Here is a 72,089-nt window from a genome sequence, read left to right on the forward strand (position 1 = left end):
CTTATAATATGTTGAGATAAAACTGGTAGCAGACTTGGTTGTTTTCCGGGTCAGAATGCTGGGTAAATAAGAAGGTTAATCTGGCCAACCGGAATCAACCGAGTGAGGTTATTGCCGCTGCTATCCAGGGAAGGTAGTTATTGTTCATGTGGAGACCCCTTACCATGCTATCTAAGAAGAGGTTCTACTACAAACATCAAGTGTGTTTTTTTTTTTACTTAAAACACCTGTGCTAATTTCCATATACTCTAACTTTAGGTGACTGGGAATTTTGTCATGCCTGGCAGTGTAACCACTTCTAACCTCAAAGCAGAGGGGATGTTTGCTGAGATATGGGGAGTCTCCTGATAGGAAAAAAAACAATTTTAAAGTTTACCTAGGCAATTAAGTTGTGTTAATCATTGTCAATGAGCAGTACATAAACACACCACATAAGACTAGAAGAAGCTTAGCTTAAAAGCCAAAAGAAGAGAAGGGAAAAAAAGGAGTCAGAACTTAAAGCTTGTGCCATTACTTCATAATCATCCAAGCAAAACCTGACTGGAGCTCAGTATCTGAACCTTGTTAGAGCTTGCCATTTTTAGGTAACTAGTGCTTCCTGGGTAAAAGATGCCTTGGTTAGAGTTGTCCTTCCTGCTCAGGGTGCATTTTTTGAATGGGTAGATGGGCTCCCATTTATATAGTGACATCCAGGGTGCAGAGGGAGATTTAACTGCAACTTTTATTGCATTTATTTAGAAGGCGACTTATCTTATTTGGCCTACGTAGGTATTATTTAAGAGTATCATACTTAGTAGAAGTACTGTATGGGGCTTTTTCGGGTTGATAAGAATGTTTGGCCTCTGAAACACCTTGGCTGTAAATACTATATACATAGTTACTTGTATGTTTTTGTTGTGTAGTGTTAGTATTGTCCTTGTTAATAAATATTTGTTTCACAAAGTGTGCCTGGATTATTATGTTTTTCACCAAAGCTGTGCCAGAGAACAAAGAAGTCACGTGCCTCTAATTATACCACCTGCTCTATATTCTGGAGAAATCACTTACAAGTTGGAGGTTATAAATATTTTACTTATTGACTAAACTGCTTAGTCAATTCCTGATTTTCACTATTTTCATACCCCCCCCCCCCCCCATTTGTAACAATTTGTAACAGTTAATAGTATGGAGGCCAATGTAACAGGAGACACATTACACAAAGGATTGTGGGAGCATGGAACAAGTTGATACTTAGGCTCTTCTGGCTGGATGAGAACCTTGGATTTATCTGCTGAAACATGGACAAACAAGCAAATAAGATGAACTGAATGCCTTTCTCTCATTCTTTTTGTTATAGCTCTTAAGTTACTATGCATTTAGTTATGATGAATGTGATACAGTAGCTGAATAACATTGAAATGAGAATTTGGGAGCTTCAACTACTTCCTTGAAGTTTTCTTCAGCAGAAACATCCTAATCCCTGCTCTGCAATCCTTTAGTAATGTGAGACACCTGCCATCTTCCAACTGGTTGTGCTATTAGTGAGCTGCTGATAGCTGCTTTGAGGTTATTTTTAGCAACGGTAAAGCACAGTTTACAGCAAATGACAGAAAAAAATCATGTATGCCTAGTTTTTGACCCTTCTTTTGAAAATTACTAAGAAAACTACAGTATGCTGTAGGATTAGTTAATGTAACAGAAGTTATGTTGGGTAGGTTCTAGCACATGCCTTTAACTAAACAAATCAGCATCTACAGTAGATTGATCTACAGAAGAAGAAGAAAATACAAGCATTGATTTTTTAAGCCTTTTTCAAATAGAAAAAAACTGCAATTTGTTCCATGTCATTGACACTTTCAAAAAGTTTTATAGTACAACAAAGGTCTTTCAACAAAATGCTATGATGCCTTTACACTTCATCTAACTAATGCAGTCATTTCATTGTGGGGAAAAAAAACATCTTGAAGGTTTTAGATATGAAATGATAAAGGTAGAGAGCTTAATGTGTCAAACTCTCCAGGCAATCATATGGGAAATGAGGAGGGAGTTATTCTCATGTCATATGGGATGGGAGATGCCTGTGCATTGACATCCTTTATTATAAAATGGTTGGAAAACAGTGTCAACATATACTGTACCATATCTCAATAATATGAAAACATAATCTTGTTATCACAAGGGAAAAGAAACTATGGGAGGTCTTATTTTGATGCAGCCCTCTTACACAAAACAGTCATTGCAATTCAGGTGGTTCACGGTCTTCAACCTTTCTTGCTGGAAAGGACTTGATTACCAGATCCCTGTTTGCCATGTATTTAGGATACAGGAAGCCTAGCAAGCCTTCACAGTAACAGTAAGCAAAGCAGTTCCAGGACTGAAGGTGTTCATCCACATTTTACCTTGCCAATGCTGACCCTACATTACTCATTGCTCAAGATCCACAATGAAGATAACGGTGTGGACTTTAAACCCCTGTTCTCATTTATACAGAAAGTGACAAATTAAAAAGTGCTTATCAGAATGCAGTGGCACTGAAAAATATTTACCAAGACTCATCTTCTTGTAGTATATTGCATACTGTACATTTGTAGACATTTGACAACTTGAAAGTCAATCCATACAATAGAATAAGAAGAATAAGTAACAATAACAGAAACTGCAATAGTCCTTTAAAATAAATTAACCACCACATTCTTATTATGGTGGTTTATTAGTAATGTCAGGTAATTGATGGTCATTGATGTCTCTTCTTAGCTTTAGTTTAAGCTTTGTTCCACTTGGTAGTGCATCAGATTCAAATCCCATGTCAAACCAGACATATGGAAAGTGCTATACTTGGACAATACTTATCTATTTGTATCCTTTTAAAGATTTCTATAAATGTTCAGACCTTAGTTATACCATACATTATTATATTAGAAGTTTATTATACAGTTTGATGATAAACATAATATTCTTATGTGCACGAAGGGATGACTTGTTTCAGAATTGAGCTTTCTCTCTTTCTCTGACTCTGTAGAGAGGGTTGTGCCCCCTAGTGAGGTTCCTAGGGGTATTTCCAAGGAGCCTGCATAACAGCATACAGATTCTTCCTTCTGGCTTCAATACACTGAAGTGTGTGATTCATTGGGCTAGAGAAATGATCAAAACAGAGATACATTTTGATTTAATATACAAGTATAATATACAGTATATAAACACAATTTCTCTCTCTTTTTCTTTTTCTCTTTATATTTTGTGGGTTATGCCCCCGCTCTCTCAGTAGATTAACTAGCTGGGGATCACTGAAGACCGATGTTGTCAAAGGTACTTCCCACTAAACATTGTATTAATATTAATTATTAAATCCAATTTAAATCTAAAATTGTGAAATTAAATTTTAACGAGGTAATAAATATTTAATGAAAGCCTTTAAGCATCATCTCATGTTCCAATATCCTTTTTGTAGGTTTTTAACAACATTTTTTCCATATATGTTGAAGTATAATTGCTGCCTCAGAAGACTGTAGAAAAATGTCAGGAGTGTCTACATTATGGTGCTTACCTGTTTCAGATCGAAGTAAGCTTCTGTAGCCTACAACTGGTAGTGAGAACAGACTTTCTGCTGTAACTCCCAAAAGCAATTGGGAAAAATTATTTTCAGCTGAAAAGTGTAGGTTGCATGAAGAGAGAGATGTGTGATGGCTGGGTGTAAAGTTTGTAGAAACCAGAAGAGGTTTCAAAAAGAAGTATAGCTCATTCATTTCTTCAGACTCAATGAGAATGACATTTAGAGGAGAGAGCTTTGGGACAGGAGATAAGAACCACATAGAACATTGATATTCATGTCTGCTCATGGTGTTTAATAAATATCTAGAACTTCTTGACCTAAAGACCTGGAAACTTAGTCTGCTTAAGTGAATGAATGAATCAGTTTTCTCATCAACAACTCAGTCATAGTAACAAATTATCTTATAATATCAGCACACTTACATTTAGTTGAATTTTTCTATGGTTTTAATATGCCTCAACTGGGAATATTGATGTCAATCTAAAGGTTCGAACAAGCACTCCAAACAATGACCTTTATTGACAGATCAATTCAGAATTTTTTTTCCCCAGTAAAATTAATTTGAAAAAGAAAACCATTCCTACATAAAACCTTGGCAATTGGAACCACACAATCACTGAGTAAACTAAAAATATTTAATGTGCTTCGCTACCTGTAGGCCTGTATTTGACCTGTACTTCTTTCTGTCCTGTTAATAATTTTGAAACATGGCAAAAATGGCCAACGCAATCCAAGAAGTCATATAGAGTAGATCATGTTTCCCTGACAGGGAAACTGTTTAAGTTGACGGGCTTAAAAGAAACTGTGCCTTTGGTCTTCAGCGAAAAGACTGTAAGGGAACCTGATACTGTATTCAAAATTCACAAAGGCATTGACAAAGTGTTCTTCTTTAGAATGAACAGTGAAACACAAACCAGAGGAGATATGTTCAAACTATGAAGAAGTGCATTTATCACCAGCACAAGAAGGTTATGGGAGGATGTTACAAATTACCCAGCCATAATGACTGGCTGAGTGACAGTCATCCAGATTCATTTCATGTCTACATGATATCCTTTGATTAAATACCAACAACCAAATAAGCTACAGTAGATAAGCTGAATGACCTCCTTTCATTTGTAACCACCATTTTTTTACTAGTTATGAGCATGTGATTAAAGAAATGGTTGATATTATTTTCTTGTATCTGACTGCTCTAATATATATAATTTTGCAATTTGATTATTAGTCATGTGAAACTGGTGTAACAGGTTGTTACTAATGTAACAGATTTTTCCTTTGAGCAGGGATATGTGATTCAGAAGAACAGAACAGAATTGGAATTGGATCTGTATGGCTCTTTCATAGGATCCTGAGGCATAGAGACAAAAGTATATGTGATGTGATGTGATGAAATATTTTTCTAATATGTCCAGAAAACCAGGTGAAATTTCCCCTAGTGCCTAGCAGACACAGAGTATAGTATGAGGAAAGAAACTACCCACTGAACATCGAGTCCCAATAATATCTCTTTTTATTTCCTTTATCTTCAGGGAGACAATCAGTCTTTATCCAGGCAGGGGCCTTTGCTAGGTGTAGAGGTGTAGTAAACGGATTGTTCTTCCTGATTCAGCCCACTAGAGATACATCTTCAGGTGGCACAGAGTTTTCCACATGCTTACTTGACACTGGGGAGTAAAAAGGCATCAGGCCTGCAGAGAGGTGGGGATTACATAGAGCTGGCCTTACCCTAGAAAGACTGTATAAGAGATCAATATACCATCTCTAGTTTAATTGGGCAATCTAATTTGCTTAAAGTAATAACACCATATATCAAAGGAGGACAGGCAAGTGGAAGATGGCTGAGGAAAATAAAAGAGAAAAGAAATCCATTTTCTTTGCTGAGCAGTGCTATACAGCCACAGGTGCTGGATTAACTCAATCACAAAACTGCTGTCATAAAATAATGAATTTACTTGTCCTGAGGGACCCACTGGCTATACAGAACTCAGGATATTTGGATATGCTCTGTTCTGCTCTAGGATAAGTTACAAAAACAGGGCTGTATACCCTATGAGAGACAGCAGTTGTGCTTTTTATTTGCTTTTGCTTGCTGAAGACTTAATATTTTCAATATCCTGCCTCTCCTGCAGGCTAGACGCATTTCAGAGGCGGATGTTCAGAGTTGCAGGAGGAAAAGAAAAACAAATGTAACTTCAGTAATAACATTTCAGTGCCTTATCATTGTGCACTCTGGTAGCCACTGAAAATGCAATATAAACAAAAACATTGAACATGAAAATGGCTGCATTATAAAAAGAACACAGCCATTTAAAGTGGAGATATCAGAAACCGACGCCAGGCTACAAGAAAAAAATGCAGAGCACATAGTTAGAGCAGCTTTAATGCAAGGTAAATGCTATTGCCACTGATTGCTAGAAAACAAGAAGGTATGCGAAATGGACTACTTTGTGGTGTTTGAAAATGTAATTAATAAAACATTCCACCAACAGGTTAGCAAACACAATGTGATAACATGCCTTTTTAAAGTATCAATGTTTTATTAGCAGTAATTAACATTTTTAATTAAAACATCAGAAGAAGGGAAGAATTGATCCTAGGAGGATATATAAATGCACTTTTTCCCATGCATCACAAGTTCATTATAGTCACAATGTAGTTCACAATTGAGCTAGCAGATGTATGAGACCTGTGTGAAGATGAAAAAATAGACATTTTTTAACAGTATTTTAACTTTTGTTTCTTTCATTTCTTTGCAAAGATTTAAGAAGAATGCACTTTGTTTAATAGCCTTTCCCAAAAGTACCAATTTCATAACACAAAATAAATGATTTAGAAGCAATTCATCTTTAGTGCTTTGGGTACAATCTTATGTTTCATAAGGTTTAGATATTTCCTTACAGGTGTGTCCTTGAGTCATCGTTATTTCACTTTATTTCATAGAACATTTTACATTAATTTTGTGAATTAATCTCACTGCCAGTTTCCTCAATCCAGTATTATGTAAAGACTTAAGAATGTTACATTAAATTTGGGGTGCCTTTTTATCCTCTTTGTTTTGGTACAGTATGTATCTGTGGGAGGATCAACAATTTGCTTGAGACAATTAATCCCAGCAAAAACTCAACCACACAATAGCACATCCCAATGACATTTTTTCAGGTAATTCAACATCTCAGCTGGTTGTATAAAACACTGAGTTAGAAAACAATCTTGCCATATGATTAATAATCTAGCATATCTAATTGTAAAATTTCAAGAAATCTTTGTTTTTCACAATACTGTGCTTACAACTGAGAGCTGGCTAATCACCTCACAAGTGTTTCACATTCATAACAACACCTTTACCTCTGTTCCGGGAAGAAAGAATTTTTGACACATTAAATTGACAATTTCTTATCTAACCTAGAAGTTTGTATAATAAAAAATGTTCGCTATTGTTTCCTTTTGCTCCATTAATAAATAAGAAGTTACAATGTTTTGCATGTAAAGATAATTGTAACTGAGCGTCATTTACTGTAAGTTTTGGATATCTTTAGTCATGACTACACTAGACAGCACTCTGTAGCTGCTGTTTTAACTGCTAGTGTACATATGAGGTTATCAGAAACTTGCATCTTTGCAAACTACATACTGAATATATTTTCAACCATGAGTTCTCTAAAGTCTTCCAAATGCAGCCATAAGAAAAAGGGATTGACATCCAGCCCAGATAACAAGTACCACACAAATTCTAAAATATGTGACAGTTTTTACACAAATATTTCATTTCACAAGGGTGTTGTTAACAGTACAGGGGCTTCATCTTTGTGTGTGTTTCAAAGTTCAAATTGGACAGCGCAGTGAGACTGCTGTTGTCTCAGATCTGCTGCTGGACTGCTGTAAGCAGGGATGATGTGCTTGGCAGAGCATGCCAGAGGAAAGCAGCTTGGCATAGCTTAAATTGATCTCTTCCTTGCCTCGAAACATTCTCCTGCCATTCTGTTCATCTGCACAGATAAAAGGAAGCAAATGCAGATAGCCAGACTACATAATGAGGTATTTCTGAGAAAGCCGTGTGATTCTTAGCACTGACATTGTGACTTCCTTTACCCAGTAAGAGATAGTTGGTTTACCTTCTACTATTTTATATTTCTTAATTCAAATAAAGAAAACAGGAATATATAAATATTTTAAATCAAATCACGAATTATTCTTCCTTATACCTGCCTCATTCGCCACTTTGTGAGCATCTCACATCTCCCATCTCAGCTCTTGGCTACAAACCCTGCAACCGCACACAGGGGAGAAGAAGGATGTGTAGGCAGAAGTCCCCAGTGATGGGCTACTTGAACTACTTGGTTTGATTGTTTTTCACACATCACAGGCAACACAGGCATATGAGTGTGTCACTTACTGACAGCACTATAAACCTGAAAGTGCTGGGGAAGGCCAGAGTGGTCGCTGTGGTGCCGACCGCTGGTAAAATAGCCTTTGTCAACTAATCCCTTGGCAGCAGTCAGCTAACTGTGCACCAGTGCGCTGGGAGTATCTGTCACAGAGAGGAACAATTGTATTCCACATACAAATCTTCTCAGTATTGAGGTGGACCTTTGTGAAAACAAGAAAAAGCTTTGCAACACTTGCAATATATTTGCATTATTAAAAAAAATCTTAAATATTATAATTGTATAATTGGCTAAATCAGCATTAGTTGCTATCACTTCATGTGTATTATATTATAAAGATATACATATAATTGCTTTTACCAAAAGCTTCTAGTAAATACCTAGATAAATATCTATTAACTGATTTATTGAATCTAATAAGTCAGTATTATTTGGTTAAATGAGTAGAACATGCTCACTGGCCACAACAGCTATTTCTTCAACATTACTTACTGAATGTTTAGTGCAAAAGGCACATTCTCTGTTCCAGTATAGACTGTTTCTTCAATAATTTTCCTTTGTTTCATTGCTTAATTAACATGCTTTTCAGTAGAATGTCTTATTTTGCTGCTTGTTACTGTCAGCTGAGTTAGGGTAACAATGAGAAGATCCACATGAAAATATGTCTGGGGAAACTACAGATGTAGTGTCACTGTCAGCAGGCAGTGAGCACACCTAAGGATCTTTAGAGTTAAGCCATCATCACATTGCTAATGCAAGCTCAGCTGGAGTGTAAAAGGAACAAAAGCTGTCATGCGAATTGCTACTCTGATTCTTAGCTGTGATTACGGCAGCTCTCTTTTTCTCAAAATATATATTTATATTCCTCAAAATGTAGTTTAGTCAATATAGTGTTTGTTATAATAATGATGTTCAAAGCACTGTACAACATTGTAAATATGCAAAACAGACATTTCAGTAGTTCACTCAAATTCTGAAACAGGCTGATGAATATAAAGGAACAGTTTACTTAATACTTTTGTGTGAACTTGGCCTGACTGAGGAAATGACAGGTAACACAACTCCATTCACTTATAAGGAATGAACCAGGGAGGCAGTCACAAGGGTGGAAATTGGGTTGGAGGGAGGGGTTCTAGAAAAGTTGCATGCAGTGTTGTGTCGGTGGTGAGAATACATAAAAGAGCAGAAGTGCGACATTAAAATTTGACCTTCTCCCATATGTTTGTTGAATGACAAAATAAAAATTGAAGAATGACCCAATAAAGCCAACAAGAAAACAAAATTATAAAATTAAACCTATAGTGGAAAAACAGGTTAAAAGATACTTTTAGAATAGCTAGAAAGTCTCTTATGGATTCTGGTAATTAATTCCCCAGATATGGCGCTGTGCAGAAGGAGGCTTTATTGCCCATTGAGTTGGCCCTGGTCTTTAGCAGAATAAGAAGACTTGAAGCAGATGTCACACTTAAGTTTTGACTCATACCAGTCTTTAAAGTAATCTGGAGCTAATCCATTTTTAATTTCACAGGTAACTGGTTCAATTTACATAGGATGGGATACTGTATGCTGATGAAGAGTAGTTTTAGTTAGCACATAATGTGCAGCATTCTAGAAATACTGAAGCGTACTATATTTAGTACGTTAGTACAGTACATTAGTATGCAAGTTGTTAAAGTAGTCTAATCCTGATAAATGTAATGTATGTATCAATATTTTAGAATTAGAGCAAGGACTTTAACTGAGAAGATGGAAATAGATGGAAATAAGATACACTTGTGATGATCACATGAGATGCAGATGACCACACAGGGTCAAAAGTAATACCAAAATTTACTTTTCTCAAGGGTTTAATTTCAAAACTGTCAAAAACAAAACAATTTTGGGAGCCTATTAGCATAACCTCAGTGTTGTGACTATTTATTTTAAGAAAGGTCTATATTATATATCTTAATATCAGACAGGCAGTTGTAAACTGCAGAAACTGCAACACAAATATCTGATTTGATCTGTGAACAATTCTGAGTGTCATCTTCATAAAGTGAAATCCAAGTCCATGATGGCAAACAAGCTAATAAATAGTAAAGATCCCAACCAGAACCTTGTGGAACACCCTAAGTATGACAACATCAGATTTAAAACAGACAATATTTTCAAATAGTGATCCATAGTGATGCAAAAAAATATTAATTAAATCAGAGCTCAGAAACCATCAGCTAATCCTTAGCTACAGGTACCTTAACAAGAGCTGTTTCATGACTGTCATACGGTCTTTAAACAACAACAGGAAAGGCTCAAAGAGCTCATCAGAGGCAAGATGAGATTATAATTGAGCTGCTATTATCCCTTTCCTTAACTTCTTGAAATATGAGGAGACTAGGAGAAAGCATATCCAGGATCCAGAGAATCTAGCCCACATATTTTCAAATGTGTGTACTAGAAATCAAACTTTAAACATCTAGTTTCCAGACTAGATTGCAGGAACTTGTTGATGAGGTAAGTAATAAGTGGACGAAGAGCAGAGAAGCTCTTTTGATCAGCGACATAGAAATAGGATTCAGAAGATAATGAATAGGTTTCATTTTAACTACATATACAAAGCAATAAGAAAGAAGAGAGAAGGACAAACTACCGAAAGCAGCAGTGGGTATACGGTAGTTGTTGTGACTCATAAGGTGAAGCCAGAAACCGGCTATTAAAATGATAAAGAATTGTGTGAATGTGTTATTTTGTTCTATAGATGGAGAAGAACCTGATTTATTAATATGTTCAGTCATTTTATTGATTGTAGAAAAAAGCACTGGTGAATTACTGCAATTCCATTCAATATAACTGGAATAGAATCTCGCAGTGCTGGGGCACTGGGTTCAATTCCTGGGGTGCTAACTGCATGGAGTTTGTATGTTCGCCCCGTATTCCATGTCCTTTGTGCCTGTTGCTTGCTGGGACTGACTGTGGTTCCCCTGTGACCCAGTATTGGATAAATAGGTTAGAAATGGATGCATAACTGGTAGAACTTGACCTTTTCTGCACAAATGATTAAAATGTCATCATACTGCCTATCCAGAAAGCACTTTGTGTGTTGCAGGGGAAAGAATGCACGATAGAAATGAGACAAGATTTTGAAACAATATTATATAATTCAATAACTCATATTAGGGCCTTATTGTACAAAGCAACTTAATCCTTATTAAACGTAGACTGAGCTATATGTTGTGGAGTTGTGATCACCAAATTTTGTCTTGTGGAATGTTTGTTTATTATTAATAGGAGGGAGAGGAAATAACAAGTTAGAAAGTCAGGTTGTAGGAAATGGCATTTACAAATGGTTAAAAATGGCAGTACCAAGCAGTTAAGAGAATCCAAACAGAAATTGAACTAAAATACTTGCATGTGCAGAAGAAAGTACTCTATTCAGGAAGAAACCTAGTGATAACTTTGGGGTGACTGTAAAACTAGAATTACCAACACTGAGGTCCTTTTACATGTATATGAAAAAAAAGTAGTAAAATATGTTATTTTCTGCACAGAAACCATATTTAGACCGGCATTCTGAAATGAATGACTTCTAAACCACTACAAGTAGCACAGAATAGCAATCGGAAAACATTCTGTACAGCTTACAGGCCCTATTCCAAATGGTGTGGTTTTTAAATGTCATTGTGGCATAGCTTTGGTTTCTGTTTTTCTAAGAAAAATGCTTTTGTTTCTCATCTCATCTGTATTTCAAATTCAACTGTATGTCAAACTCCACTTTACAAACAAGACAAGAAATATATAAGAGTTTAGGATTTCAGAATGCCTTATAATATCAGAGTCTATTTCTGTTATAAAAATGTTGTTGTTTGCTTTATACTGGTCTTCTCATTTTGGTTTTTAATTCTACCCATGAAGTTGTGTAATTTCACTGTTCTCATTTCCAAGATCCCAGGGTAGCTGCCTGTCATGGATTGCTCACCTATGTGATCATGCCATACAAATCTCTAAGGATACAATTTTACAATTCTTTAGTTCGTTATTTAAAGTGAAATGATTACTTACAGAAAACAATTCACTGTAGTAATAATTGGCTCAGTTGGTTTGTTTCGTAGCATTAATTTCAGACATCCTCTAAGAGGTCAAAGTCACAGTTTGTACTTCCACAAGAAGTGTTTTGTGCTTGGCTATAGTAGATCTGATTTTGTAAATCCATGTGGTATTGTCATTTTGGACAATAGCTTCAATAACCACAGAGGTAAATATTTAATGAGAGCAGTTGTTTTGAAATGTGTTTTATTTAATTTTGTTTTAAATGGCATTTCAATAATCTTTTAAAAATGTTGCACAGAGATTGCACACAATATCAATATCCTGGTACAGAGGTTTCAACACAACTGGGACTGATTTACCAAACAATATGAAACTTTCTACTATTTTTTTTTTAAATGGCATTCAGCATAGATGTCTATGTATGCTGATGGAGTACTGCTAACGAATATTTTGTTTATTTACTATTACCATTGTATTAGCATAATTTACTAATGGCTTCCTGGTCACTACCCCGAATAAAAAAAAAAAAAAAGATTTTTGGAGTCACTTAAATTTCCAAAATTTCTAATAATTTGAAAATTACATATGTACAGAGCTGACTTCAATGATTTGTATTTCTGCCAAGTTTCTACAAATTAGTACTTCAGTATCAAATCAAAGTATTTTTAATTGTTCTAGTCCTTTCATTTTATAAAATGTGAAAGACTGTGCACTTTACAGAAGTCTAAAAAACAGGAAAAGACAATACATAGTTCACCCACATACAAATTACTCTTTTATCACAGACTAGGAGATGAAGGACAGGAAACATTTAAGCATAATGGCAGTAGTGAAAAGTGCCCTGATGCTGCAGAGTGACAGGAACATTATTATCAAGGTGTTTATTTTTTTCACATTTTATATATTTGACCATGAGGGAGATTTTATGAGCAAATTCTATGTTACAAAATGTTTCCTACTGAGTCAACAACTTTATATTAGGTAGCAGTTTTCAAATTATTTAAAGAAAGATCATTTTAAGGTGATGAATCCTTATGTCAAAGGATACAGTGTCTTGGGAACCAAGGTGTATGGGCCATCTCACATCTAGACGTTAGGAAATCTGGTTGCTGCATTGGGTTTTCTATTATAACCTTAACGGGCTTCTAAAGATTCCATTTTAGAAAATTATATTTCATTGTTACTGAGATACAGACCTACTGTACACTGTCCTTTGCATATACATACTGTAGACATGTATGCAGTAAAAATACAGTAAATCAATGTGGTCTTTAAAAGGACACTTAACACAGTCTCTTGACTGGTCAAGGCTGATTACTAACAAAATGCATCAAAGCGTTTTTCTGGAAAATAGAATAAATCTTGTAAAATCTCTTTTGAACACAAAAAATGCAATTCCTTTCAGATAGATGTACAGTATTTGTATTAATAACTCAAAAACTTGAAATTTGTCTGTATTGATTTTTATGAGTTATAAGTGACCACAATATATTCTGTTACTAAATCATAACAAAAAACAATAATCTCTCTATATTCTTCATGAAGCTAGTTTGTGCAACCATTTGTAGTAAATGCAAATACATACAAATGTTTGTCCAAGACACAAAATATTATGAAAAGTTTTAGCTTACAAATAAAGAAAGGCTAATTAAAACAAATAAATAAAGATAGTAAATAAAAATGGCTACACTTTGGTTTTGTACCTATTTTTGTACCTAATTAATACTTAAATTAGAGAGCTTAAATAACCCAATTAGAGAATACCCATTGTCACAAGAGAGTCCACCTCCAACAAATTGCAACATCAGTTCCATTAGAATTAGAATCTAATGTCCAATTATATTACTACAGTATGTCAATTGCATGTGATGAATGTATTTAATGTGTAATGGTTCAAAACCTTCTTAACTACTGTTTGTGTTTTTGTGTTTTTAGCTGCCTATGTATTGCCGGTAAACTGGTGAGCTTTTCTGAATTTCTGAATACAACAACAGTCACCATGAGCCTTTGGTGAAGCACCACAGATGCATGCAACAACAATCATGTCTTTTGTGAGGTCACATACTGTACTACCATCTTGTTCAAGCACAATGAGCAAAAGGCCTAGTCTGCTATTTTGCAGATCTTACATAATGGGACACACAAGACCATTTCCATAACTTTCATGAGGAAGGGTCGTCCCTATGGAGTATACCATTTCCTCATATTGTGGTTGAAAGATACTATTTGTACAGGTGCTTTTACATTTACAAATTGCTTTCAATGTGTGAACTCTAAAATATTATGAGATGTACTCAGAACAATTAGTTTTATGGTCATTTTTACAGTTTTTATCTCATTTCAGCTGCAGAATAACGTGACTATAAATAACCAAAGAATCCAATCAAATATGTTAAAAACGCAGATATTGAAACAAACGCACAGGAAACGTGAGCTAAGCACAACTAAAGAAAGAAGGTGGCCCCACAGCCGAAATGTGTTTTTCCTTTCTTCTCTTTTCAGCATGGAATAAACCTTTAACTTGTTCCTTTGCAGCCTACGCTTGCTGACACAGCTACCTACTTGAACTACAACTAACGAATGCACACCGAGTTTTCAGTATAAATATGTTGCTGTCAAAATGAAAATATTACATAGTATTGAGTAAGACCTCTATGGAATGTTAACAGGGTGCTGCTAGCACTGATGCTTAGACCTGATCAGCCTCCAGACAAAGTTTTGTGGGATGTTTCACCGCTCTTCCTGTGTACCTGCAGTCACCTGGTGAAGGTTGCCTGATCACAGTTGTCTTGAATACCACAACAGTCACTATGAAGCTCATTATGACATCTCCATGCATTTTGCCACCTTCCATCAGTCCTGTCAAGGACAAATAATTAAAGAATGGGGGTCTTTTCTGCCACCTGTGATGTTCTCTGAATAAGCACTCAGCTGTTATGTTACTTCTGAATGGTCCTAAAGCGTGTAGTTTATTTTCAGGCAGACAGCAAGCTAGTCTTTCCTCTGATGTACAGGTTATTTCTTCCTGGCATTTCTTGTGCTGAATGCACTACAGAACAAGATTATGCAGCTGAATCAGATGGATGTGTTCTTCACAGATGTCCCTGTGCCTGTACCAGGATATAGCCTGTTTCTCACACAGTTAGTTTCTTGTTTTTTTTTTGGACTAAATTTACTGATTGTTGAAACAGAATATTTCATTGTTTGACAAATGTTTTTACAGAAAAAAACATTCAATAATTTAAATAGTAATCAGGCATCCCTCATTACTCAATACAGTATATATGAATACATACAATACATGTGTGTTTTGTTGTTCTAACATTAATTCAAATTTAGTCTGATTTATTTTTTAATATGGCCAAAATTATTAGCTGGATTTGCATTGGCATTAGTGGTTGGTGGCTTTGTTTTTAAGCATAATAGTAATACAACTGTAGCAACATGGCATTAAGTTCAAGAGTAGCTGTCTTCTGTGTACAAAATGTCAAAGACAAATTATTGGTACTTATAATGTGCTTAATAATTGCATTAAACATTAATTAAATTATCTAGGAAACTTTCTCCTTCTATATATTTAAACGTACAACCTCGACTGCTACATGATTACAAATATAAGACTGCAGTCGCAACATTTTCCACTACACTGAATTAATCCATGAACTAACACTCTAAAATATTTGGGTTACGTAGTCTCATTTCACATTAGCTTATCTGTTAGGAAAAAAAGAGCAGAATGGTATAGCTTCTTTCTGACTCGCCCAAAGTACTGCAGTCACAGACTCTGGAAGGTAGAAACAACCAATATGAGACAGGCCTGCAGGGGTCAGAGTCGCACTGTGTGCAGAGTTTGTTATGAAATTACTCTTTGTAATATGTGTCCTTGAGGAGCTACATGCTCAATCCTCATTGGCCATGCACCACAGCACCGGAAATTATGTCTTCATTTGGAAAGAAATTCCGCATCCCTTTGCTTATGAGCCTTATTTTTTCCCCAAATTCCTTATGAAATGCTTATTACACATAAGCCATGATGCTGCTGAAAGTCCTGTTTACTGCTGTGTCCATGACAACAGCCTGCTGTCTGCTCACTCTGTGACTACCTCATTTCTGAGAATAAAATCAATTCAATGTTCCTGTAAATCAGATCTGTTCATTTTCAACACTTGGCTCTTTCATCCTATTAAGGACAGCTTTGTCAAGTAAGTATATATAATATATATAAGTATTTAAGTATGCCCCTTGGTGTTTTCCAGTAGTAAAGTTTTGTTCACTTGCACCACTGTGAACTTATAAATGTAGAGATTCTCTCTAATGGTATAAAAGAAAAAAACACCTGATTGAAAGAGGTTGTTCTTTACTTTGACTTTCCTAGGTTAATTTGAAATTGAACATAATGCTGTGCTTCAACATTAAATGCATTAAATACAGTCAAAAGAGCACATGCTTAATTCTGTATGAGAGGAAAATATTTTATCCTGTTAAAATCTTTCAGGTCTATATCGGTGTAGTATATATTACTCTGTACAATATCTGTGACTTTAGACTGTTGAAGCATTGTTTATCCATTTCTACATAAATAAGAAAATATTCATATTGCTTTAATTATCACTCTGCAGTCTCCTTAATCCCAACTCAGTAGTTTGATTATATCCTAATGATTGCAATAAAGAACCCCCTCATTATTGTGAGGATTGAGCCACGGAGTTTGCTGCAAGAGATGGGGAGGCAAAATAGATATGCAAAGGGAAGTCCTGGGTGCGAGTCTTAGAGTGTATACTGTACATAGGTGAGCGGAAGTGTGTGAGATTAGGCCTAACCTTCCTCTAGAACCTCTATTATAAACTCCTGTTACAACATGGGTGGAAAAGAAGAGTGAATGTGGAGAGCATTAGGGCTTATATAGCAGGTCTATGCTGGTCATCACTCATGGAAAGGGATCTGCATTTATGGAATATTCTGTACAATAAGGCTACTAAACCAGTAGGACTTTCAATCTTCTTCTTTGCAGAATTTTACTTTAACCAGCTTCTTAATTATTTAATTGATAATTAGAAGAATCAATTAAGATATAAAGAATGATTTTAAACCCAAAGCTAACCTCTAGAATTTCTAGAAACATGACAAATGCTGTGAATTGGTTTCAATACTCAATTGTTGCGTTTTTAATGCTTCTCTGTCTACAGATAAAACACCACATTAACAAAAGCAGATTAATGGCAAAATCAGTTGGTAAAAAATATCCATTATCATTAGCTGAACATATTTCAAAAGGTATTATTCAAGTATTAAGGAAAACCATTTAAAACCCCAACACACAGATTTGTGGAGATGTGTAAATGGATTTTATGCGATGCAACCAAGGGTGTGGGAGAGCATGTCATTCTGAATTTTCACCAATTCTGATCCAGACTATATGACATAACAGAATGCAATATCCTTGACTTTGTTGGCAAGGATATATGCCAGTCATTTATGCAGACACACTGAGGCGCTAGCAGACTGAAGAATAGGGGATTTCTTAAGCCACAATGACTAAAGTATTAGAAGAATTCAGCCATGGTGCTTTATGGTCATTTTCTCTGGTAAAACCATGGAGTAGTAAAGCCTGAAGAAAATGTGATGCGATTGCTTGATAAAATACAGGGACATAAAATATATTTTTTTATGGAAGTACAGTGAGTGTTTGGTTTCACACTATGAACCTCCACAGAAAAGAGCTGCACGGTAACTGTTCATGTAACTCAGCTAAGGCAGCAAAGAGCAAGTTGTTTTTCAGCAATTCACTATAATCAGAAGATGAACAAATATTAGAGACTTAGTAGAGAAATAAATATTTAAAATAGGAAGTTAGAAAACCTAATGTTGGCTGTCCTGTACTGTATATATTTGTGATGGTACTTATGCTATTGCACTTTCTGTACTCCTTGGTTTGAACATATTGTATTTACATACAGTATATCAAAGAAGGGGTATAGTTGTGAATCAAGTATGAATACAATTTAATGTCTGAAAAGTCTTCAGCTCATCTCCACTTTCTCTTGTTTTCTGTCATTATACTGTATTTGTTTTATCATAATTTCACCATAATGGAGACAGTTCAGTAGAAGTATAATTGACTGTTCCCCATTCTTCCCAGCATGGAGATTTTGTTTTGGCTGAAATTTGTATGATTTATTGAGAAATATTTTTAGTAATTGATCCTATGCTATGCGGCCTTTTAAAGATTAAAGCAAAAAACTGAAAGGTATTCCCATCATTTTCTAACTGCTTCATCCACTACAGGGTCATGGGGGGAGCTGGAGCCTACTCCAGCATGCAACAGGCACAGCCCATGGCAGGGCACAGACGGGCACAAACATGCAAACACTCATTGTTAGCAATTATGAATACTGAAAATAAGGACCCAGTGCAGGGCTCAAGTAAGGTTATTTCCCGAGTAGTAATAGGAAATCCAATTAGAAAAGGCTACCAAAAAAGAAACACAAGTCCTAATATCCAAAATCCGAAGGGCAGGCAATAGTCAAAACCGGGAGGAGACAATACAGTGAGGCAACCAATCCAAAATTGCAAAGGCAGAAACGTGGTCAGAAGCGTGCGAGAGTCAGGAAGTAAGGTATAGAACAAGCAATAGAAGGAGGGTACGCACACTAGGAAGCTCCAGAGAGAATCTGAAATAGTGAGCGATGGTATGGGAAAAGAGAAGGATTAAAGTAGTGATGGGAGTGAAAGCCGATAGGAAGATTAGTTGCGGCGTGAGCGTCTATTTGAGTGGGTGCCCATGGGAATGTGACTGAGTTTGTGAGGGTGTGTGGAATGCGTGACAGTGCGAGTGTGTGCAGAATGCGTAACACTTACTCTATACCAGGGCTAATTTTTCCAGAAGCCAAATGTATTCCATTCAGATGGAAAATTATGCCCGATACATACAGGATATGTAGCTGTATACATTAAATAACCCAGGCTAGACTTCACCAAATGAATAGGAGTAATTCTAGGGATGGAACATTGTGTAAGCTCGTGAAACCTTATCATCAGGCAGCAAAAAAGGTTATAAGAAAGTAAAAATTGGATGGAAAGGAGGAAGTAGTATCTGTAAGTGTATGATGTGTTTTGCAGTGAATTCTGGGATAGATGGGCTAAAGGTCTGTATTTACACCATAGTGTAGTAGCCAGAATCTGATGCGACCTGTAGTCCGTCACTGAACTTCAACTATGAACTAATACAACTTATGTAAAACAGATGTGCAGATGTTTCTGGAATTAAACTTGTGTGAGACACACAAATCAGATATGTAGATCTACTTATATTCTTTGTAGCATGTGATTGATCTCCCTGGGGTGAACAGTCTCAGAAAAGCATCTTTACAGTTAAAGATAAACAAAACTGGGTTGAAAAAGGAAAACATTAATCTCTTACTAAATAATGTATTGTTGGTACTAATGTATCAATTGTCTTTGCACATCAATCTCTGACCTCCAGCAACCATGCACTCTATCTGCTGCTTAAAATGACATTAGCCCCATTAGTTGCTTTCCCCAGCAATACACATTTTTACAAGTCTTCCTTACTGTCATAAATCTAAATTACTGAGCATATGTAGTTGCAGCTCCAAGCACTAAATATATCTACAATTTTATTGTAGATATTGCAGAGTATTTGTAACTAGAGTAACCATGTACTGTATCTCTCATGACAGCTGTGGCATTCTTCGGCTAGCGGTTGACCTGGGAAACCATCACATTCTCATGAGGGCTCATGGATTTCCAGGGCTTGCTGCTCTGACTGGATCCCCCTTTCATGGTTCATATTAATTATCGAGTATTTATTCAATCTCCAGTTTTTCTGTTTAATACTCTGTGTCACTCAGTGCAGCAGCCTCGGATTCAAGCCTGCACTCCATCCTGTGTCGACCCTCGAGCTTGCTGACCTGCACCCCTAGCACTCCTGAGGGCTGCCCTTCAATACCCATTCTGTTCCCTTTCAGTCGGGTTTGCCATTGGGTTTCGTTCTTTACCTGAGACTCCCCTTTTTCCAAATGATGGGCGGTGTTTAGTAGTATCTTTTCACCAGGAATGCAGTTAGCTTCTTCTGGGACCTACGCGCTTCCCTATTTCTTTTCCATTACTGGGCTGATTAAGCCCTGCCGGCCAGTAATCAATTATTTTATTATCCCCTCCTTTCACTTTTCACTCTCCGGTCTCATGTGCTTGGGTTCTGACATCCACAACATTACAGTATCATCACACCTCATTACATACTACACCAAAGTCCCTTTGCCTCTGAGTTACTCCTGGAATTGTTCCACCTTCTCAAAAAGAGTTAAATTAATATCTACCCTTTTTTCTTTCAGACTCAGATATCCAATTCAATATGTATTGAAGGCCATGAAGAAGTGCAGCCAGTATGCATTTGTTTCTTAATTTGATCTTCTTGACTTCCACAACTTATTTTATAGAACCAGAAGTGACTTTGCCCTGCAAAGACCCATAAAAATCCAGGTTTCAGAATCCCTACCGCAGTTGCCTGTCTATTTGATAGACTTCTAACTTTAACATCTAGAGTTAAAGAGCACTAAAGAAGTGACTTAGGGCTTTATAATTTTGTGATATACTGTGAAAAACTTTGCTTAGCACCAGATCCATACAAATTTCTGCGAATTAAATACTGGACATTAAAAAAAAATTAAAGATGCTAAAAAAAGTATTCTAGCCACAAAACAGCACATGGAAGGCCAAATACTGCTTTAATTAAAGTTTAAATTGAAATTTCTTTCACAATGGCAAAGCCATTATACAGTATTCATTTACAAATAAATCTCTGCTCCATCTATCAAAGATCCACATCTGAAAAAAAGTTTTTGAGAACCAGACAACAATTTATTAATTTATGCACACAACTACTGCAGTGGTCACCATTGATAAGTAAACTAATTTGTCCTGTCCTGCTATGGGACCTTGTGTAATAGCACGGATTGCATGTACTGTAATTTCTGCTGCTGTATTTCAAACAGGATGTAACACCGTGACTCCCTCACAATGGTCAATCAGTCTTGTGTGGCACTTTTGTCAACACCAGGAAGCTGAACTGTGAACAATCAGGATCTTGTTCTAAATTCGAAAGCTAAACTTGCAAGAGATTTCCAACTTTGTTGTTTATAAGGAACATTTTTATCATACACACTAGCTTAATAAAATACAAGCTTATTTACAGCTCTTTGTCTATATCTTTTTTTGTAATATAGACAAATCCCCACATTTGTATTTAAGATGTATTCAGGCATATCTAAAAAAATCTAACATTCCTTCCAAATATTTTTCACGCTTGTGTTTTAGAATGTCTTATGGGTCATTAAATCTCAATTAATGTGATCTTCCATACTGTGTTCAAGCTTAGTGTGATTACTGTGTTCCCATCTATTTTTCAAGTTATTAAAAACATCTTTTGCTATTCAGTTGCTGAGTTCTCATGAAACCATCCCAAGCTGTATATTTCTTTTGCTAGTCAGTCTCTTCACAAATCACTGCAACACAGCTTTTCCAAGTGGTCATATCAATAATAATTCCTTACATTTATGTACAGTAGCACCTTTCTTCCCTCAGGATCCCAAAGCACTTTACACATAGAAGGGGACCCACTTCATCCACTTCTGAAGTGCAGTACCCAACCCAACATAATGTGCCAGCTGCCCCACCACACAACTGATCAGGACAGGGAGTGAGAAACTGCTTATTTGTCTGAATCCTTGCTTAATCTGTTGAATTAAGGAGGGATGGTAGGAATGTCAAACTGTACACTGGAGTTTCTCTTGAGAAAAGTGACATGGGATTCCTTTTTAACCATGCATTCTGGACATTAGTTTCATCAGAAGGAAAAATCACAATCAGTCACAATATTGGGGCAGTGGTTCAGAAGTCCTGGTTTAGAGGGAAGGGCACCAACTACTGTTCCAGCCAGGCCACTTGCAGCAGCATCCTGCATTTCTTGAGACGTCTCCCATCCCAGTACAAACCAGACCGGTTTCGCTCAGCTTCTGAAATGTGGTGAGATCAGGCTACGAGGTGATTATGCTGCTGGCACTTTTCAAGATCTGTTATCTTATGGATTTGAACTGAAGCTCCAAAAGGAACCCTCAGCAATGAGAGTCACTGTGCAGCACTTGCAATTAATAAACTGATTTCCTCAGAGAGGCTGATTATCGCTAAAGTTCCTCACTATTTAGTTAAAATGACAGCCTTAGATAAAGCTCCATCACAACGCTCCAGCCTTTGCTAACTGAAATTTCATAAACCTGTGGCTGCATTGTGAGACATTCCTGATGTAAAACAGCACTGAGATATACATGCCTGGCTGCAGCCTTCCTTCACCACAGCCAGTGGAATTGGAGCCTGGATTACATGATCTTAAGTAAGCAGCTTGTCAGTAAGCATATTTGACTCTTTCCTTATTGCTACACTGCATGATCTTTGTGCATATTAGGTCTCTTTCCCAGCAAACTCTAATAACGCAATTATAACTGCCACTCCATCAATATCCTCCCTGTCAATTTGTGCTCTGTTCAGCTAATACTCCAGCCTCCTTGCATCAGCGCACGAGGATGAAATAGTTTGTTAATCTGTAGATGTGGTGTAAATTGTCTCTTGCTCAAATTTGCCTGCAGATAAAAAAAAGACCATTCCCATTTCTATTCCAAAAATTCCATTTTTGTTTCAGGCAACAGAAAAGAGATAACTTAAAAGAATATTTCAACCTGGCTGCCTATAATTCTGGGAAGAGAGATTAATTAATTTCAAGGTGTGGGGGTATAAATGGATTGGTTGAAACGGGAAAAAATGAGGAATGATGATACGATATTATAGTATTAAATTATGATAGAATGTTTTATTTTTGTTTTCAATTGATAAATGTGTTTGTATGTACAGTATCATGTTCTAACAGCAATGTGCCAAAATTAGTTATTACATCTTGTGAATTTATTTGAAAATAAATTCCCTTGTTTTGTGTCCTATCTTTGCCACAATCACACAACATTATTCTTTGGCATTACATAAGTATCCTACAATCCTCAAGTTCACATTTTCTGCATTGTCAGAATAAATTTTTAAACGTAACAGACATCTATAGAAGACCTGCTTTTTCATTTTGGTCTCTCTCCTGTCAGTTTCACTAAAGAAAAATTCTTACTCTTATGTAGTGCTTTTTTGGACACTCCATTCAAAGTGCTTTACAGGTAATGAGGACTCCCCTCCACCACTACCAATGTGCAGCCCCACCTGGATGATGTGGCAGCAGCCATAGTGCACCAGTACACTCACCACACACCAGCTATCAGTGGGGAGGAGAGCAGAGTGATGAAGACAATTCATAGATGGGGATTATTAGGAGTCCATGATGGGTAAAGGCCAATGGGAAATTTGGCCAGGACACTGGGGTTACACCCCTACACTTTTAGAGAAACACCCTGGGACTTTTCATGACCACAGAGTCAGGACCTCGGTTTTACATCTCATCTGAAGAACGGCGCCTTTTTACAGGACTCCCTGATGGCCCCACTCACACCTCTTCCAGCTGCAACTGTAGCTTTCCTAGGAGGTCTCCCATCCAGGTACTGACCAGGCTCACACTTGCTGAGCTTCAGTGAGCCACAGCACAATAAGTGTATCAACTGCAATAATAGAAAATTGTATTTAAATTCTTATATGCCAATCCATAACACAAATGGCTAACAAGATGGAAACAAACTGTAATTTGTTAGTTAAAAATATCAGATTTCTTTTTTCTGAATAAAATGAATTTTTGCCTTCTCATTTTCTAATAAAGACCAATTAAACAGTACTCCATATCACCTCATCACATCTGTTAGAAAGGACATGGGCCTTACAAAATGGAGAAAAACACATTAAAGTAAAATGGCTCAAAAAGACCCTTTTGTTTTGTCATCTTTTTCTTCACTCATGCCAATAAAAAAGTGAAAGGGAATTAAATGCAGTGTGGGAGAACCTTTCTCAGATGAATTACCAAATGACTGTTAACTATATTGAGTGGTGGTGGTGGTGATGGGATTTTGTATGGCTCCATACCATCTTCACCCTGGCAGGTCACAAGAAAGATAACAGCACAAGCAGCCAGACTACAATCTAGGCCTGCAATCTCACCTTACAGGCATCAGCCTGTAACAGCTCAGAAACCAAGCATCATACTGTCCATTGGAACAGAGCATTTCTCTCTCATCCTCTGACAACTTCAGAGGACTCTGGATAAGAATTTGATGTGCGGCACTGTCATTTCATGAACCTGACGACTTGTGTTGCTGTTATCTACAGTAAACCGTGAATTCATGTAAAGGGTGAAACTTGTTCTGAAACTAGAATCACTTCTGCACATAGAACTTTGTAGTTTTAGTACAACTACTTGGATATCTCTCAAGGGTATCCTAAAGATAAATTACAATTTGGTGAATAGGTCAGTAATTACTGCCTGTATCACATTGGTGCAACTGACTTAGAGAAAATACAATATATTATCTGTATACATACTGTATACTGTACACTGACATAACCAAGGTTTAAGAATCCAAAACACTGACCAATGTGAATGTTGTTCACATTACTCCTGAACCAAATCAGAATTGTTTAGGTGTGTTTAGGTCTATATTTAGTCAAAGCATCACAATCCTGCAAAATGTAGACTAGCCATACTGAATACCTTATATTCATCAATAACCCATTTGTCTGTTTTTTTTGTTGTCATTAAAATGTGCATAGTATTATTTAAAAAAATGTGTGTATTTGTCTTATTTGTTCAAATATATCTAGCTCTACTCAAATAATTCCCTATCTGATTACTGATTGTTAAGAAGCAATTAATCGCCAAATCAATTCAGCAGATTACCCCTACAGTATGTCCTCACTGTAGCTGTACATCAACAAAAAGAATGCATTGAAGATTACTCTGTTTTTATGTTGAAGGCAACCCCATCAGGCGTGATGGAATTACTCAATGTAGAGGATATAAGATATAAGGATAAAAAGCGACACGCTAAACAGCAAAAAAGGATTGAAGAACAGAGCTGTGCAGCCAAACGTTTTCTTTGTCAAGTGCATATTGGGAATCAAGCAAATTAATATGAAGATCAACACTCATTTTGTTTTTTAAAAACCCAAGGACATGGTGTGTAGCTCCTGATCCATTCCTGTCTTCTGCTTTTCTGCATGACTTAGTTATCCGGTTTGTTTAGTATGCAACGAAGAAAAGGTTGCACTGCATGTTAAAATAGAAACAGCTGGAAGGCACAGAGTTTACGACCCATGTTCCCATACTAGAGAGGGTCCAGCTGAGGAGGTTCATTTACAGATGTAAGAAGTTGCAGATGGAGTCATCCATGCTGTCAGTCCCCAGCAGGCAAACCTCATTTCTCCAATCCACTTGTACAGCTGTGTGTGATGCACTCCAGCTTTGTGTCAAGCCCATACTGCAGTGCTCTTCAGTGTGCTATCACAACACTCTCAACACTAGTATTAAACATTAATCAAAGCAAGCAATTCACTTATAGCTTTTCAGCAATTGTTTTGAAAGTTCAAGTTTATGTTAGAAATCTTACCTAGGCCATGCACTGTTTAACTGAAAATGCAACAGATAAACGTTTTAAGAGCTTCGAATGACTATCAATGTACTTTAAATTGCTCTCCAAAACTGACTTATTTGCAGACAGTAGTTGGAGGATATTGATTTTGCTGAATTTTTGTACTGCCTTGAGGAAGAGGTCTCCACAAGGCAGAAACCTATACCTTAATGTGATGCCCTGTAGGAACAGACAGAGAACAAGCCTGGCATCATTATCTCTCAAAGCGAGACAGTTAGTATAACTGGTTATATATTTTTATCCAAAGGGCAACTAACAAAATCCTGTAGCACAGATCCCAGGACACATTGTATTCCAAGAAGCACTGCAAATTGATCTAGCAACTCTATAGATGTACTGTAAATGATACTTAAAAAGGAGCATAAACAATATATTGTTGAAATGTAGCATGCCAAGCGTATGCATAGACCAATTTACCAACAATACTTCAATATTAATTGAGTGAAATTATACTGTACCTTAGAATGTGATTTAATTTCAAAGTTATTTTTCCTTTTAAATGATGGTAACAGAGGGGCACAAGACCACAGTTGGGTCTTAAAGTCAGTGTGTTGTACACTGAACTAAAATAATGAAATAGTTATTCATTTCCCATCTTATTTGGTCTCTAAGCATCTTATTAAAACATCCCACTTCATTATAAATAAATTATACTTTTAAATGATCCCAGTGGTGAGAACAGCCCCAGTGTTTGGTAAAAAGCGACAGGAATTAGCATTTCATTTGCAAGATTTAACAGCAAATTATATTTCATTTCCAGCGTTTTGCATATCTTGCTATTGCTTTGATCAGCTTGTAAAGCGCATGCATAGATAATCTCCACAGTGATGAGCTATTCTCACTTTTATGTTGTTGCTTTGATTCTAGTCACAATTCATCTCTGCTTCAAGGTCAAATACAAAAATGCATGAAATCATTTTTGATAAATTTCATGTCTCTGAAGAAAACTTTGTGTGCATTACAAAATTGTGAGTAACAATTTCTTACTCTTAAATAGACCTTGTAATCAAAACCTGAAATATTAATTTCCAGAAAAAGCAATCAGCATTTATTTTTTATTCTTTTCTGCATTGTTATGGTTTGAAATGAAAACATTGTTAACCCATAGTATCACCTTCTGTTAAGTTCCTTACACATGTGCTGTATGTTGACAGGGATTACATCAAATTTTAAATTTCCAACAAAATGGATACCCTGTGGAGAAATACATACAGTGGATGAATGCAAACACTCCATTTTGCTTCAAGTTTTTTTTTCTTGTTAAAATAAAATAAAAAATATATATAATTGTCAATTTAAATGTATCAATGGACAAAATTTATTCAACAAGAATGTAAAATGCCATGTTTTATGATGAGCAGTATACAAATTTCTAAATGTCTGCTGTACTATTTATGAAACTAGTTATACAACAGATGGGCAGAGAACAATAAACTGAGAAAAACCAACCTTTACTCAAAGCTCTTGGTACCTTTTAGAAGAATGTTTGTTTCTCTTCCATTCAGACTTAACCAGTTCTGCTGTGATGATGAATATTTTTCCTGACAGAAATGCAATACCTGTCTGTTGCCCCTACTCATATGCTGACAATAAGCACTGCTATGTTTTTAGAGCTTATTAAGCAGTCAGTGATGTAGGAAAATAAGCCCCTAAAGCTCAGAAGCTTTATCTGTTCTTTGAAGGTTTTGTGTTCATGTGCAAAGCCACCTGAACGAAGAGAGATGATACACGTATAGTACAAACACTGCAAAAAGGCTTTAATATAACATTTTCCCACTAGCCCCACAATAGTACACTACATCTTGATAACAGCATGTGATACAGGCACAATGCAGGTATATTTTGGCAAGCAGGCTTTTCATGACTCTGGTTTGAGTGGTTGTTTTTAGAAGCGCTACCCTTTTCTCTTTGTGTAGATATTATCAAAAATAAATGCATTCTTGTTTATGCTCTAAAAGTACAGCATTAAGAATGCTAAAAGCATTTTTAGTCGCAACAGCTGACACATTTCCTCCATTTAAGAACTGAATCTCGGCATGTTAAGTGAGGGGTTTGCTATAATTTTATTTACTCACCAATGAAAGCACATTCAAAAACTAATATATTAATATATATTGACATAGCAATATTTACAAAATGGTTTTATGTACATGGTTGTATTTAATTTAATATTAACTTTGATCACTATCAATACAATTTCAGTGTTAAAGCTTGAATGCTGTTCAATTACGTGCTTTTTTTTTCTTTAAATAGTGGGAGTGGCAGAATGGTGGCGATGCTTATATAAAGCATGTTTATTTTGATTGTAGTAAACAGAATATTTTTAAGGCTGCTTGCATAAAAACGTTATGAAAGTAAAACAGTAAATTACCAATCTTGGAAGAAAAATAACTGTCCCCCCCATTTCACTTATGATAATATTATATCACAATCTCACATTATTGATTTTATCAATATACAGTAATCATTTTGTAACTGGTTATGTCACCATGTATTCTGCTTAATGGTTTTGTGTAAACTAGTATAGCATAAACATAATACATTTCAATCTTTTTACAATGATCACTTGTACTTTTGTTGTAAATCACTTTTTTCAGGGTGATTTACAGCATCATGTTTTTGTAACACTGGATTCTTTTGTGTAATTTTCAGAACACAAACACTAGCAAGTTATTGCCTCTATACTGTATTTTCTCCCAATAAACTGATCAGCATTGACTAGTTATTCATAGACCATTAAAAAACAGTTTCCAGCTGTTGCACAAGGAAGGTAATTCTCAATGAAAGAAAAACTGCTACTATAGTGCCTAAAGTAACAAACCTGTCCCATAGTATAGACTTCACAGACAAATACGTCTTTAAATCTATTGCATGTAAGGTTATGGAAATGATCATTTGAATGAACAAGAGGATTTCCTGTATGGAAATAGGATCCTTTTGTATAGTTATCATGGATTTAGAAATAGACACAGAGCATATGTTTCAGCTTTAGATTTTCAAAAGGTTTTCAACAGACCTTACTTTTAAAATATTCATTCTCATTTTACATTTATAAGGCATCCATGACAATGTGTTTGTTTGCATTGGGAACTGGTTAATGGATAGAAAACAAAAATGTTTATAGGGTGAATATGCCAATTTGGATGAAGTATTTAGTGGAGTACCACAAGGATCAATACCAAGACCATAGATATTGCTTATTCAATTAATAACCTATTTTCATGTATAGTTAGTAAACTAGTGAGTTTTGCAGAAGCTACCAAAATAGAATGGTTAATTTTAATGCTATAGAAGCAGCAAAGGAAATTGAAGTAAGAAATAAAGACTGAACAAACACTTGGTCTATGACATTTAACATAGACATGCAATTTTACATGCAATAGCATAAACTATAAATATACTGAGAAAACAAGGAAACTTGAAGAAGCTACTCCTACAAAATAAAACTATATTCATGTTGGCACATTGGTTATATTATCAAGATGTGGGGAAGCAATATAAAAGGCTTTTATAAATGTTATCATATACAGTATATTTAAAAGCACAGATCTTTTAACTCAAATTGATTTTTATTAAACTTGTACTACATACAGTACAAGCATGACCTCATTTAAAAACATATATACAGTTTTGGACACTATGTTACTAAAAGGTTTTGCTGCTGTTACCTTATCCTGAGTAGAGAGAATATAATAAGTACAAGGAGTATTGAATACAAGGAGATCTGATCCAGAAATTTAATATATTAAAGGGCATTGATAAAATCTACCTAAAGGATTTTTTTGGAATTAACAGTGAAACGTACCAGAGTACACAAGTGGAAACCACAGTTTAAAACCGTGTATTTTAAAAACCAAAAACAGAGTGCACATTTTTCACAAAGAGTAGTGGGGTTCTGTAACAGGCTACCCAAGCCATATTCATTCAACTAATACCCTGGTTTATGTCAATAAATGGCTGGATGAGATCCTGTGATAAATAAGCTACTAGCCTCTAATTTGTATCTTTTCTTATGTTCATACAGTATGTTATTAGAACGTTCACTTTTCAATATATCAAGATTTACTCTTTTCCACAATTTTTTAACTCAACTATGCTGCCGCTAAAGTCCATTTCAGTTTCCTATGACCATTTATCATTGTTCTGTTCAGAATATTTGCTGACAAGACTTTTGCTATGATGCTTACTGAAGGAAGATTCACGTTTCACTGCCTATTTGTTAAAGAATTAATTTAGGTTTAGGTTTCATGAAGATTTTGTGGGGATATTTACAATAACTGCCTGTATTAAACTGATAATTACTCAATTCTGCACATCTTTGTTTTTTCTTCCTCTGTATTTATCTGCTTCAGAATATTACACAAGCTTCATCCTTTTTTATTTTTGTCACAGATGTTTTTTTCATCGCAGTGGCTTGGTTGACAGCTGACACTTGCAGACTAAAAACAGTAGACATGTTATTTGGATTCACATGTAAATGTTGTAGAGGCTATTAACCAAAAACAGAGAAAGAGACTTTCATAGCACCCTTATGCACGTTTATAAATGCATTCTCAGAATAACCTATGATTGTATTAGAATAACCATTAAGCCTTCATATTGTACTCAAGAAGCTTTGATCGAGAGCAGGCTGAAGTTAATGCTTGAAGGGCAGCCGATAGATTATTGTTTTCAATCAAACACATTTTTCATTTCATAATGTGAAATGATCCATCTATCTGGAGTTATAATGAGATGTCATTAAATTTAATCTATTCACATGGATCAGACTCATTGGATCAAAGATGTTTGACAGTCATATTCATCCTATTTTCATTTACAAGAAGGTGAGGTCATTGTAAGTCTGAGAATACTCATGTATACTGTAACAGTTACACCTACTATTTTCTGTTTTTTAGCAGTACAGACGGGATTATTCAATGACATTGCCGGTCCTTGAATCCAAGAACGTGTTTAAACTTCAGATAAAGTCACAGTGGTGGTGTGAATGCCATTCTTCATTATGGACTGAGCTTAAATTATTAGAATAAATTACCCTTACAATTTTTACTTGAAATATCAATGCCAGAAGCTTGCCTACAAAATATGCAAGGGATCCATCCATCTACCCATCCATTTTCAGTCAAAGGAGTTGTACGATACATAAAACATACATTTTAATACCCATTAATTTACATTCACCCATCCGCTGATATGTGCCATAAACTGCTTTATCTAAGTTAGGGTCTTAGGGGAGTCTTGGCCTATCCTGTGTAGTGTTTCATAGCCGTTCAGGGAAGCCAAATATGTAACGTTGTGGCTCTCTGAAGGCACCAGTTCTGTAGGGTTTGGGCATTTACTGTGACAATTATCAATTGTAGCAGTAAATCACAAAATTGATTCTTTTGATGGCTTTAGAATCCAACCATGCGACATAACTCAAACAACGCACACACGCAGGTACTAATACACGAGGATACATTTATTAATACATAGAATATGCATATAAACCTAACAGATCTTATCGAGAGGGTTATCAGAATACAAAAGATATATATTCAATCAGTTACGAAGTGTTACACATATCAAGAGGACATACGTTCAGTATATCATTCATTAAGACCGTTTCGTAAATGAACGTGGTTACAACTTCTACATTAGATACTCAAAACAAGTACATAACTCTTAGGAATTAAATTGATATCAACTGGTTGGGATAACAATTGAATTCTCGAGCTGTAATGCATTGAAGTTGAATACTCATCCAATCTCTGGGGATTCAGATCTCCTGCGGGCACAAAGAAACAGTTGCAGGCTGTTGCTGTCCAATCCGCGCTCTCTGGCTGTGTGCCAGGCTGTGCTGTGCGGCTTGCGACGGTGCGCTGCTGATGCTCACTGACCGGCTAGTTAGTGTTGGCTTTAACTAGCAAAGTTTGTGCACAGGAGAAAAGATGACTGTGGGTCCCAGCAAGTCAGGAAGAGGACCGGTTCGTTCCTGATGAAGAGCTAGTTCTGAATAGTGATTCAGCTGTCCACAGTTCTGACCTGTTCACGAGGCCTGCTGCTGGTTACTCTCTGGCAACCTCCACTCTAGACTCTTAGAACAAAGGAAAGTTCTGGCACTCGGACACACTGGCCGTTCCGTGGTTGTCCGGGCTGAGTCTCAGGATGGTCAGGAGGCGTGCTGCGAGAATGTCCTGCCCTTGGGAGCCTTCTGCTCCTGGGCCGTCCTGCCCTGGAATTCTCCTTTGAATTCCCTTTAGAACAGTCCACAGAATCCTCTCCAGAATCTTACTGAATCTCCCGAATCTGAATCTCCAGGCCTGTGTTGCCTGTTTTTACCTGGAGGAACTTCAGCTCGTTGATTGGCTGAAAGTTCCATGGGCATCAGAGTCCCACGTGGGTTACTCAGCCCTACCAGTCCCTGATTGGTTGATCAAGGTGAGATATGAGTCACTTAGTCCTGACACTTAGTAATGCAGTCCAGATGTCCATCCGGCACTCCCTAGACTGATAGGCGCCAGTGGATGACCATTGATCATGATAGCCAGACTTAGCTAAGTGCATCCCCCTTTGGGAGCTGTCCTAGGAAACCTTAAATCACCCTGCACTAATGGTCTCTCTGTGGCTGCTCCACAGAGATGAACAGAGAAATGGGGCCTCATTTGGGAAGCTCAGAAACACTTAATTCTGCCTTATTATTAAGCCTCGCCGCTACACCTGGCAAGTAACAGCCACAAGGCAGGATAACCTTGGATGGGATGCCAGTCCATTGCAGCACACACACTGACACAAACATGCACACACTCATACCAGGGCCAGTTTTTTTACCAGAAACCAGTTAACCTACCACTACGTCTTTAGACTGTGGGAGGAAACCTGAGCACCTGGAGGAGACCAATGCAAAGACAGGGAGAACAGACAAAAATCCACACAGGTACAGTAGCACCCTAGTAATTGAACCCAGGGCCTCAGCCTGGCAATGCAACAATGATAACCACTGCTCCACCAGGCCACCCCACCAAATTTGGAATGATCAATTTCTTTACATCATAACTCACAAGCTCATGGAAGCCTAAACCTTACATAAAGGTGCCTCAACCAAAAGGTCTGAACTATAAATTTAAAGGATAGGCAGCATTTGATATGGATTCTATTGGACAAGCTCTTTAATGCATAAAGCTAAATCTCAAATATCATTCTTACTAAACTAATCGGCACACATAATGCCCCAAGCGACATTATTATTTTGCACCTTCATGGATATTTATTTCTGGAAAAATATCTCTGCAATATATTGCTTCTCATACTGATATATGGTCAGGATTGTTAGTTATTACTTTGCGGTTATAAAATTGTAAGTTTCCCCAGAATTTCTTTTGTGAGGTACTTCTCACAGATCTTGCAATAATACTTTCTTGCTGGTATTCAATACTGTAGATAATCTGGTCACAAGAACACAAAAATGCCATCATATTAAAATGCTTTGGCCTTTTCCAAAATGACTGTTCTTTTACAAATCCAGGGCAAATCAAGTGGATTCAGAATATAAAATGTGGGTAGCCACCACAGTCAATGGACCTATTAAAAAGAGCACTAACGTTAAAAGTTTCATGCGGTAAGTTTTTAGTGCATTATGCACTCCAAACTCTATATGAAGGCTTATGTACAGTCACAATTCCTGATTCTTAATAATAAAATTTCTGAAGAAGAATGAAGAATTTTGTTCCAGCCATAACAGATGTCAAGCTGCAATATTAGTTTTAAACATAAATGTTCACTTTTTTCAATAAGGTATACCTATTAAATAAAGTGTGTAAGGCCTACTGTATGCTGTATGTAGAAAATATTGTCTTGTATTAAACCATTGTGTCTGTCACTAAACCTTTTCAGGGTTCCTGGAAAAAAATGTAAAACAATAAATTTAGAATATTTAATATTTTAAATATTATGAACGATAGTGTTTTATTTGGATGCCTTTAACTATATCCGGTTTACAGTATGTTGGATTTCCTATCTGGCAAGCAACAGAATTAAGCAGAAGTATTGCTAGGTTATAACTCTCCTATTGTCTCTTGTTACTGTCCTCTTTTGTCATAAAAGTTGACATCATAAATGTTCTCCAAAAGTGTTTTCTTTTATTAGTGACTGGTACAGTATGTGGTTGAACTGCAAAAAATTGTATATAAATTCATACTGGATGTAAGCACAGAAGCAACAATCTTGTTGCACTTGTTAAAATTGATTTGGATATTTTTAAAGCTATCTCATGATTCTGTTTTTGCCATAACTACACTGTAACGTAAGCGTTCTTTCCGGACCCTATGCAGACAACACAATCCGGGGATGAGTGAGGAAAACACGGGGAAAAAAACATGCAGGAGTCGGGTATGAAAACAGGGGGCGTGTCCATAGTGCGCAGGTGTTCAGGGGGGTGAGTCCGGGGCAAACAATTCAAAACAGAGTCCAAGATGAAGGCAAAAAGTCCAAAGTCGGGCGTCATGATTGCGGTGGAATGGTATTGAACCTGAAGTATTCTAGAGTAGTATTATAAAAGATAGATGTTGCTCAAGGACATCTATGTAAATCAAAAGACTAAATTGCTTTCATTTAAAGTACAAGTGGATTTACCATGCAATAATAAGAGTCAAAGTACTTGAAATATTTTTCTCTCAAACTGCATATTAAGGCTGGTTACAGACCATATGTTTACAGTATATTCAATGGGAATACTGGAAAGAATAAATATCTTACACCACTCACTGTGGACTAAGTGATGGGACAGCACTCTTTAAGCATTCTTTAACAACATCTGGCCCTAAAGGCAAAATGCTGTTACTAATAGTCTATTATTACAGCATTTTCTTGTTTATCAATTCATATTCATTATATTGTTTTGCTGGAATGTCCAGGGTTATTAACTTCCAAACTCTTTATGGTTTTTTACCATATCTGCTTTTATTGTTAATTGATTTGATTATCAAATGCTGTTCCATAGGGTGACTTTCAATATAGACAATAACAAATTAAATCAATAAAAAAACATTCAAATTCAGTAGGACAAAGTACAAAAAAAGATTAAATCAGAGAGGGAGGCACATGTTAGGAGTGCAGAGTGAAACCATGTTCATAGAGCAGTAAATAAAGCATACTGTAGATGAAAAATCATTGGTTATAGTAAAGGAAGACTGAGCAGACAACAGTTAGTTTGTGGTTTGTGGAGAATGAAGCACCTCCAAAGGTTGGGGAGAATGGAGGGGGAGTAGACAATCTGGCAGAATAGGAGGAGCAGAAAGGTTGGGAGGGACAATATTGTTACACATGGAGAGTAATGAAAATAGAGAAATAAAGGAATTAACCAAGTGGTTTAGAACTGAAATAAATGGTCACAATCTCAAAGAATACAGTATACCGAACGGTTGGTATAGGTAGAGGCACATGAATCCTTTGTTCTCTGGCGTAGCTTTGGTGAGAAGAGTAATAATTCAAGTACACTTGGTTAAACAAATATTTATTAATGACATTGACATATTACACACAACATAATGTAAACATACAACTCTAGTGGTCTGACCTTTTTCTTCCTTTGTCCTATTTTTTCCCTTCTTTTCCTGATCTGATCTTATGTGTGAGTTTCTGGTCTATTGATTGACAATCAATCATTTACCTAGAACTTGAACCAATGGTAAACTTGATAATTGCATATGGACCCACTACATCTCAGCAAACATCCCCTCTGCTTTAAACAATGGCAGAGCCAATGGCAATGCTGGTGTAAACACGACTCTTTATCTACAGTCTTAGACACTTTCATTTTCACCTACTTCAGTCTGTAACAATATATATAGAGTTCATGGATTCAAAGTATCGACACACACTTTTATTGATACCACAACAAAACATGATAAAAAATCAATTGACCAATAAAAAATACCAAAAATATTTTATTAGATCAACCAGACTCTTTCCATGCATTTCAAACAAAGACAGCCACGTTTTCAAATCACATCCATCCTGTTTTGAGCTCCAGCTTGTTTAATTAATGCATTTGGAATGGAATTATGCAGCACAATACCAAGTACCCATCTTGTTGTATGTGGCTCAGAAGGACAATTTCTGGGTATAGCACAGTCTGTCCGATTTCATCTCTTAGATCTTTAAAACATATTTTTCTGCTTGGATGATATTTTCCCTTGTTAAAATAAGCTTGTCTGTATCCAGGGAGTTTGAGCTTGCCTGCACACAGGGAATTCTTTACTTGTATTCTGTTTTCAAGGGCTGTATGTGGGCAGTGTATGTCAAATGTACTGCATTTGGAGATGATTCTGTCATGCATTTAAATTTTGCTTCAATCACTTCATGTGTTTCAACATTTCACAATACCTTATGTCACCAAGTAGGCATTTAAGGACTGAAGATAAACTGTATCTGCTAGAATAATTGTCAATACACCAGAACTTGAACGTCCTTGGAATTACCTCTGGCTGTTTGTGAAAAAGCTGGGCCTTCACCATAACCACCATCTAGTAGCTACAGTAAGCCTCTTGGTAAGAATGGAGATGGGCAAATAATGTGCAATCTTTTGATCTTGGTTGCTGTCATTGAGTTGACATGCTCCCGACCAATGCTCTGGCCACATTTTTTGTATCTGTATATTTAACCACTAGCCCAGATTCTCCACCACATATAGTCAGAGGTACATTTTAGTGATTTAATTGGTTTTGTTCACCACCCTTTATCCATGTTTGAAATCAAGGGCAAGCTATCAGATGAGCTAACTCTTCTCTAGTCCAGGAAGAGTTGAAGGTGTTACATTCTCTCCTTTGCAGTTCCTGCTTTTGCCTGTTGTAGGGTCTGTACCTCAAAATATTGTATAGTTTTGCAGAGTGGGTCACTCACACACAGCTAGCCTTTCTTTGTATATTCTCTGTCTAGTCTATCTGGCACACTTGGGAGCTTTGATGGAATTTGTTGTGAAGCATCTCTCTTTGGATTCTCAAGTGGAATTCCTGAAAACATCAAATCTATTATTGTCTTTGTTCTATTACGGCTGAAGTTGGAACTGCAACAAGATCTATACTGTACTGTAAGTGCACCATTGCTCAGCTACAGTACCACTCTCAGTGAACTGAGGCACATTATGTTCAATGGGCATCATTCTTAATGACAGACAATACCTTGCACACTGGCAAAGTTAAAGAAAGTCTCAAAACAAATATACCCTGTAGAGATTCTATACCATGACACAATATCTTTATACTGTATATTTTGAGGGTAAAATAATCCTAACAAATGTGCTTTATACAGACACAGGCCAAGAATGTCTGTATGAGCAGGGAGTGTGGGATAAGTAGTCTTCTTGCTTCTCAAAAAACATTATTCTGCTTCACCACAGATTTCCAAATGTGAAACAATCACTATTTGGATATTTCTTTTTGAAGGTTTAGCATTGTGAAATCAATTTGCTTTGATTTTGTACATTATGTATAAATTCCCATGTTTGCCACATAACAATACCTCCGAATAGGAATAGCTCCGAAACAGGGATAGTGTGCATGCAAGACAAGTGCAAGAATAAACAATGATGATGATGTCTGGTAATGGAATATTGCGCATCATTCAAGACCTGGAACGACATTCAAAGAAAAAGCTGACATTTACACCACAAGTGCGATAGTATAAAGAATATAAACACTGTTTACAGAAAAAGAAATGCATTTTCTAATATGTGAAGTAAAAGCTACATCTAAGAGATGTCTGAACTAAGCACAAATTTAGTTATGTTTTTTTAAACATTGAAAATATTATTTTATTATGTAAAATAAAAGCTACATATACTGTACAGTATATGTCAATAAACTGTGAATGACAGGGTTAAAGTAAACCCAGGAACAGTACTGATTGAGATGTTAAAATATGAAAATTGTTTTACTCCTGAAGTTGTAGTCCTACTGTACCTACTGCTAGTGCATATACTAAATGACTAGTACATTATAGTATACTATACTATTAGTAACTAAAACGTGGAGTCCGGAGCTAGCTTTTGGTAAGCTTTGGAGAAGCTTTTGGTAAGTACTCAATGATGACTTGTAACAATTTGATTACAGGTTGCTGGCTACAGGTTTTCTGGCAGAAAAGAGGACAGAGAGGTGGATAATAGCTGCATACCTGGGTTACCATAAGTAAGCTCTGGCTTCACATCATCAAGATATAAGAAGGGCAGTCAACATGGAGCCGAGATCTCACTATTCCTCAATGACTGAACAGTAAACACTCACTGTGAGGCATTCCGGTCACGTGCTCCCGAACTGTATGCAACTAAACAAAAGGATAAAGAGCAAGAAAACCTTAACAAAGGCAACAGCATGGTTCATATGAAATAATTGTGATTAAAGATCTCAGTTTAAAAAAAAAAACTTGTTTTTTCTAAGGGAACTCATTAATTTTGTTAGGTCTTGAATTAGTCATTTAACCAGGGTTATTGAAGTTATCCATCCAGCCTCACTCCTTTATTTCCACATAAGTAGCAGGTCTAATCAGGATGCCTCAGAACATTGTCAGTTACACAAATTTGATTCAATTAAGAAAAATATCTGTTGTTGTGTGTATCTTAAACACATGTATCTATAAGTCAAAGTATATTTTAAAAATTTCAGAAAACCTCCCACTTCTTAAAAGGTAATTTTATAAACCTAAAATTAAAATTTCACAATAAATTTAGGATTCTGTACTAAGAGCATCAGTTCTTGTTATGAAAAGTTTTTTCATTCATATCTCATCTGTGTAACATACTGAAAAATGCCAGGGTGTTGGCTTCAACTGTATGGTTAAGTAATTTGTTTGTTCTAGAAAACCCTTTTGTGTAAAAGTGTGTTTTCAGGTTCTCAGTTTTAAATGTACTACCACGTTTAGTTTTTTTAGTCATTTTATAGTTACCACTTGCCTCTATTCATATTTTACTGTTGTTTCTGATATTTCTGGTTGACTTTGTTAATGTCTTTGAGGATATTGTTTGTTTGAATCAGGACCCTTTATGGTCTTCTCTGTTCAGAACTAAAAAGGTTCAGTTCTTTTAACCTGTCAGTGTAGCACATTTGTTTGAGCCCAGTAATGTATTCAATAACCTTTATTTTATAAAGAGCCTTTCATGGTACATCATGGCTATACAATAAAACACTCAGAAAAGACAAGTAAACACAAATCCAAACTAAATAAAACAGAATTAAATACTAGAATAGAAAAGTGAGTTTTATTCTCTTTTTGAATTAGAGAAAAAAAAAGTTATTTAATTCTGGGAAACTGAGACAATAATGGACAATTTGCTTATTAAGGTTTCTCACGTGACTGATTCCCTTATAAAACCTTATGCCATTAGTAAGGTTAAATCAGATCTGCATTAAAATGATCAGATACAGCAGACAAATAAAATAATATCTGTCTATTTTCAATTCTTGCTAATTAATTTCTAATTTGGCTATTATGTCACAGGAGGGCAAATACAGAGCCAGTCTAACTACTTTTTCTGAGTAGTACATTTATTTGAAGGAAACTACGTTTTCATAGGTTCAAATAAGGTCAGATCTGTCTTCTTTGATTTCAGACTTTGTGGTTTTAAAATGGATAAGACTTGATTTTTACCTGTGGGCAGTTTCATTTGTAGTTTATGTTTAACTTGTATGCAAGTGTTATGCAACGAATTGTGGACTCTAATATACAGTAGATCTGAAAGATTACCATTTACTGAATTCAACACACAGAGAAGAGCTGGGACAAAGGTTTACAATTAAATCATTGAGTTTTACGTTCTGTTTTCAAATTATTGATTTAAGAGCAAAGAAAAGGCTGATTTATTATGATCATAACCAAAAATTACTTTTCTGTTTCTCCAATCTCAAGTCTGTGCTCAGACAGTTACAGTACACATAAAATGGTTTGGTTACTTTATTAACTTTTTTTTTGTGTGTTAGATTTTCTGAACAACACCTTTTTTAACCATATGGATTGCATATCAAGTTTCTCTTCAAAAAGCAGTGTAATTTTTAGGATATGATATTCACTTTTTATAACCTACATTTTCCATTAGTTCACATATTGACATTTTTATGAGTGTACTTAATATCCAATCCCCTACATCACTATACTTTTAGTGTGTGAAATTCTGTATTCCTGGGACATGTACTTTAGGTAAACTCACTTCCTGCATTTGAGCTCTGTTTTATTACTTACAGTATGTAGAGTTAAAAAAATAACATATATATTATACACTGTATTGTCCTAAACAATTAATTGAGTGAGCATTAACCATTTAAAAACTGGTATATATGATGAATACTTTGATAAAAAGTATTTTTCAGGCCACACAGGGATGCTTAAATCTTCACATCGGTAACCTGAGATGATTAATTCTATGTCTAGTTTTTATATTTAATTTAAAAAAATAATGAGAACTAAAAGACTACGACATCTCCTCCTTCCTTAGTGATGGATTACATGCTCCTTTGGGAAATAATCATATGCTTAAAAAATAATAAAGAAAATAAAAGTAATTATGAAAGAGCAAATGTGCTCTACAGAGCGAGTCACTTCTAATCTTTTGCTCTGTTCAGAATTGCTGTACAGGAAATTTATTTCACAATGAGATTAGAATCTTTGATAAAATGTAACATTACTCCAGAAACTCAAAAGAGTGTTTTGCACCAGTACAAAAACAGTCAGCTCACTTAATTCAATTGTACTGTGAAAGCTTAACGTAATTGTAAAAAACACAAGAACATCTCAGACAGTTTATTCTGTTCCTTAGTTCATTCTTAATCTTCTTTTCTCTTCTTTTTTTCTGCCCTGGCCTCTGTTATTTCTACTAACAACAAATATTCCTTTTCCTGCCATGTCAAAAGCCTTAGGAGAACCCAGAGAAATATACCAAGTTTCAATAATTAACAAGACTTATGGTAAGAATAGATATCTCTAATTATATGACCATTTAGCTACTATTATTGCAAAACATTGTATCTCAGACAACAGAAGACAAAACAGACTTGTTTATCCTGTAAAGAGACCTCACATATAACCTCCTTTTGATTTATTTGTAAATTTATATATTTCTTGTGGAAAGTATAGAGTTCCATACTTTTGATTTGTGAGTGACAGCTCATTTACCAGAGAGAGCAAGTCAGACAAATTCACTATTAGTTTGCTTGTTTATCAGGAAGATGGAGGGGAGGAGGTAAGAAAATAAATCTGGGGTTGTTGTTGACATTCATGAACAATAACTGTTTGATGGCCACCTTAACATTATGCTACATGACCTTCAGAAACACACTGCTGACCTGCAGAAAATGATTTGAGAGAACTGGAAGAATGTGTTAATAAGTCATGGTTAAGTGATGTGTACAATAAAAGTACTGTAGACAGCAGGGAGCAGCATGGAAATTCTCAGACCATAATATACACTTCTTACGTTCATATTGAAGTTTTCATACGTTGCTTTCCAATCCAAAGTACTACAAGCAACAGACAAAAAGAGTGAGAATAGGAAAACTATTCATTTTAATTTTTTGTTGCAATACCACAACTGTCTGAAACTGAGAGGAGGCAAATCCCAAAGCACCTACAAGCAGGATTCTGATGTTGCAGGACTTTTCACTGTGTACAGAGTGGCTGCTGATAATCTGAAAAGCTGGTGTCATGCATGAAACGGATGACTGAAAGCTACATCTGCTCAGCATATAGCCATATTAGTATCGCAACTTTTCTGAGGTGTTGATACAGTATAAATGAATACTTCATTTGCTTTGAATTCTTGATCAATTCTTTCTCCTGGACATATTCAAGCATGACTTCAGCATTGAAGCCAAAGCTGCTGCTGAAATGAAATTCAAGGGGCTACTGTGAGTTTTTCTGAAGAATCAAGATTATTTAAGAATCAACTTTTCTTATTGATCTCATTGGGTCAATAAGGCATTGATGCGATACAATCATATAGCTGTAAGGGGTGGTGTTCAATCACAGTAGTAAGGATTATTGTTAAAAGCAGAAACAATACCATTGTAGAAAACCTGTCTTGCTTTAAGTAGTCCATGTGTTATCTTTGAACTGCTTTAGGCTGTAACCCTACATTGATTAGAAAGATTATAGCTTTTTATTTTCCTTTTGGAATTTCAAAACTGTGTATTGGTTGAATAATTTTCACTCACTCTAATCTAAAAAGAGCAGGTAAATCCCTCAGATGGAAAAAAGTGAACAAAAGATGTTTCTACATAAATCAAAACAAGCAGAAAAAAAGCACATCAACTGAAAATCTTTGTCCCAAGATTAGCAAACACATTGAGATTGTACAGAACTAAGGGAGAAAGTGGAAATGGTTATCCATTCTTAACCTTTTTTTGCTTAATGTTTTTAGCCTGTTTTGTTCATTGACTGCTTAATAAATGTATTGTAAGTAAAATTACCTCCTCAAGTAGACATGAAAATTAGATGCTGATTTGGGTAATTCTATTCATGTGGCTATAGAAAAGAAAAAATAACTAGGCAAGGTGCTTTAAACACAAATATTCTAACTTTGCTTCACAGGATCCGCAAAGCTACATTAATCATTGGCCTCTTCTGTTTATTTTGCCTAACAAATGCCAGGTTGAGTTAAATGTTGTCTAGAGAAACAACAAATGCAACACACTGCGTAGTTGGTGGCATCAAGCATTCCTGTCAGGCCATAGTATCCAAATTAGCAAACAATTTAGCCAACCTTTTTATTGATTTGGCTCTCCTAGCCTACAGCTCCTGTGTCAGCAGGCAGCCTGGAGTAACTGAAGGGCCCTGGGCTTTTCCAACTGTGTGTCTCTTGATTAGAATGGGATGAGAATTAATGTTGTGTGTGGAAAGAGGCTAGCTGCATTGCCTGCAGTGAGGCAGGAAATGATAAGACCTTGTCTCTGTAGCACAGACACAATGTGGGTGAGGGGGGCTCATCACACACTGAGGATCAGGAGCTGGGCAGTTGGAGTTGGACAATTCCAAGTCTGAATTTTCTCCCTATCATGACATACAGGAAAAGTACATATTAAACTCAGTTTTCGTTAGGTAAAAAAGATGACAACTTAATATTTAAAAAAAAGTCACACAGATTATAATGTTCTAATTAAGATATTGCATGTACAGTACATGTGTTCACAGCTTTTATTACTCATTTATTATCTTGGAAGTAAAACATGTTTTGTATTTGTCTTTGTTTGATTTGAAATTTTATCTTCAGTGACCCACCAATGAAGGGACAATAGGACTGAGGGATGATTTATGATTCTGTTTAACACTTTAATGGGACTCACTTAGAGCAGCGAACACATCGTTCCTTTCTCTGGAAGCTCATTCATTTCATGGCAATCAAGAGAAATGAAGTCCAAACCTAAAAACCTAACCTACCAGGCCTTCTAAACAGGAATCCCTGAAAAAGCAATAATAATCCATCCAGTTATACTCTCTGGGATAAGATAAAAGACTGGAATTTGACCACCCAAAATAAAGCAATGCAGCTGAGCCCCCCAAATGCTGCATTTCAGGGAATAAAAATATCCAACATTTGCACTTGAACACCCAAATAAAAAAATAATGTAATTTTCTCTCTATTCTAATTTCTTATTCCCAATGAAATTGATTCTGGAATGCTAGGGCTAGGGAATTTAGAATCGGATGGTACTGTACCACTGAAGTGGTACAAACTGTATATGGGCTAATAAGGAATAGCAATGCATAACTTGTACCAGAGAAATTCCAGATTCATACAAAGCATTTAGATCACGAAGTGACCCAGCCCATTTCTTCTTTCTCCAGGCCTGAGCTGTAAGCGTAACCCAAAGTTTTTGCTGCACTACTTTAAAAAGCAACCTGACTCCTTGTGAGAATCATAGTCTTAGTCAACATGAATATCATGCTATGCACCTGAGAAGATTTCAGTATGTTCATTTATATCCTGTTTAAAATTTACATTGTGCATGCAACATCCTAAACGTATTTACATTAAATGACATGTAGACATCCACCCATTTTCTAACCACTTTATCCAATACAGAGTCACATGGGAGCTGGGGCCTCTCCCAGAAAGCTATGGGTGCAGGTCAGGATACTGTCCAGATGGGATGCCAGTCCAATGCAGGGCACACATGGACACAAACATGCACACACTCAGACCAGAGCAAATTTTACAGAAGCCAATGAACTTTCTAGTACGTCCTTGGAAATGCATACGAATATGGGGAGAACATACAAACTGCAAGCAGATAGTGTCCCAGGAATTGGAAATCCAGGTCCCCAGTGCTGTGAAACAGGAATGCTAATCACTATGCCATTGTGCCACCCACATGTAGACATACAGCACAGTGATTTATATCTCCTTACATTTACTGTAGTGGCAGTTTGTTTGAAATGGTGTGGGAATGAATGTATCTGAACACAGCATTGAGCATAAATGATTGTAAATAACTTAGTGGTACAACACAACATGACACTGATGTACTTTGAACAATAAGGAAATAAAAGAAGTGATGAGTAAAACAAACACAAAGTGAAACATGGTGTTCCCAGATCGCTGTGGAGAAGTACTTGTTACCACCTTAGCATAGGATAACAGCAGTGGATTGTTTTGTGTATTTTAAAATATTTTGTTTTATATTGATCTTTTACTCTTGAATCAGTTAATCCCACAGAATAACATATACTGTATATACAGCATGGCATTTTCCAGTGCATGAAATGAGTTAGTGTGAAGTAAAATTATTTTTGATTTCATATTTACAGTAGTCTCTTAGTATAAATCATAAATTAATTTACTTTTATTTACTTTTTCATACAAAGGTAATAGTATGAGAATGGACCTGTAAACGTGATTAACAGGTTTGCCACAATTGCTTCAAATCAAAGAGTAGCAGTTGTCTAAGATTTTTTTTAATACTGTATACTCAGTTGATGAAAAAGGCAGTTTCTTATTTGGGACATAAGGCTTATTACACAATAATACAAAATAATAAACAATTTTTTACAGTTTTAATTTTTTACGTTTCTTATTTTCTTAATATATAATGATACAAATGTGTTACATTTTTAATGCTTCTCATAATACATTCTCTGATTATAAATTGTGTACAAATAATAAAAATACAAACATATTAATAATATACAAATAGAAAGGGCTTTATAGGGACCATTAAACCAGGACTTCGTATGTTTGATAACTAAAGAGGTGCTAATATAAGATAGGGTGTGTACATTTTGTGTAGATTCTGTGATGTTGGTCCTACTTTAAATAATTGCTAAATAATTTTAAATAATTGCTTTATCTGGAAGAAACTTTAACTTAATATATGATATATATACAGTATATACTGTAGGGTTGACAGATATCCTGATTTACAGAGATCATTCACAGTACTTAGCATTATGTTTTAAATGGAAGAGTGTGAAATTATTCTAGTTTTCTTTTTTGACATACAAATTATACTTCAAAAATGTATACAGGAAAACATTAGCAAAATTATACACCTGGCCATGGCAACAAGCAGAAAACCTCCTTCTCTCATAACATAGTTGCAAGCCAACATTACAACCACTATTTAATTTTCCTGGACATCACTTTCACACTTACAGCACCCATATTCTCTTTTTCCTGTCCCAGCCAAAATTACAATGAATAAGTAATGTCCATGTGCAATGTGTTTTTCGAGTTCTGTGCTTTCTTCTGCCTGTGTTTACTGGGAATACAGAGTTGAGACTGAATTAGCGGTCTTTGTGCACTTAATGATAATACACCCACAATATACAATAAAATTACACACTTTCCCTGTCCAGTTCTGGGAATCTGTTAACTATAGTATAATTGCATATGAAATCAAAATGACAAGGACTGAGGGGAGATATTTAAACATTCAGGTTACTTCTTTGGACTCATGATTAAAAAAAAACATCTAGCTAAAAAATTCTGCTATATCACAATAGTTTTTGTTTAATTTTTTACATTTTCAATAGCAGCATTTTTCATTTGAAAATGTGAAAAGCAATGAAGCAGCACAAATACAAATCGAATGACTCCAGAGTTGAAAAATGACTTTTTATTCAACTTTTGTAACAGCCTCATTTCAATGCTTTGGAAAAAGAAATGTTCCTGAAAACATTTTAGATTTGTTCATCAAATAAATGAAAAGGATTTTAAAATGTTTTTGAATTACTGCTTGAGGGCTTGTGAAGTGGTGCTCAGCAAAGACAAAGAGGACTCTATTTATCAATGCCATGGTAGTAATTTTACTATAGCACTTTATTAACACTGTTCCTTATTACTATGTGCACAAGGCTACAGCAGTGAAAACTTCATTAATGGTTCTAGACATCTTGAACCCCCCGATTGATACCGATCATCTGATTTCATTTTGAAAAGAAAGAAAGAATATTATTCCACACTTAGAGCGTAAAACAATGCTTCATCATCTGCGGACACTCTAATGGCAATATGTTCATTGAACATATTGTTCGTATGGCATGCTGGTATGCAGCTTTTTAAAAAAAATCTTATTTTATTGCATCACGTTATGAATATCATTTTAGTTTGGTGTTAGTTCAGTACCAACTTTAGTAGCTAGTGGCCTATTCAATTATGCATATACTTAGTTGACCATGTATAACTCAGAAAAGAGCCACTGAAATAAGATGTCAATGTGATCATTACTTTATCAGGAACAGAAACTGCTAGATTAAATGTAGTTCTCCATTTTATTTCATGTTCATTATTTAAAATAACAATGACGTGGATATCCAGCTGTGGGAAGAATCGCCTCTTAAATGGGGTTAAGAGATTAAAGAGCTATCTATCTGCTCTATCATGTAGTGTGCTTATCATTACTTGGGTTTTTTCTGTGTACAGAATTTACAGATTTGACCCATATGAGCCTAATAAGGAATGCATTATGAAAACATTGTTTTGCAATGTAATTGATGTTGAAATAGATGCGGCTTTACCAGGTAAGTTGGCTTTTAAGTGAAGCCGCAGGGAGTGAGTGCTGCAGTGTAGGTGATCAGGATGTGATTCCCTGCGTATGACTTACAGTTTCCCAAATAAAGGCACCTGGTTTACTGAGCTCTCCTCACTGTGATATGGAGGTGTTTGGTGTGGCATAAGCTACAGTATATTGCCTCACCCTTGCTATGTTCTTTTACTTTCTGTGTGAACGGGGTTTGATTCCCTATGAACAACATCATGCCTATAAATACTCTTTATCCTCTAGTAAAAATGTTTATTTCTGGAAAAAGCCCAACACAGAATGCTGGAGTCTTAAGTGGAATTTTCATTCTAGGCAGATCACCCTTTAAACAACTTTAAAGATTTATGCCAGCCTTCCTGTGTGAAGCTCTCATGTCAATTGGATTTTATAATTCATTCAAAGTTGATAGAAAAGCATGAGGCTTTTGCCCAAGTCTGTCTTAATTTATTTATTAAAATTATTTCACTCACTTACTACAGATTAGAGTGTCACATTTCATTTATAGTGAGTGTTTATTTCCATTGAACACAGACACAGGCCAAGAAAACACAGCATAGCAAAGATTTAATTGTTTTGTGGAAATAGAAATCACTATAATGAAGACTTAAAAAATCTTGTACCATGGCCCTTTGCCTCTGTCTGGTTTAAATGAAATCTCAATAAAAAGTGGTCTGAATTTATGTCTAGTTTTTATATAATACTACATCATTGTTATAAAAAAACCAACAACAACATTGTTGTTGGAAGATTTGATATGTCTGTAGCAAATGAATTAAATATTAAAAACATTTTTTTCATTTTAAATGTAATTTTTTTTGCATTTAAAACTGAGAATTGGAGGCACGTCTTTAAGTGGGATTACGGAACAAACTAACCAGCCATGTCATTGAAGTCAATGCTACACTGAAGCCAATTGTTTGTTGTTAAAATTATTAAAAATCTAAATCCTGAATAGACTTTTCTCAAGAAATAATATGAAAAAGGCCAGAAAAGGGATCTATATAACAGCTTCAAAATAATTCATTTGCACAATGTTTGTACATGTTTGTACAATTTAATCGAAAGCCCATGAACCTAAAGTTATTATATGTTTTTTTAATAGATACACATAGCAGAATGAAGCCAGCAGAGTGAATAGTTCAAATTGACTGATTAATTCAAAGTAAAATAGAATTTAGACCACAAGGTGTGATAAGTGCTTGCGAACAATTGGTTTGTGTTGGATTGAAAAGGAGAGATGATGAACAAAAAAGAGAGATTGGAAGTTCTTTATCAAGTAAATGTGTGGTTTAGGATTGGTGGTGTGGAAGATTCACTAATGTGCATTCAAGGCAAATAAATAACAGGAAGAAGATTGGGAATTTGCATTTTGTGGTTTCATTGTTCATTAATTTTGACACACTTGAGAATAGCCCAACAAATCATTAGTACTTCAGACATGGCACTTTACATCAGATAATCTCAGTATATTGCTGACAAATTGCTGACCTTATTATACTTCTTGTCACATCTTATTTAGAAAATGCCTTACACATGTTGTGTCACACCAGGTAGGAAATGCTGATGCAATACGATCAATGAACAAAATTCTACTTGCTTTGATGGATAAGATGAAAATGGTGGAGGAAGTTAATTCATTCTCTTGACATGTCCATGGTTTGTTAAAATGGGGCTTTGAGAAATCTTTGAGAATATCTCTTAGAATGTTTTATATACAGTACAACAAAAGTAATCAAGGCGTATCACTGGATTGCTTTTTTAGGCGTATCACTGGATTGAGTTTTAAGGCATCAGCTGGATTATGCATGATGAAGTTTCCCAACAGTTACAAATGATCTGTCTGAAAAAGACAAGGAGTATAAATCTACCTCATTAAAAACATACCATAACCCTTATTTCTCGTAAACTCATTGCCTTGAATCAGTGCATTGGTGTTCTATTTTGCCATTGATGGTAGTCTCAACAAATTTTCCCTTGGCTATTTCTCCATATAGGAAAATGACCAACCATCATTCCTTAAGTGGGCATTTCTGCTCCTGTTATCTAATTAGTCTAGTTAGTTTACAGATGTAGCCATTCAGAATGTGCATTAAAACCCCATAATGCGCTACAGGGGCTGTGCTTTACCACAGCATGTGATTCACTGGTCAAAGATGATCGATAGATGGTGCTTGTGGTGCAGTAGATGATAGTGAAACGATTGCTTCATTAAATCTCTCTATTGTGCATGTTTAAATAAGCTTAATATGGATGTTTACAATAAAAGCACAATTCTGGTCGCCGAGCATAAAAATATCAGAAGCATAACATCTCTGAACGTCATAAACAATATTAATTTAGGAATATAAATATATTATACAGTACATAGTATATGGCTGATAATAGTAGCTAAAATAAAAAAAAATACACAACAGTATTCCACTTTATTCATAAACATTTTATGCTTCATTTTATGCTTCAAAGTGTTTAAATTTGGAAAAGTTTGAACATGCTTGTTCTAACATCATAAAGTTTATATGCTGTACTTCATTAAAAGCTATAATATTTTATCTATTTCTAAGATTACGTAGTAAGAACAATACTTGTTGTTATTGTAAAACACTTTGACATTTATGTAACCTTTTCTAAGAATACATGCTGTCGTTATTGCAGTAAAAAATGCTTACTTTTAGAATCTGCTTAATGGGGAATATAATGCAATACAGAATTGTGTAACTAAAGAAATTAATAACGATATTTATGATTTAAGGATCTAAATATATTTATATAGCTCAAAGTATTACCATATGTATTCCACTTTCTTTGTAAACATCTGCATCAATCTCTTTGACTTATTCACTCATGATTACTTTGGAAACATTTTGACCTATCCATTTCAGCTGTGTTTCTGAGCAGTATATTGGTACAGTACAGTAAGTTTGGTGCGTGACTCTTGGGCCACAAAGGTCCATGTTCAATTCCTGCAAAGGGACAAGTTTTTCTTCTAACAAACACATCCTCCTTTTTAAAAATAAAATAGTAAATATTATGTACACTATACTGACTTTTTATTATTTTTGTATATTACAACATGTTCAATGTTAAATGATATTATTAAAAACATAAATGAGCAAATGTGAATACTGTCAACAGTGGGAGTAAAAACCAGTTCAACCAGTTTAATTCAATTAAATTCAAAATACTTTATTCATCCCAGTAGGGTAATTTAACACAAGTCTTTACTTCAAGCTTTAAAACAAAATTGTATTTATTATAATTATAATGAAGAATAACAAAGCGGTATTAAAAAACCACTGAAACTGAACTATAATAATGTATCTGATCATTATTAACAATATTAATTTATTAATAATAGTTTCAAACTTGTATTTTGTTAAGGTTCCTTTGTTTTCTCTGGTTTTCATAACCTTCGTTTTCTTATTAAAACGCCTGTTTGAGACACAATGTTTCAGATGTCAATAACTTTGCGAACAAATGACACAGAGTCTTCAAACCACAGGCATTTTAAAGATTGCAGTCTTTGAAAATGTTCACAACTTTTATTTAAACAACATCTAGTACTGTACCTGGTGGCGTGTATAGAAACCTTAGTTTGAATAAAGCGGATCTCAGGTGTAAGCAAGTTCATAAGGCAAGAATTGAAGTACAATTCAAAAGCTACTGTGCATATGTGGAACACCTGACCATATAAAGCAGAATAACACAAACTCATTGAGTTCAACCTCTCTTTAATTTGTGAAACTCTTTTTATATTTTCTGTTTTTACTCAGATAAGAATAAACCACATATGAAATTCTTTTGACAGGAGGAAAGATGTTCTATGTTCAATAGCTTTATCACTACAGCACACATTATGCTGCATTTTGTATGCATCAGTCGAATCGTTCTGAAGTCTCTCAAAAACATAAAAAATGTAACATCATATTGTACGGCATGATGGGCAACTGATTCTTTTAATTTTTAAAAATAAAAAAATTGGAAACAATAACGTGTTCTTGTCATGCATGGCTTTAAAAGCTATAAAAATAAAATTGTGAAAAAAGAGGGTGATTTTTCTTCCTTGTAATCATCTTTGTGAACTCTGTAAGTTTTTTTTTACTTTTTAATTAAATGTTTAAACACAAGCGCTTTAATTTTGTAAATATTACACACTTTTCAGACAGAAAAAATAATATTCTCCCTTCTTCCTGTGGTGTGAAGCAGATCAGCAGGTCTTTTGGTAATACCATGAATGAATGAACCCCCAGACCAGGAGCTCAGGAGGGATTGTTTCGTGCCAGCCAGCCAGCATATTATCACCTCACAGTAGAGGGAAGGGAAACTGGGTGTGGGCTTTTATTTCACTCTCCATCAATGCACGTTCCCAATAGTCACTGATGCAGCTTTAGCTAAGTAATTCCTGGTTTAAAATCCTGGTTTTAAGAGGAGAATGTGATTTTTTTGCGTATATGCTTCGTGTTGTGCTGGCAAAATTATTTTAATTTGGAGCATCCACAAAGATTCTAAGCTGATCAAAAGGAAGGAAATTAAACTGCTTTTCATGCACAACAGTTGGCATTTAATTTTCTAAAACTAGTTTTATTGCATATAGCTATTAATTAAAATCTATTATAACTTTCAAAGTCATGCAATGTTTAAGTTAGGCGGGGACACATCATAGTATGAGTGTACATTGTTTGTTGATTACTGGTTTATTATTAATAAACTATTTTTACGTATCCAACTGAGTAATTTTGTTTTTATAAAATAGACCTACTTTTTAATTAAATTAATCTTTAACATACTGTAATACACAGTTTAAAATTAATAAAAGTCTAAACAGTGTACAACTTAAATTCTATAATTGGGAAAAAAAAAGGGCTCAGCATTGACAGGGATTCGAAACCTGGCATTTTCTGGCAATCACCCTAATGCTTCCATACATCACATTAAGCAGTCACTGCACCACCTGGCGGTTGTACAAAATAGTGCAGTTCAAAACAGATTTTTTTTTAAAAAAGGTTGCTTTACAACATGTTGGAAAAAATGCATTCAATATCTGGCACACATTCTGAATCTGTACTTCTTGACCAGGAATTAAAAATGACATAAGAAGCACATATAAACCACATCATGAGACTATTGATATAGTAAAAATGACCATCACATCACATTACAGCCAAATGTGCACTGTTAAACGCTGTTATGAGTAAGATATGAACTTCTTAAACAGCAAAAGAACATTATTAATTGAAATACAGAAAGTAAAAGATGAAACAAAGGTTAGGTCAATAGATGAAATAAGGTCTAGGTCAATTTAGTGAAAGAAAATTTTGTGCGCAGTTAATCTTCTAAATGCTGTAGAGCTTTATGTTTATATTAACTCATCGAACTCATTCTGTGTCTTTAATGTGGTCAGTTTCTAGGAAAACTACAGCTATGTTTCTACTGCTAGGATGGTTGGTACCAGTTCAGAATGCCAGGAGCAATTCATTTGCTTTACTCTTCTGCTGGAGAGCTTGGTAATTGATGGAGCTTTGAAATGCGAAAGAAGGTTGGAAGGCTGCCAGAGTCTGTCGATTTTGTAGATAAAACCAATGGGAGGAAAATTAGAGCTAGGGATCATTGGAGCAAGCAAGAGTGAGCTATAAAGAGATAAATGAAAACTAATGAGGATATGATAGGCTGAAGAGATGGGGAAACAAATGAAAAGCTATTAGGGGAGGCGTGGGGCATAGGACAGTGACAGATAATACTTATAGTTTCTATTGGAATTAAACAGAGCTGGAGCCCAACCACTACCATGGCCTCCCTAGTACTGCATCAGACAACAGCATATGTCTGGTTAAACTTTGGGTTAGGACAATGGGACTCCTAAATCTGCTTATCATTCAAATGCTGTGGGTATAGGTCATGAACATACAGTAATGTCAATGTGAAGAGTTAAAGAAAAAAATATCTCTAATCATCAAAAGATCAAAACAAATTCTCTGTGATAAAAGATCCAAGAAATAGAAGTTATAGTTGTATATAGCTGTATATTACTGTATATAGCTATGAGCATGAGCAATTATTATTATATTGCTTCGATTTCAAAATTCTTGTTAATCATTTTGTGTTCACTAAAGGGTGATAATATAATGAACATCCACTCTGCAAAAACAAGCAAGAATACAGTACATAATGCAGTAGTTTTTTCAATTGCCATTAATTGTTTAGTAATTATTTTTGTGTCTTCCCAATTTAGAATTTTCTCATGTCTTTCCTCACAACTACAAAGCCTGCAGTCACACATGTGGGAAAAGTGTAGAAAGACATCCTCCCTCAAGGGAATCTGAGTCTCTGGGAGGTGAGACAGCACTTGCTGACTTGGCTAGTGACATGACGCAGGTTCAAGCCTTAGATGCCTGGATCAGAGAGCTCAACCTGCATACTGTAGCTAATAAGTTGGACCACAATAGTTTAGGTAATTCCTGAAACAGGACCATCAGGGTTGTGTGATCATGTAACAAAAACTAAAAAACAATACAATTGTTTTCTACATGTTGGATTCAAGATACAGCTGACAAACAAAAACTAAAGAAATGTGCCACAATGCCTGTTTATAAAATTGTCTAACCATCTAATGTCTTTGTTTTGACCAGGAAGCCAGCCTTCATCAGAAGATACTGTATATATTAGAAGATGAGTTTTTTCTAAATTTAATAATCCAAAGCCATTGAACTATTCAGGCTACGTACACCTTGGGCTTTTGAAGAAAAATAAAAACACAGAGAAAAGTAATGAAAAGGAATATGAAAAATGAAATTTAAAAGAACAGAGGAGAAACTAATCAACAGTAAATTTCCAAAACATACAATAAGTATACACTTAATCAAGTAAGAGCATTCTCTGCATTATAGTTGAATCAGCCTTTTGCATCATATGCTTTTGTAGTATACAGTATTATAGTACATAAAATACATTTGCCATTAAGTCTCTCTTCACTTCAGTTTTAGGTCCCATTGTGACCAATTGAGTACTGTATTGCAGAACATCATAGGCTCTAAGAATTTTCACTAACATCTTGCCATTAAAGCTACCGACCCCCAAGGGCATTGCTATTACTATTACATTGCTAATTTTCCTTCATAGCAAGTCTTTCCTATTGCTCTTGATTTAAACGTTTTTTTTACTGGTATAATTATTTGAACATGTATTAGGAATAATTCCATTACAAGAGGAAACTGTTTTAAATATAATGACTGGACCTGATTAATAGAAGCCTAGTTTGTCAGAGTTGACTTTACTGCAAATGTCTCAAACAGAGTCAGCAAAGAGCCAATGTACTGTACCTGTTACAAGATGTCACCCTTTAATATTTCAGCCCAGAACATTTGTTCTTCTATCAGTACAAAAGCATACTTAAAAGTCACTCAGAAGGAGGCCTAACAGCCTGGTTCAATGATTCCTTAAACATACAGTAAATACTCATAGATTAATGTAATATGTTAGCAAAATATTACTTGTCACTTTTGTACTGATAATGAATTTGGAATTTGGCTACAGGGACCAAGAAAGACAAAGCAAGAACCACGACCTGGTTGACAGCTGTGGCAGCAGAGCAAGAATCCAACTAATGACAAGTCAGGCCTTTGCCAACATCAGGCAACTAATTTCTCCTTCTTCTTAGGTTCCTGCCCAACCAGTGACTCCAGAAAGTGCCTGATTAGGAGGAAGCAGTACAGTGGAAAGAATTGTACTCACTGTTACCCACTGTCAACACATTTGAAAGACTTTTGCAGGTTGAAGACACAGCAGACTAGGCATCTGTGATGGTGAATCTGTCAGATGGCTGGAACAAACTCTTCCAGCACACAGGAGGCCAGTCTTCATACTAGCAGATGTGAAGAAATGTATAAACCCATCTTTTGACGAAAGCAAGGGTAACAAACATAGGTTTAAGTACTATAGTGGCATGCCCCATTTAGACTCTCTAGGTTCTCTGATATTCTGGTATCTGTTTGTTTCAGCACAGTCAATGTTGCTTTCCAAGAAAAAAATCTATTACTTTGTTTTTCCTTCTGATAAGGAGAAAAGCTGTTAGTCAAAAGTGCAAAACAATTGGAATTTGCATTTAGGTTGCAGATTTATTTACTATATTATTTTCTTTTCTGTAAGTGTTCCTACAGCCATCTGATGTAGATTATGCCTACAGTTCAGCAGGCTAGACACTTAAAGACTGATTTCCTTGCAATATTACCCCTAAACAGCATAATGCAAACTAGGGTGAACAGAATCAGCAGAGTTCTGCTGTTCAGGCTAACACTTCTTCTCAGACAGTGGAAATTGAATGACACTTCTTTATTAGTGGACATATTGTTACATTCAATGAAAATTCATTAGGAAGTGTGTACTGTGAATTACAATTTTCTTCACTTGATTTATTTGATATGAAAATCTCACTAGAGAAAGCAAATTGATTGAAACACATTGGGGACTGAAGCAATGCTTCTCATTTTTTCTCATATTTCAGAAACATGGCAGGTGTCTGGCAGATGGTAAAGCTGGAGTTTTTATGCTAGAGAAGAATCTTTTCTTTGCTGTCTAGAGTTTGAGCAACTTCAATTTCAATCTTTATGTACCAAACCTATCATAATTAGTCTCACAGAAATGAGATAAAATGTCCACATAATTAAGTCCATTTCTAGATGGAAAACAAAATAAACGATTTAACCCTGGGAAACAAATGAGCATGCTTATAGATAATATCTCAACAAATTCTAGAACTGTACTTTTTTCTTGAATAACCAAGTATAATTCTCACACTTTGTATTGTTTTCCAAAATTTTTATTTTACTTTAGGTAAGCTTGAGTAATCTGCAATTTGAATGAAAAAACATTATTGTTTCTGCAAAAGTTATACTGAAGGCCAAACAGCCTTCTAATTTCCCACCCACCTAAGCTCTTAACTACCTAATGTAACACATCTAAGTAAATGCTAAATTGTATCTATGTGATAATTTGCAAAGGTCTTTGGTTTTGATCATTTTAAGAAACCAGTGAAAACTGGATTGTGGCCCTCACAGCCAGAGATATGCTCCATGTTCTGGGATAGACACAGAGTCTAGTGGCTTTGATTTCACCTGCTGTTTGTAAACCCTGCAATATTGTGGTTATCTGTGACAAGCTTTGCTTATAATTGTTTTAGATCATACATGTACAGGTAGACTAACCTTGTTTTCACTTCCTCACTTACCTCATACAATTCTATGGCTCCAGTCCCTACACTGGCTGCCTATTGTTGTAAGCATCCATTTAAAATTTCCAGTAAATTAACAACTTTCAATCAATCAATTTGCTCTTGATATAGAACCCTTAGCAGCAGATTCCCTCAGAGTACTATACAAAGGATGAATACTTCCACCACAGTACTTCCTTTTCTATTTTCAGAGTCTATTCATTTTCAAACTCCATGCAGAAGAACATGCAAACTACTGTACATGCAGAAGAACATAGAACCTCCACACTCCAATAGCACCCCATATCAGGAATAGAACCCAAGGACCCAGTGCTAAGAGGCAGAAATGATAATGACTGCACTATAGTGCTCCCCAAAGAATGTAATCATGGAAAAAGATTAGGAATAACAGGGGTCCCAGTACAGATTCCTAAAGTACTCCACTAATTACTCCATAATTTGAGCATTCACCCATTACGTTTATTGTGTTCTAGTCATTAAATGGCAGTCTCAATACAAATAAGTAAATTACCTTAAAAGCCTAGCATATCAGAAATGTACATTAATAAACCACAGAATTCAGCATTGTTATAGATTTTTCACTGAGTCCCCTCTCTATGGTCCCAGACACAGAATAGTCTAATGATCTTTGCTCTCTAGAATGTAGTCGATATGATTTCTCTTTTGATTAGTAGCATCCACAAGGACAGAGACACCAACCAGAACCAGCACTCTACATGATGTACAGTATGACCTCCTGGAAGTCTGGCAGATAGTTATAGACATAACTGGATGATGGTCTTACAGTCGCAGGTCATGGTCAATCATCCAAAAAGATGACCAATCAACCAGGTACTTGCAGGGCATGAAGACCCACTCCACCTGGTGACATCTTAACCAATTACCAACCATATTTTCCTCAGTTAAGAACTGGTCACTTTTAACTTGCTATCTCTCTGCTGAACCAACTTGGCTGGTTGACAACAGAACCACATCACTGCCACCTTTATCTTAAGTTTGGGACTTATACTTTTTGCCTGAATATCTCATTATTCAAAATTGCTTCTCCCCTTCTTGTGTGACTTGGCCTGACTAAGCTGTCACCCTGTGAACAGACTTTAATTGAGTTCAGCTCAGAGCTAACCCAGATGTCTCACTGCATAGAACTGTCAGTGTGAGGCTATGGCAGGACTTTTTTCTCTCCCTAATACCTCGAACCACAACAACACTCCAGACCTGGATGGGTATTGAGCCAGCAGAGCATGGATTGAACAACACTGCTATGGACCTTGTCAGATGTTTCCTTATCCTTCTGTGCGGAAGTTACAAATCCATGGTGGCAGATGAAAATAGTTCAATATTCAATACTACCATACCGATCTTGAGAATTCAATTGTTATCTTAGCAAATATTGATATAAAATTAATTCTTCTAAGTCTGTGGTTCTCAATCTTGATCACCCACAGACCACTTTAATATTGCTTAATATTCCTCTACTGACTGTGGAGCACACAAAAGCAAAAAGCATTGGCTCAGCTGTGAGCAGGATGGAGGGGCAACAGAGCAGAATTTTGCAATTTGCAAACTCACTAAAAATATGAAACGTTCAGAAAAAAAACTTTTCTTTTTTCCCTCTCTGAAGTAGTTCTAATTTTCTTTTTTTAAAAATCTTCCAGTTTATTTTTTATGTCGGGGTGTTTTGTTTCTAAATGGAAACACAAATATGCAGGCTTTAAGCTTTCGTTTGCCAGAACATCTTCACACAAAACACATTGGGATTTAGGTTCACTATAGATTCCATTCTATGTTAAATTATTAAAAGCTTCACTGCATTTGCTCTTTCAGAACTTGTAGCAGGTCGTTCCATTTCAACATCTATGATTTCTTTGCTAAAATGCAATTAAAAATTAGCATATTTTTTCATTTTAAAGATTCAGTTTGAAGTCACTTATCCATGTTGATCAATATCAGAGTTAATTTTAAATTGTCAAATTAAACACATTCCTACACGCTATGCTTGTCAAAAGAGAACGTAAAAATCACTCCACAAATAGAAAATGAGACATTCAGTTATGTTGCATGATTAGATACAATGCTGACTAAGGATTGAGGTGGAAATAATGAGTATTGTAACAGCAGATGTTATTTTGCGAACAATGCAACATTTAGATACTATTTTCTGAAAGATGTGCCGTCAAGTGAAATTGGCAAAGTAAGTCATCCACGGACTGTAGTTATATTTTTATTAATTTATTAAAACTATGGATTTTTCAATTTAATGTAGACTGACTTTTCATATTATTTGTACTGTATATTTTATCACTAATATTTGTATCCACCGCGGACCATCTAATGTATAACAAACCCATAGACCACAGGTTGAGAAACACTGATTTAAGTAGAAGTATTTACTTATGAGTATCTGGATGTTGAGTATGTTTAATGAGACTGTTCAAGTTGTTAGTACAACTGGTGGTATACTAAATGCATAATCCTTGTTTTGTATCTCTTCTTAATCTTTATATATCATATATTTATATCATAATTTACTGTTACAGTGAAAACTCCTACAGTAGTACAGACACTTTATATGATATCTATCAAATGTCTTATGCAAATCTATGTATACCATATCACATCTGCTGTTCGAACCCAACAATGGTGTTAGTAGTTTTGAAAATAAAAAAGTAGTTAAGAACCTGCATTTTCTAAAACTATATCGACTATCTTCTATGATAGTATAGCTATACAGAGAGTCCACTTGGTTAGTTCTAGTTCTCTGTAACAGGAGAAATATTTATTGTTCTCTAGGTACTTAGTTTTGTCCTCCCTTTGATGGATGTGAGCTACATACAGTATAACTTTAATGTAACATTCTAGTCAGTGAGGTATGTCTCTGTCTTGAGCAGCCGCTGGAAGCATTTTTTTTAATGGACTTTGGAAACATCTTTGATGTGCTTAAGTATGATTGGTAGAATAACATTGTGTTCAATACAGTTTTGTTTTAAGTGCTTCTAGTACCTGTAACACTTCTGTATCTTATATACTGATATTATTTAATACAGAACTTAATCTTTCCTCAGCCTGAGGCATGTTGCAATTTCTTTGATAGTCAAAACCTGAGTGAAATATTCATGTAATACAGAAACCATTTCCCTTTATTGTCTGAAAGGGTTTTGCTGTTGTGATATTGAAAAAAAATGTTGTATTATTGCAATACTCAGAGCAATATTCCATTTTTGTCTTTCTATAGGCACTTCTTATATAATTTTTACTTAGGCTAGAATTGTTTTTAAATTTCTTGTCTTTTTTTAATTTTATTCTAATTTCTTTTTAAAAGAATAATTAAAACACATCCTTTCTCTGAATATTTTTCTTGATTGATTTATTAAAACTTTGGGACACTCTGCTTTCCTCTTATAAGCCCATCTAATTTCTTCAATGTCTTCTCTCTTTTATAGACCAGTGTATTGGAATTTACCAATACAGTTTCAAAGTATAGTTTAAAATGTGCCGTATTGTTATCACATTTCCCTAAATGGTCCTTTCACCTTCATTTTCATGACTTTACAGCATCTTGATTATTTGAAAACTCCAGACATTTGCAAATATTCCCTATAGTACTTGCTTTGGCAAATGGAGTTGATAACATACTGTACTTACTGGATTTTGCCTCATGAGAGAAAAATCAACTGTGAATTAGTTAGTAAAAGTTAACTGATTTTCAGTGGTACATAGAAAACTCAAAGAAAGGGTCAAACAGCATTATTTAAATAACTGAAAACATCTGAGATGTTAAAAAGCAAATGATAGAGACATCGAGGGAAGTGTTTAAATACCATACAGATCCTCAGACTCTTGCTTTCTGTACATTAGAAAAGTAATATATAAACATATTGTAACGCATACAGCCTCCATTGCTTACGAGAGCTGGCTTACCAGAGTGGGGACGTCACCGCCCTTCCCTGTGAATAGCAGGGACCGCAGCCACAGGGCTGACAGGAGATTTCCCTTTGGCTCAAGAGGCTGGGTCCCTGTTGAGTGACTCCGGAGGCCTGGGTTTGAGTCCCTGACGGTGGGGGGCCAACCTGATGTGGCAGTGGTGAGGGTGCCCATGTGAACCCCGAAGTGTTACAATATCTTTATGCTTATCATAGTCATCAAATATGTGGATCCATCATGCTTTATCAGACATCCTAATCCAGTCCAAATGATTTTAGAATGATGAAATTGCTCAATAAACATTTTTAAATAATTGTATGGTATTCAGGACCAGAACATTATTATGGATCTTGCAGAATACTTAAAACACTTACAAAATGAAGAATGAAACAACTTAGCAGTTGCAATATTTTCTCATTCTAATCATCCACTTTCCCACCAGCTGCTTCTTCATGTCACCAGTTTAGTAGAAACCTGGATTTGACTGAACTTTGTGATTGTATCTCAGGGTTGCCAGGAGAGGCCTGTTTTATTTCATTTTCCTGGCATCTCATTTGGTTACCAAAGCTTATACAGTAGGTGTAGGCTTGGGACTCTTACACTAAATACATAAAAAAGTTTGTTTTTTTAGCATGTTACTTTATTGGAATGCATCAAAGCCCATTAAGCACATCATGAATGAAATTTCACATAGAAAAGGCAGTTTTCTAAAATTAGTGTCAGGTGGAATGACTTATCCAGCAACAAGGAAACATTAACAACAGAAGCTTAAAGTAATTAACAGAAGGTTTTCTAATCTAAACTCTTTGTTTTGCCTATTTGGCACTTTTATAGTAGAATAAGGTCCTGGGAAACCATTTAAGTATATACTCTATAATAAAAAAATAAAACCCTGTTGAATGAAGCTTACAGTTTTGAAATACCATATAAATGTGGGCTTATCCTGAAACCTTAAGCCAATGAGTGTCACTGTTGATCTCGCTGTCTTCAGGTTTTTGTTGCTTCTGAGCTTTTATTGAGTACATTACTGGCTCAATTACTGAGTACATTATCAATTATTGGTTTATTTGCTATATAATAACCACTGTCTGTGCAAGTCTTTAGTGACTAGGAATTTCTCTAAGAAACCTGCAATGGCCATGGCTGTCCCTGACAAGAAGACAGGGTCATTTCCTGTTTCTTTTGTTGTTCTTGCTTTTCTTTCACTGTCTTTGTTTACATTGCATGGACATTAGCACGTGTGTTTCAGCACCAATTTGCCAGCACATTTCTGCTTTCATTGTCACATGCACTTGCAAATGACACTCTCTCGAAGGATAAAAAAGGCATGTAAGAAAAAAGTGATGCAGGTGTGATATTTCTTTCAGGAGTACTTTAAACAGCCTGTATTACACATGTACTTTTTTAGAACAGACATAAATATTTTCAAGACTTTGTTTTCTGAAAAGAATCACTAGCTGATAGTCAGGATCATATGATTCCTGGACTGCTGGACTTTATGATGTATATAATGAGTTTATGATGTAATAATTTAGCATAGTCTTAGTTGCCTTAGTTGGTTGTTCATGTTTACAGGAATGGAACAGAGTCAACCCTGAAACCCTGTTATAATAAAAACTTTGTGGTGGAAAACTGTAGAAAAACACAAGTTTGTCAAATCAAATTTATTTGTCATCATGCAGGTAGGAAAATAGTTTAATTGGATTCCTCTGTAAAATTACGTGACTTTGCAATAAACATTAATCAGTCGTTGCAGGTTCTACATTTGAAATTCTACAGAAGAATAAACTTGAATTGTTCAATACAAATTTGCTTAATTGCTTGACACCTTTTTTTTTGGTTTTGGGGGGGATTCCTATACTGTAGGTATTCTCATCAAGTCCCTAGCAATAGCCCTGACCCAGCCATGTTGAAGACTGTACCCTGAGGTCTTTTAAGAAATGGCTGGATGTGATCCCAGGATCAGTTACAGTAGCTACTGTACTTACTATGATTTGGTCCAGATGTGTTGAATGGCCTCCTGTTATTTATAAGTGTTCATATGTTCCTATGATCCAAGCCAGTGAAGTATGAAATGCTTACTGAGGATATTCTTACTGAATCCTATAACCCTGAAGTATAACTAAATTCAAGAGAATACACTTGTTTACAGTGCATAAAGAATTTTAGCTGTAAGGAACAAACTTCCAGGCTATATGTAAATGCTGAATCAAAGGCAGTATTCAGGAAATCTTAATTATCTTGAATAAGATCTTGAAATTGAAGAACCAGATGAATAAGCACATCTCTTTCTTATATTCTTACATTCCCTCTGGTATTTTTACAGTGATGAACAGAGGAGAAGCATGTGAGCCAAACTAAAATATGAAAGAGTTCTGTCTTTACAGAGGCTCTGCTCTGAGCAATGACAAAGTGGAAAGTGACTAGACAGAAGAAGCTACTGTATATGGTTTGTGAACAAATGCAGAGCAGGGTCATAGTGGGAGTACACTTTAGGCCTAGAGTTTTGAGAGGCCTCTACTCTCTTTGACCCTGACTCTTTAAAATAAATTGCAGTTTACTCTGTGCAGGAAAGGTGGAGAACTACACATCCCAGGATGCTTTGGGGGAAATGACCTGCTCATTTCCTGTCTAAAGAGTCTCAATTGTGAGGGATTAGCTACCTTTTTGCTGTCTTTTAAAGGGTGTGGCAAACACAAATTTAAGGTCTTTTGTTTGAGGAGGATCTCAGAGTCAGACTGGCTTTTGGTGATGGCTTGTTCTGGACTCTAAAAAGGATAGAGTGAGTAATACTGATGTTTATCATGTTTTTTTATAAGGATTCTATTTGCTTATACTATCCCCCCTAAAAAGAAGGAGTTTGGTTGTGTTTCTGGATACTGTTTTTGTAAAACACTTGAGGCCAAAGTACTATACTGGATTTTCTCTGGTAGTACTATGTTGAAATCTCAGTTTCAAAGCAAAAGAAATCCCAGTAAAAGCAACTGTGACGGACAGCCCCCCCATATCTAATTTACAAGTTGCGGAACTAGGAATAAGACAGTCAGGGTCCTGCTCTTATTGAAGGTTATGGTTATTAAAGGTCATTATTGCCATGGCTACATTAAATCACCCCATAACACAATTCTTCTTAAATATGTATCTCCAAAAATTCTAAGATCAAATATGAAAGTTTAACTCAAATCTACCTGTTTCTGTTTTACAGAAATAACACTAAGTCACCAATTGTGAAGCAATTTATTATTTATTCCACTTCTTTCATCACACCTCTTATCAATATCCTGTTTCTATATTTTTCTATACTTTCCTGTATAGTACTCTTGTGGTCTGGGGACAGCTAAATTTTTGGATTTCTCATCAAAACTATTCTACTCTGTATCCCACTGTACTTTGCAGAACAACGGCCATTTTCTGAATGTACTGTATAAATAGTTGTCTTTTATTTGATTATCTCATGGGTGGTAGTCATAGTGGCACACTTTTTAACTCAGCCTAAACTAGTTTTCAGCTAAATCATTAAGAAAATCAATATTTAATAGGAACTGCATCATTTCTACGTCAATTTGCTAGTTTTCAGGGGAATAGGACATAGGAGCAGAGTCTCAAGGCAGTTATATGGAAAGAAATACAGTGAACAACGAAGGGAATCATCTCAGGAGAGGAAACAGAAGGTGAAAAAAGACTGGATAAAATCCAGCTCAGTTTGGGAGTTTCCTACTTCAATACAATAAGAGATCTTTCTAGGTAGTCTGAACACTGGAAAAGTACCATAATCTGAGAATAGTTATTCCATAGGTTATTTTCATGAGATGCTGGTTTAATTACGGTGGGCTATTTACCAGTGGGCTACTTCCTTTCCTGATTTATTGCTTGTTTAGCTGAAATGAATTATCCACTTAAAAATAAGTTAAGATGCATGTTTAATAAGCTTATGTGAAAACTGTCATCAAGTTTGAAAAGATAAAAACGATGTAACTTTTTTATTCATTTTCACCATTGCAAAATATAGAGAACAATATTTTACAAAGGCACAATTGAGGAATCCTTATTCCAGTGAGGAAGACAAAGATCCATCAGCGGTCGCAGAAAACACTGTTATCAGAGACCAGGCTTGAGCAGAACAATAGGAAACGGAACTCAAGATAAAACACGCCATATGGTAATTTTACAAGTGAGATTAAAGCTTTGTTTAGTCAAATGAGTATATTCTAAATTATAAACACATATCTAGCACTGCATGTCACTTGTTATCTGCATTGCAACTATAAGGCATTCATGGTGCAACAGATAAAAACAAAATAAACTTGTACCAAATTGGATTGATTCTCCCAAGCTTGAATATCCCTAGCTTTTGTTTAATTTTTAATTAATAAAAATACTTCAATCTAACAGTGAAGTCTTTGCTAAATATTTACTGAATGTTAGAGCTGCACTATACTCTGCAGTTGTAATGCATTATTATTTTCAATCAGCCAGTAGTAATAGATAGAAGCCAAACATCAGAAGGTAAACAGGACTGGTCCTAGACAGTACTGGAATAAGAATCTTCTAAACGGGTAGATGCACTTCAGTTTTCATTTTCATAACTTTATTTTGATAAGATCCTGAGATTTAATGTGACGGTGGATAGCATAGGAATTCAAAAATGGTTCTTTGCACTTTTAGTTTTAATAAGGCAGTTTTGGTCAGAAATAAGAAGACATAAATCTGAAATCTCACAGTAGGCTTTGCTTATAGCAAAGTAAAATGTGAAGTCTGAAAGGTAAAAAAAAACGGATAAAGAACAAAAAGAGATCTGAGATAACGTTATATCTGACATCGTACCATAAGAATCAATTTGGACACTGTTCCAGCCCACTGCATCTTGAAAAAGATCCAACTGATGAATGCATTTTATAAACTAAATATTCAAAAGCTCTTGTTTACCAAAAGAACATACTGTACAATACACTTTGAGTGTAATTTCTCCAGATAATGTGTTATTCAATTCTGCCCAGCTTTCAAAACAGATTACAGGCCTCGGCGAACTGAATGTTTTCCCACATACAATATTTTCTAACCTAGAAATCAGCAACTAATGCAACAGGGCCAAAATGACAACAATATGCTTTACAACCTTATTTTAAAATATAATCCTCTGCGGTTTTCCAATGTTTAAGCCCAAGGGAGCTGGAGAGACATAGCCATGCCTTTGAAAATGTATGAATTCAGTCTCATGTTATCACACTGCAATACCTGGAGGATAGACAGTGGATCTATTGTATTAATACTGGCTTCTCATGCTAAAGAGAAATAAGATATTTTGTTTCTTGTCCCATAGTGATTCAATTGGATTAATTACTGTACTCTCTTGATTAGTCAATATTATCACAGCTGCCAAGTCTTTATTCATCTTGTGTTAAACATAAAAAACTGAAAGGCCATGTCTTTATTTCTGGGGCCCAGAAGTAATGATAATTTTTTCTATTGACTATCACCTAGTCCTACAATCTCCTGGTAAGACAGTGTCACTTTTGCAATACAGGCACAGGAAGTTCCAGTGTTTTGCTTCAGGTATTCGGGTTTGGAGAAAATCCTTTGAATTAAACCAGTGTTCTTCAAATCTTGAAAACACTTAACCTAGTGTATATAAAAAATCAGCATTCACAGTCAAGGTTTCATTCATCTACACAAATACTTACAGTACAGTACTTGTTGATGTTGCCTTAAGATTTTTATTTTTTATATTGTATTCTTGTATTTACTATACGGGAAGTTTGCTTTCGTTCTTCCTTAAACTCGTTAAATTGAAGGGACACTACTAAGAAAGATTTGTTAAGAAAGTAGGTCATTATGGAGGTGCAACAATATGATAATACACTGGTTCAGTACTCATTCTTTGTTAAAATAGAAATTTAAAAGAAAAAAAATATTTAAAACTAAATTGTAGCAACCATATTTCACTTTAAATGGGAATTAGCTCTAAGTGCTTAGAGACAATGTAACTCTGAGCTTAATAATATTGTAGGTTCTTGGGATATCTGGAGGCTGTCCCACTAGGAAACACCTGTTTGTTCAAGAAAATGAAAATTGGTGAATGATAAATTTAGAAGCTTTGAGGTTATGGCTTGGGTTCAAACCATCCATCTACAGATTTTGTGCAGTACAGGCAAATCCTCTCCAGGGATTGTCATCTTGTACTGGTGGAGAGACTTGCATGTTACAATTAGTGCAAGGCCATCAAGAGTTTCATGCTGAAGGCTGCACCAGGTTTAAGGTTTCAAATCCTCCTGGACTCGGATCTCATAAGTCAATTACCCCAATACTAAACATTGTTATAAACAGGCATCTTTTAAAATGGGAAATCCAGATCACAGCATAACAAAGTCCTATAATGATCACAGTTGTTAACTGGTTCCAAAGTTCCCAGTCATAGGCTTAGCCATGGGTCTTATATTAGGTCAATATCTCCTGACAAGTTATAAGTACACAAGGACTTGCTTGGTCTACCATTGATGTTCGACACTCCCAGAATGAGTGCATAAAATGAAAAAAATAATAAAAAATTGTCATATACATAGACTAAAGACAAAAAAATCTGCTTCTCCATTTCACCTAGGAATCATAATGCATACCTGTATTATTATAAATTTAAACATTTCAATTTTTCAAACACCAGTGTACTGTTTTTTACGACATAATTATTCCTGTCTGTTTTTTTCTTTCTATACAGATGCAGCCATTCAAAATGTGTGAGGTATTTCGCGGCATACCCCGGTGGGCGTGTCACAGTATCACGCGGTATGACGCAGTTAACGTGGTGTCACGTGGTTAACTATCCGGCGTCGCCTTGTAAAACCGCCAGGGGGAGCTTAACCTCTCATGTACAGCATTTGAGCCTTTAATTTTGAACTGTGTATTACAGCATGTTAATCATCAGTCATTAAAATGTTGGTTTATTTTAATGAAAGCAAGATTGCTCAGTTGGACAAAAGTACACAGCCTACCTTTATCATAAATATTTATGCATCAAAGCCTTTACTGAAGATATTACTAATAGTATTAATAATGGATGACTTTAGACAAGCTGTATACTCAAAGTATAATTTCTTTAGCACATTTGTACAAGCACTTGGAATCTGTCCAAGCCATACTTTGTCAGGCATTTTGTTTTACTTCAACGGGCATAAAAACTTCCTAGCTTTTAACAGGGCGTTTCATAATTTCTAACTACGAAAATGATTTAAAATGCGACACTTATCATTCAACTAGAGCTTAAAATATCACAAGGATCCTCAAGAGCACAGCAAAGAGTGTATTAAAAGACACTTGTATTTATCAACGCTTTCTTTTCCGTATACCAGATTTTATGGAACCACTTCAGAGGGGTGTCAGCCAGTCAGATTCCAGGATTCGGCACTTTAAAGGAAAAATACACACCGGTATTCCATTTCTCCCTAACGATTTTAAGCATCGAAGTATTTAACTAGCATGTGAAATAGCGTGTGAAAAAGTGGTAGTTTTAAGCTTTTCTGCTAATATAATATGGAATCGATATTGATTTAAATCGTGTTCTGATTTAAATCGCAAACGCGTGTTTAATTATATGTGTTTTTTAATCATAATCAGGCTAATGCAACATAAATTGATACAGTATCTTTGTCTTCTAAGCATCTTAATAAACTTTCAGCATAGCTTTCTACCCGTCAAGATTTATATTTCTTGGGATTTTGGGATCAAACGTGGAAGGATTAGATTATAATCGTTTTTATTTGTCAAATACGTGATTGTATTTCTGAATGTTATGTGACACCTACAGTAGTTCACTGCTTTAAATACATCGAATTAAGAAAGTTATGTGTAGCACTTTAGATCTTTTTTCTGAACCAGGGAAAATCTGATCATGTTTCTCTATAACAATAATAAAAAAAACTTTATTTTACATATCGCCTTTAAAAGTGGCATCTCAAAGCAATACAGTAGATCGAAAAACAGTTAAAAGGGACCAGATTAAATACCAGACAATCGCAAACGCATTTTCAATAAAATTATTTTATTCATTCAGCAGTTTGTGAGAGGAACATCCAGCAGGGAGAGACACACACACCGGTTTTCATTGACAAAATTGTTTTTTTTCAATTCCTTTTGTCTAACAGGAATGTTTTGTTTGTGGACAAACTGTTAGACAAGAGGAAAAGACCGCCTCCTCCTACGAAGCATTAATCGCGTATCTAAGGAAAATTGCAGTATACCTTTGTTCATGCACATCATTATACAGTACAGTATCTCAATTTGTATTTCGATAAAAAAAATCGTTTGCCCAGCCACTACTGTTGTTATTGTTTTTATCCTGTAAAGCGTTTTCTTTTTCTGCGTTTTCCATTTCCTTTTTCTGATCACTCGCTTTCTGGATACACATCTCACCTGTCCTGTTCTTTGTTTTCCTGGTTTGCTGATTATGCCTGCTGCGGTCCACTCCTACCCTCACACCTAAAGAATACTATTTTAAATTTCTTGGCGCAGTTCATTAACCCTTGTATGTGCTGTCCGCGCCCAAAATGCAATTAAAAAAAAGTAAAAAACCGCGCTCAAAATGCAATTTAGAGCTTAATAAGATACACTCCACAGGCAAAATTAAAGACAAAATTAAAGACGATTAAAATCTGTAATCTTTCCACTTGTACTGTGAGTCATCGGACAGTTTCTGCTTTGTGTAAGGATGGTGAGAAAGCTGTGTTCAATGTATTTAAGGGACTCAGAAGTAAAAGAAGATGCTTCATATTGCGTGACTAATTTTAAAAACCAAGTTATAAATGCAGACGCTCCCTCGGTGCCGCGCCGGGTGTAAATATCAAAGTATACATTCCCAACAAGAATTGTACCCATCTGTCAAACAAATAAAACACCTTGAATTGAATTGAGGGAGAGATGGGGGTAGTGGGACAGAGATACTGTAGACAGACTCAAGGCAAATAAGATACTTATGGGTACGCAGGCATTCACGACAGCAACATACGAAACGTTTGCACGTACTGTATAGTTAAGTTATTACTTGGTTTTCAAAGTGCAACGAAATACAATATTGTTGTTGCTGCTGTTCTGGTTGTTTTTATCCCGTAAAGCGTTTTGAGAAGCCACCTTTAAAGGCGATATATACTGTAAAACCACTGATTCTTATGGAATGTGCTCCGCAGGAGATTCAAATTTTTATTTATTTATTTTTTAATCGCGTATCTTAGGAAATCTCAGTATAACTTTGTTCATGAACAGTGGCATGTTACATTATCATTCGTTTTTTTAACAAGGCTCGCCAGCTAATGTGAATCGAAACCTGTCTTGCTAGCTTTTAAAGTCGTGCATGTGTAAACTGTACTAGAGGGCATGCAAGTTACTCTGCCCCTTTCAGCGGCAGGGAGTCCCTCTGCTGCAACACACAGCAGACAGAACGGGAGACTATTGCCTTTCATATCTGACACCAGTGAAGTAAAAGGGGTGTCTAAAGGGGTGATTTTAGACCACATTTTAGTTACTTTATTTTGTTTACTTTTAACATTTCTGTAATTTACAGTAGATGTCACAATAGAAGCCCGAAGCCTATTATACTCAGTCTAGCCTTGGATCCTCTGAGTCCCTTGACTCAGTTATTGCATATTAATTTCTTGAGATACGCGATTCCATATTATATTCCCTTTTAATCAAATTCTAAAAGTATGCTTGTTGACTCCGGTATCGCGTTACTTAAAGACTTCGATGCTTAAAATGTTTAGGGAGAAATGGAATACTGGTGTGTATGTTTTCTTTAAAGTACCGAGACCAGCCATATACTGAACGTTTAAGTTCCAAAATTAATATCGTTTATGGACTTCACACGCGTTGCAGTATGCTCCTATTCTTTTTATGCTCAGGCACTAAAATCTCCCTTCTGCTTTGTGTAAGGATGGTATCAAGAGCAATCTTAAGTGGTGAGAAAGCTATGTTCAATGTATTTAAGGGACTCAAAAGTAAAAGAAGATGCTTCATATTGCTTGACTAATTTTAAAAACCAAGTTATAAATGCAGACGCTCCCTCGGTGCCGCGCCGGGTGTAAATATCAAAGTATACATTCCCAACAAGAATTGTACCCATCTGTCATGCAAATAAAACACCTTGAATTGAATTGAGGGAGAGATGGGGGTAGTGGGACAGAGATACTGTAGACAGACTCAAGGCAAATAAGATACTTATGGGTACGCAGACATTCACGACAGCAACATACGAAACGTTTGCACGTACTGTATAGTTAAGTTATTACTTGGTTTTCAAAGTGCAACGAAATACAATATTGTTGTTGCTGCTGTTCTGGTTGTTTTTATCCCGTAAAGCGTTTTGAGAAGCCACCTTTAAAGGCGATATATACTGTAAAACCACTGATTCTTATGGAATGTGTTCCGCGGGAGATTCAAATTTTTATTTATTTATTTTTTAATCGCGTATCTTAGGAAATCTCAGTATAACTTTGTTCATGAACAGTGGCATGTTACATTATCATTCGTTTTTTTAACAAGGCTCGCCAGCTAATGTGAATCGAAACCTGTCTTGCTAGCTTTTAAAGTCGTGCATGTGTAAACTGTACTAGAGGGCATGCAAGTTACTCTGCCCCTTTCAGCGGCAGGGAGTCCCTCTGCTGCAACACACAGCAGACAGAACGGGAGACTATTGCCTTTCATATCTGACACCAGTGAAGTAAAAGGGGTGTCTAAAGGGGTGATTTTAGACCACATTTTAGTTACTTTATTTTGTTTACTTTTAACATTTCTGTAATTTACAGTAGATGTCACAATAGAAGCCCGAAGCCTATTATACTCAGTCTAGCCTTGGATCCTCTGAGTCCCTTGACTCAGTTATTGCATATTAATTTCTTGAGATACGCGATTCCATATTATATTCCCTTTTAATCAAATTCTAAAAGTATGCTTGTTGACTCCGGTATCGCGTTACTTAAAGACTTCGATGCTTAAAATGTTTAGGGAGAAATGGAATACTGGTGTGTATGTTTTCTTTAAAGTACCGAGACCAGCCATATACTGAACGTTTAAGTTCCAAAATTAATATCGTTTATGGACTTCACACGCGTTGCAGTATGCTCCTATTCTTTTTATGCTCAGGCACTAAAATCTCCCTTCTGCTTTGTGTAAGGATGGTATCAAGAGCAATCTTAAGTGGTGAGAAAGCTGTGTTCAATGTATTTAAGGGACTCAAAAGTAAAAGAAGATGCTTCATATTGCTTGACTAATTTTAAAAACCAAGTTATAAATGCAGACGCTCCCTCGGTGCGCTGCTCTGGTGCGCCGGCTGTTACACAGTGCCTGTCTGCCGTAAGCGTTACAATATACATACCCAACACTGCTTGTACCCATCTGTCATGCAAATAAAACACCTTGAATTGAATTGAATTGAGGGGAGAGGGGGGGAATACTAAAGCCAATACTGGCTCAATACCCTCAATGGGCTTTGACGTGCTAATGCGTTGGTTTAACAGTCCGGGTGTGGCAGGCTTCCAATGTCAACTCGACTCGATTGGAAGACAATGAACGTATTTTAGCCCTAAATGAATTAATAGCAAACATGGTTTACATAAAATACATTTTTCCAAGAAAGTTTATAATAATACGATCTATAGTTGAAATCTGAGCCTACTTTAAAAATAAAGGAAAAGCATTTTCAGAGAGTAATCATGCTGTGTTTATGTAGAAAAAGCGATTAGGTTTACGAGCAATCTAATTACCTATTCGCTTAAAACGCTATTAAAAATTTACTCTGTTGCACACACACACACAATAGAAGCAGGCACCGCTGTCAGAAGGGAAGATATGTTCAAAATATCGCAAATATCGATCATGTTGCGATATTTTGAAATATAAAAGTCAATTGATTGTCCATAATATCGCTATTCTATTTTTTCGAAGAAATGTTTGTTAAAAGAAAAGACCAGCACCAGCTGGATTCGAAAACACAACCTGTCAGCTGGTAGTCACGTCTACAAGACAGCTCACATGAACAGGCAGGCGAAACAGCCCTACACAGCCCTGTCGCAGCACACGAATACCATTATTAAATTCTTTAGATACGCGATTCCATATTATATTCCCTTTTAATCAAATTCTAAAAGTATGCTTGTTGACTCCGGTATCGCGTTAGTTAAAGACTTCGAAGCTTAAAATGTTTAGGGAGAAATGGAATACTGGTGTGTATTTTTTTCTTTAAAGTACCAAGACCAGCTATACACTGTATGTTTATGTTCCAAAATTAATATCGTTTATGACCTTCACACGCGTTACAGTATGCTCCTATTCTTTTTATGCTCAGCTACTAAGATTTCCCTTCAGTGGTAAAATTCAATACCTACA

Source organism: Atractosteus spatula, chromosome 12 (assembly GCF_055471065.1).
Source record: "Atractosteus spatula isolate fAtrSpa1 chromosome 12, fAtrSpa1.hap1, whole genome shotgun sequence".
Lineage (NCBI taxonomy): Eukaryota > Metazoa > Chordata > Actinopteri > Semionotiformes > Lepisosteidae > Atractosteus > Atractosteus spatula.